The sequence below is a fragment of the Dasypus novemcinctus genome, chromosome 2, assembly GCF_030445035.2.
Source record: "Dasypus novemcinctus isolate mDasNov1 chromosome 2, mDasNov1.1.hap2, whole genome shotgun sequence".
NCBI classification, from domain to species: Eukaryota; Metazoa; Chordata; class Mammalia; order Cingulata; family Dasypodidae; genus Dasypus; species Dasypus novemcinctus.
The window spans coordinates 169,328,739-169,400,827 of record NC_080674.1 but is presented as its reverse complement, the minus strand read 5'-3'; the positions used below and the strand labels follow the sequence as shown (position 1 = coordinate 169,400,827).

Here is a 72,089-nt window from a genome sequence, read left to right as displayed (position 1 = left end):
AAAGTTACTATTTTTCCCTTTGGAATTAATAGATCTTGTGTGGAGAATACTTTGAGATTATGCTAGTATATTGTTCATCATACTTTTACCCACTAATTTTAGCATATATTGATGATAATTGCCTGCAACAATTATTTTGCCTAATGGTGATTTTCTATTTCCATTATTCCTTCTACATTTACTCATTTGAATTCCACTGTAAAGAATACTGTTTTGTCTTCATATACATATATATATATACACACACACACACACACATATTTTATCTAATATATATATATTAGATAAAACATCCCTAATTTTTGAGGTTCTCAGAGCCCCAGGATCCTTGGTATGTGATTACTAGCTCTGTCCAGTTCTGAGGTATTCATTTATGTGCCTGCATAAAGAAGAAAGAAAGAAAAAAACTCCTTTATTTTGCACTTAAACCTCATGATTTCAGTTCCCAATATTAGAATTGTTGAGGGAAGATTGTGCTAAATGCTCTGCAGGGTAAAGAAGGATGTTTAAATTATTCAGGAGAATCATTTTTATAGAATTTGGATGTACTCACTTGCACATAAAAATTAATGCTAATTAGGTATAATTTCCATTTATTCATTAAAACAAACCCAAAAGTATTCCAGAAATCCTTAGTTAGCCTAATGTTATTCTAGGTATTTGAAAACAAAACTGCTTTTCCTTTTTTAAAAAAGAAGCCACTTTTGTGCAGTAATGGTGGGGCCTTCTTGCACCTCTTTTCCAACCACCCTCCTGGTTGCTTTCTTCCAATCAGTCATTCATTCAGCAATCATTAACTAAGAGTCTACTATATGCCCGAATCTGCTCTATGTGCTGGGGACAAAACAGTAAACATCACCGACCCAGATCCCTGCCTTGGTCGACCTTCTGGTTTAGCGGGGGCAGATAGACAACAAATAAAATAAGAAACCCTGTAAGTGAGGGGTTTCTCAGGCAGGGGAAGGGGGCAGGGAAGAACAGGGGAGGGGAAGGCCCCTGTTTAGATGGAGTGAAGAGGGAAGACCTCAGATGAGGTAGATTAAGGGAGATTTGAACAGAGAACTGAAAGAAGTGAGGGAGAAGTCATGTGGTTTTCTGGGGGAAACCATTCCAGGAAAAGGAGCAGAGAGTGTCAAGTTCTGTTTTAGGGGGTTATGATGGGGCCACATTCACTAGTGGGAGGGGTTATTGTGTGTCTGTCCCAAAGCAGGTCTGTTCTTGTTGTATATATACAACTTTCTTTTGCTAAGTTTTAAGCTTTAATGCCTTCCAATCTATCTCTACACCTCCAGTAAAAAAAAAATTTTAACATACAGCTTTAAATATTTTTCCTCCTTTGGAAGGATACATATAGAGTCTGGCTTTTTTTTTACGTGTGTTGAAATTTTTAAGACTCACCCATCCCTCTTACTCTTCAGCCCCACCTCTGGTCAAGCTAACAAAGATGGTTGCTCTGTCCTTTGGTGCAATATCTGAACCAAATTTGGGTGGAGGTACACTGTGTGTGTATACACATCAGCATTGTTCAATAAGGTAGATAATAGCCATGTGTGGTGGGGTCCTTGAAATGCAGCTAATCCAAATTGAGATGTGCTGCACATGTAATATATCACTGGGTTTCCAAGACAGTATGAAAGAATGTAAACTATTTGAGTAATACATTTTATTACTGATTATATGTTGAAATGATATTTTAGAAATATTGTGTTAAATTAAAATATTATTAAAATTAATTTTAACTGTTTCTTTTTTAAGTCAATTTTATTGATACATATTACTAAAGCATACAGTCCATCGTAAGTGTACAATCAATGGTATTTGTATAATCACATAGTTGTGCATTCATCACTTCAATTATTATTGAGCATTTTCACTATTCCAATAATAATAAAACAGACAAAAAAATACTCATCAACTCTCAATCTCTCTATGCTTCTTCTGTCATACATAGCTCCTATTCTATTTTCATCTCTCTGATTTATTTATATTTATATTTTGTAAAAAATGGTCTTATGTATGCAGTATTACCCATATTCATATTTCACACGAGGTTTTACTATGCTATACAGTCCCATATTATATTTTTTAGCTTTCCTTCTAGTAATATGCATGTCTTTAGACTTTTCCTTTCAACCACTGTCATACCCATGTAATAGCACTGCTGGTTAAAAACACTGTGGGCGGCAGACTTGGCCCAGTGGTTAGGGCCGTCTACCATATGGGAGGTCCGTGGTTCAAACCCCGGGCCTCCTTGACCCGTGTGGAGCTGGCCCATGCGCAGTGCTGATGCGCGCAAGGAGTGCCCTGCCACGCAGGTGTGTCCCCGCGTAGGGGAGCCTCACGCACAAGGAGTGCGCCCCGTAAGGAGAGCCACCCAGTGCGAAAGAAAGTGCAGCCTGCCCAGGAATGGCGCCGCACACACGGAGAGCTGACACAACAAGATGATGCAACAAAAAGAATCACAGATTCCTGTGCCACTGACAACATCAGAAGCAGACGAAGAAGATGCAGCAAATAGACACAGAGAACAGACAACCAGGGTCGGGGGGAAGGGGAGAGAAATAAATAAATAAATCTTTTAAAAAATAAAATAAATAAAATAAAAACACTATGATGTGCTTTCACCTTTTTTATTCATTCCCAAAGATTGACAACCTTTCTTTTATCTGCATAGATTAACACTAAGTTTTCCATTCTCTAACATCATTCTATTTTCTGGTGACTGATATTTTAGTTATTAATGCCATGAGTTTATACAATATTTTTAGTTCATAATAGTGCAATCATATAGCATTTGTTCTTTTGTGTCTGCTTTGCTTCACTCAACAAAATCTCCTCCAGGTTCATCCATGTTGTCATGTGCTTCACGACTTCATTTCTTCTTACCACCACATAATACCAACAGCTGTGTGCAGATATCTGATCATGTCACTGCTCACTGTTCTCCTGGGTATATACCTAGTGGTGGTATTGCTGGGTCATATGGCAAATCTATATTCAACTTCCTTAGGAACTGCCAAACAGTCCTCCACAGTGGCTGAATGGGTCTCTATTCCTACCAGCAGTGAATAAGCATTCTTATCTACCCACATCCTCTCCAATACTTGTACTTTTCTGTTTTGTTAATAGTGGCCATTCTAACAGGTGTGAAATGATATCTCATTGTAGCTTTGATTTCCATTTCCCTAATCACTAATGATGTTGAACATGTTTTCATGTGTTTTTTTTGTCATTTGTATTTCTTCTTTGGATGAATGTCTATTCAAGTCTTTTGCGCCCCCTCCCTTTTTTTCGAGGTACTGGGGACTGAAACCAGGACCTCGAAAGTGGGAAGCCAGCACTCAATGGCTAAGCCACATTGGCTCCCCTGAGTTGATTTTGTTTGTTTGTTTGTTTTGCTTGCTGTTTTGTTTTTAGGAGGCGCTGGGAACCAAACCCAGGAAGCAGGCACTCAACCACTTGAGCCACATCAATTCCCCTTTTGCCCATTTTTTTTTTCTTTTTTTTTTTAATTTTTATTTTTTTTCAGTTTTTTTTTATTGACTTTGTAATAATATTACATTAAAAATATATATGTGAGGTCCCATTCAACCCCACCCCCCCACCCCCCCTCTCCCCCCCCAACAACACTCGTTCCCATCATCATGACACATCCATTGGATTTGGTAAGTACATCTTTGGGCACCTCTGCACCTCATAGACAATGGTCCACATCATGGCCCATACTCTCCTCCATTCCATCCAGTGGGCCCTGTGAGGATCCACGATGTCCGGTGATCACCCCCGAGGTACCATCCAGGGCAGCTCCACGTCCCAAATACGCCCCCACCTCTCATCTCTTCCTGCCCTTCCCCATACCCATCGTCCACCATGTCCACTTTTCCCAATCCAATGCCACCTCTTCTATGTGGACATTGGATTGGTTGTGTCCATTGCACCTCTATGTCAAGAGGAGGCTCAGATTCCACATGGATGCTGGCTGCCATCCTCCCATTTTCAGTTGTAATCACTCTAGGCTCCATGGTGTGGTGATTGTCCTTCTTCAACTCCATCTTAGCTGAGTGTGGTAAGTCCAATAAATCAGATTGTAGGTGCTGGAGTCTGTTGAGGCTCAGGACCTGGCTTTCACATTATCAGTCCAGAGATTCAAATCCCCTAACTATATCTTAAACCCCAACGTTAACTGCACCTCCAGCAGATTAGTATGAAAGTCTTATGAAGGGAGATCCCATCTGAGTCCAGATTCATCACACATAAACACCATTTCCAGAGAGGGGCCATCTGCCCTGGTAGTAAACCCCATCGGCCATGACCATAACTCTCATGGGTCTCTTTAGCCTTCATAGGAACCAATATCTGGGGGTTGTATCTGCTTTATCTGTCTCTCTGACTCTGCTCAGTTGTGCATGAGGGCAATCCTTCTGCCAGCCTCCAGACTCTTTTTTAGAAACTCGTAGCCATATAAACTCATTTCTCCTTTCCATTTCCCCCTTACTTTAGGTCAAACAGCATTTTAAAGTCATGTTATTTTATGTAGACATGGATATTCTGCTGATCCGCATTGAACCTTCCATATAAGGTCCTTTTCCAGTTGCATCATCAGTTGGTATTTGATAGTGGTCCCTCGTTGCCAGGGAGGCTCATCCCCAGGTGTCATGTCCCACGCTGGAGGGAAGGCATTGCATTTACATGCTGAGTTTGGCTTCGAGCCTGGCCACATTTGAGTAACATGAAGGCTGACAGGAGGAAATTCCCAGGCACAATGTTGCTCTAGGCCTTGTTCTTATTTTAGGTTTATCAGCTCAGAAGCATAGTCATTAGCATCAGGGGCTCACTGTTGAACCCTCACTCCCTCCCGGTCCCCGCCGCTGTACCTGGGAGACTATCGCTGCTCCCCTAGGGACCACGACAGAGCACCACTGGCCAGGAACCCAGTACCCCCCCTGCTGGGTTTTTAATTGTTGCCACTATGAGTATATCCAATCATTACCATGCACCCTGGACATATGTTCTGTCAGCTATATATCACCTGTCATTGGTATCCCATACCAGTATCCCTCCATTGCCATTGTTGAAACACTCTGTGATCCAGAACTCCCCGAAATTTGAAGCCCAATATAATGTCATGGTCCCTTACTAGGGAATGGCATATAGCGATGGGTTTAAGGGATAGATAAAGAACTTGGATAAATTTAGATAAAGAACTTAGATAAAGAATGTTGACTTGAAAAAATTCCACATCCTATCCTTTCCCCCCCCCCCCCAATTATTCAGCGTTTCTTCGTAGGAGTCCTAGACCACAGCAATGCATATATATAATATACAGCACTCCCATACATCCACCACAACACCTTTTTCCTTCCACAGCGATACTCTTACACCCTGTTCACATCATATTTACTTAAGGTGATGTACAGAGTCTGAGATATTAGCTTTCTAACATGGTAATATCTGTGCTTACATTATGGTGCATACTTTAGGATACACAGTTCTTTACATTTTTAGTTCTCCTATGTTTTACATTATGGTTTACATTATCAGTCTGTCGTCTCCTATATGTTATGGTGTAATATTACATGTTTTATATCCATTCTTGTGTACTCTCAAGAAACTCCTCCCTTGCCCCCCATTTACTTTGGTTCCACACATTTAACGTCCATTTTCCCTTCCACCTTGGTGCCCACAGTGACAGTCAACCTCTGTTTCCTGAGGAGCCACTTCCAGAGATAGATGGAATAGTGTTTAGGGCCTAACTTGCTCATCTGCCCCAATGCCCTGGGAGCCACCCTTTCTCTCGAGGGATAGAGTTCCCTCTATTTGGTGGCATTAGTCCTCCCCAGGATGTGGGTCCACCCCCACTCTCACTACTTGGGATTCTACCCCATGGTGTCACCCACTCTGGCAGAATGAGCATTTAGACATTCCCCAGGAGCCCGTCCTGCATCAGACCCTCCCCTCCGAGCATTCTAAACAGGTAACCCTCTTTATTATATTTTGATATTATTTTCTCGGCATTTTACTCTCCACCACCTCCTAACCCTCTCCTGTGTTCGTATGCTACCCCTCCCTCCCCCCACTTTTGGGCAACATTACCCAACCGTCCCTCCCCAGCCACCCTCAAACCCGTAAAGCCCCAACCAAAGGCAACCCCTTGCCCCCATTTTATCTCTTCTTTGTGTTCATACTTACCACCATCTCAAGTTCCACCCCTGCAGACATCGGCTCATATCCTTCCTCCACCCTCCGATTTCCTGTAAGCCTATCGTTCAGTCTCTTGCTATCTAGGATTTGCCCATTTTTTAATCAAGTCATTTGTCTTTTTATTGTTGAGTTGTAATGTCTCTTTATATATCGTGGATATTAAATCCTTAATGGATATGTGATTTCCAAATATTTTCTCCCATTGAGTCAAATGCCTGTTTACCCTTTTGACAAAGACTTTTGAGGTGCAAAATTGTTTAATTTTGAGGAGGCTCCATTTATCTATTTTTTTTCTTTTATTGTTTGTGCTTTGAGTATAAGGTTTAAGAAACCACTGCCTACCACAAGATTTTGGAGATGTTTCCCCACATTTTCTTCTAGTAGTTTTATGGTCCTGGCTTTTATATTTAGATCTTTGATCCATTTTGAGTTGATTCTCCTATAGGGAATGAGTTCTTTTGATTATGGATAGCCAGTTCTCCCAGCAGCATTTGTTGAAGAGGCTGTTTTGTCTCTGTAACATGGACTTGGTAGGTTTGTCAAAAACCAGTTGGTCACAGAAGTCACTGTTTATTTCTAGACTCTCACTTCTATTCCACTGATCAATGTGTCTGTCTTTATGCCAACACCATGCTGCTTTGACCACTGTATCTTTGGAATATATTTAAAGGTCAGGGAGTGATTGTCCTTCAACATCACTCTTCTTTTTGGAATGCTTTTGGCTATTCAGTGCAGTTTTCTTTCCAAATGAATATGGTAATTGCCTTTTCTATTTCTGTAAAGTAGGTTGTTGGAATTTTTATTGGTATTGTATTGAATTTATAAATCAGTTTGGGAAGGATTGACATCTTCACAATATTCAGTCTTCCAGTCCATGAACACAGAACGTCTTTCCATTTGTTTAGGTCTTCTTTGATTTCTTTTAGCATTGTTTTGTATTTTTCTGAATATATATCCTGTATATCTTTGGATACATTGATTCCTAGGTATCTGAGTCTTTTTGTTGCTAGTTGTAAATGGAATTTTTTCCTAATTTCTTCCTCAGAATCTTCAGTACTAGTGTACAAAAACATTGCTGATTTTGCACCTTGACCTTGTATCCACCACTTTGCTGAAGTTATTTATTAGTTTAAGTAGCTTTGTCTTAAACATTTCAGAATATTCTAAATAGAGGGTCATGTCATCAGTGAATAGTGAGAGTTTTACTTCCTCTTTTCCATTGAATGACTTTTATTTTTTTCTTGTCTAATGCTCTAGCTAGACCTTTAGAAAAATAATGAATAAAAGTGGTGATAGAGGGCATCCTTGTCTTGTTCCTGATCTTACAGGGAAAGCACTTAACCTTTCCCCATTGAGTAATAGTTGGCTGTGGGATTTTCATATATGGCCTTTATCATATTGAGGAACTTTTCCTTCTATTCCTATCTTTCAAAGAGTTTTTATCAAAAAGGATCCTGGATTTTGTCGAACACCTTTTTTGCATCAATCAAGATCATCACTTTTTTTTCCTTCAATTTGTTAATGTGGTATATTATGTTAATTGATTTTTTTATGTTGAACCAACCTTACGTATATGGAATGAATATGACTTGGTCATGGTGTATAATTCTTTTGATATTCTGTTGGATTCTATTTGCAAGTATTTTTGTTGAGAATTATTGCACCTATGTCATTAGAGAAATTGGTCTGTAATTTTCTTTTATTATAGTATCTTTATCTGGATTTGGTATTATGGTGATGTTTGCTTCAAAAAATTTGTTGGGTAATTTTCCCTCCTCTTTGATTTCTTAGAAGAGTTTAAACAGGATTGGTGTTAATTATCCTCAAAATGCATTGTAGAATTCACTTGTAAATTCATTTGATCCCGGACTGTTCTTTGTTGGGAGATTTTCAATGACTCTTTCAATCTCTTTAAATGTGATTGGATTGTTTTGTTCTTTTATAATTTTTTTTTTTTTATGGTACCCAGGGTCAGGGAATGAGCCCAGGACCTCATATGTGGCAAGCTGGTGCTCCACCATGGAGGCACATCAGCTCCCCTGAGTTGGTTTTTCATTCGTTTGCTTGCTATTTATTTGTTTTCAGGAGGCACCAGGACCTGAACCCAGGACCTCCCATATGGGAAGCAGGCACTCAACTGCTTGAGTCACATCCATTCCCCTAGTTCTTGTATTTCTTATGGAATCAATGTAGGTTGTTTGTGCATTTCTAGGAATTTGTCCATTTTATCTAGGTTGTCTAGTTTGTTGGCATACGGTTCCTTTTATGATCCTTTTTATTTCTGTGGGGTCAGTAGTAAATTCCCCCCTTTCATTTCTGATTTTGTTTATTAACATCTTCTTTTTCTCCTTGTCTAGCTTTTTTATTATTATCATCTAAAACGACCAGTGTTGGGAAACGGACTTTGGCCCAGTGGTTAGGGCGTCCATCTACCATATGGGAGGTCCGCGGTTCAAACCCCGGGCCTCCTTGACCCGTGTGGAGCTGACCGTGCGCAGTGCTGATGCGTGCAAGGAGTGCCGTGCCACGCAAGGGTGTTCCCCGCGTGGGGGAGCCCCACGTGCAAGGAGTGCGCCCGTGAGGAAAGCCGCCCAGCGTGAAAAGAAAGAGCAGCCTGCCCAGGAATGGCGCCGCCCACACTTGCCGTGCCGCTGACGACAACAGAAGCGGACAAAGAAACAAGACGCAGCAAATAGACACCAAGAACAGACAACCAGGGGAGGGGGGGAAATTAAATAAATAAATAAATCTTTAAAAAAATAAAAATAAAAAAATAAAACGACCAGTGTTAAGTTTTGTTGATTTTCTCTATTGTTTTGTTGTTGTTCTCAAATTTCATTCATTGCTGCTCTAATCTTTATTATTTCTTTCCTTCTGTTTGTTTTGGGATTCGTTTGCTGTTGTTCTTCTAGTTTCTCCAGTTGTTCAGTAAGATTTTTGATGTTTAGCTCTTTCTTTTGAAATATGGGTATCTAGGGCTATAAATTTCCCTCTCAGCACTGCCTTCAACTGTATCCTGTAAGTTTTGTTCTCATTTTCATTTGCCTGGAGATATCTACTAATTTCTCTTGCAGTTTCTTCTGTGACCCCATGATTGTTTAAGTGTGTTTAGTCTCCATATATTTCAAATTTCCCACTTTACCACCTATTATTAATTTCCAGTTTCATTAGATTATGATCAGAGAATGTGCTTTGTATAATTTCAATCTTTTTATATTGATTGAGACCTGCCTCATAATCCAACAAGTGGTCTATCCTGGAAAAAGACTCATGAGTACTTGAGAAGAATGCATAACCTGCTGATTTGGGATGCAGTGTTCTATGCATGTCTGTCAGGTCCAGCACATTTATCATGTTGCTCAAGTTTTCTGTTTCTTTGTTGATATTCTGACTAGTTGTTCTATCTAATGTTGTGAGTTGTGTGCTGAAATCTCCAACTATTATGGTTGAGATGTCTATTTCTCCTTTCAGTTTTCCCAGAGTTTCCCTCATGTGTTTTGGGGCAACCTGGTTAGGTGCATAGATATTTATGACTGTTATTTCTTCCTGGTGGATGTCCGTTTCATTAATTTATAATGGTCTTCTGTATCTCTTGTAACTATTTTGCATTAAAGTCTGTTTTTTGAAATTGTATCATTGATATGGAGATGGTGGCCATGGAAGTTGCTGAGGGCTGGGTGAGGGAAGAAGAGGTGTGATATGGTGCATTTTTGGGACTTGGGGCTGTCCTGAATGATATTGCAGGGACAGATGCAGAACATTGTTTATCCTGCCATAACCCACTGGATGGACTGGGGGAGAGTGTGAACTACAGTGTAAACTATGGTCAATGGGGTGTGGCAGTGCTCCAGTGTATATTCACCAAATGCAATTAATGTGCCTCACTGATGAAAGGGGATGTCGATGTGGGAGGAGTGGGGGTGGGGGTGGGGAGAGAAGTATATGGGAACCTCTTACGTTTTTTAACAACATTTTGTGTGATCTATTTATCTTTTTTAAAAAGACAATAAAAAATAAAAATAAATAAAAATAGTCTGTTTTGTCTAATATGCAGGGGTTCTTAACCTTTTTTGTTCCATGGACCCCTTTGCCAGTCAGGTGAAAACCATGGACCTTCTTCTCAGAACGTAGCAGGAGATGGTTTTATGACACTCGACTAACATTGGGTCTAAAACTACTTCAATTTTGAAGTATGGATGCACGTAAGCGATTTTTTGAGAAATGCAACAACAGTAATGTGATATGAAATGAATACTACTGTAATTTATTGCATACCTTCATACATGAAGGAATGTTAGATTTCAGTTGGTGGTCAGAGAAAATAAAGATAATAAGTTTCTTTTCTTTCAACTTATTATCACGGACCCCCTGAAATCTCTGCTGGCCAAATTCACTGAAGAGAAACCACTCTCCTCCCTCTGATGCACACTCTCTCTTCCCAGTGAGGAAGAGGTTTGTTCCCCTCCCAGTCAACTACAGGTAGTCAGGGATTTTATCCAGGGTGCACTTCTTGAGGGTGGGGTATGGGTTCCCCTCCTGGCCACTGTGGGGAGTTGGTAACTCACGTTTGTTGTTTTGGATTCTTTGTCTCTCTGTCCCTTGCCCTCCTGGAGGTTGTCAGCACTGTCCTTGTCTGCTGTCCCCCAAAGTAGGTCCCTCAGATAGCTTTTGCCCTTTCTCCATTGTTTTGTGAGAGTTTGAGCCCTACCTGCCTACTCCAATGCTATCATCCTGCAACCAACTCAATTGTTTCTTTTGACCACTTTTTTTAGAATTATTTTATTTCTCCCCACCCCCTCATTGTTTTTGCACTCGCTATGTCTGTTCATTGAGTGCTCATCTTCCTTTTTTAGGAGGCACTGGAGATCGAACCCAGAACCTCCCATATGGGAGGGAGGCGCCTAATCGCTTGAACCATCTCCACTCCCTGCTTTGTTGTGTCTCTCATTATATTGTTCTCCTTGTCTCTCTTGTTGCATCAGCTCACCATCCCAGCCCATTGCATCAGCTCGCTGTCTTGCTTGTCTTCTTTATAAGGTACCAGGAACTGAACCAGGGACCTCCCTGGGAGGTCAGTCACTTGAGCCACATCTGCTTCCCATTTTTTGACCACTTTTAATGTGGCCACTAGAATATTTTAAATTATACATGTGACTCATATCTGTGGCACTCCTACTATTTATCTTGGGCAGTATTGAGATATACCAAGGTATTAACAATGTCTCTTAGGTTTTTGTGTTTTTTTAAAGGATTTTATTTATTTATTTCCCCTGCCCCTTGCGGCTTGCTTGCTGTCTGCTTTGTGTGTCCATTCACTGCCCTTCCTTCTGTATCTGCTTATCTCCCTTTATTGCGTCATCTTGCTGCGTCAGCTCTCTGCAGGCGCAGGCTGTCAGCTATCGCAGGCACGGGCCAGCTTGCTTTCACAAGGTAGACAGAAGCCCAATCAATTGAGCCACATCTGCTTCTCATCCATCTTAGGTTTTTAAAAATATATCCTTCTTTGGGCTTCTCTGTATTCTTCAAGCATATATACTAAAAATAAAAAACACTTCACCATGGAGTTATTGGTGAAGGTAGGGAACTTGGAGGAGGAGAGATCTCCCTGCTCAAAGTTAAGAAAGTGAAAAGATTTTCCAGTCAACTGTAACTCTAATACTGATGTATACACCATATCCACACATACCCTGTGAGGGACAGGCAGCCTCTGTAAGCTTAGAGGAAATGACTTGCTGGTGCTGACTCTGGAGGTTATGAATGCATGAATGTGCCCTGGTTTCATGTATCTAGAAACTGCCAGAATTTATGCATTGCTGTCATAAGGAGCAAGAAGCATGGTTGGCTCCCACTCTCTTGTGTGTATCTCTGGGGCACCTCTTTGTGTCAGATGCAATAGATGGTTTACTGAAGATATGAGCCCTACAGTATTTCAAATCCTTGTTCACAAACCATGTGGAGCAAACTCAGAGTGGCTCTCAGGAATGCATCAGCCTGCTTTGCAGAGTAATGTTTTGGAACAAATTGTACACTCAATCAAGCCAGGTTTTTATTTTATTGAAGAGGTCAGAATCCAGACTATGTTCCGCTGATTCAGCAACTGAGTTTTATTAGTACTGATTCCAATGAGCAGAAGACAACCCAGCCACTTGCCCTTATGCTGTCAGCCTTTCTACCTCTTTCTACCGAAGATGAGAGGAATAAGAAGGGGAGGCGAAGGGAAAGAGAATCAGATGGATTTAACTGGATCATCACATAAAAACTGCAAAGATCTTACCACTGGCTACAGAAAAATTTCAGAAAAATTTACCCACTGGTTTCAAATGATTTTACTATATATCTTCTCTTTATTCAAATAAATTAAAAATCAAATTGTAGTAATTTCAAGTTTGTAAAATATGAAACATTAATGCCTAACTACTGACCTTATAATAGCAAGTATATAAAAATATGAAATTAGTGATTTTCCTCCAACCCCAGGGTCACAAAAAGGGATGTTTCACTTTTAAAAATGAAAAAATTATTCAAAACATACAAATAAACCTTCATTTTTTTACTTCCAAAATTTGTCTAATTTTAGACAATTAAACCACCACTACCTAGAAATATTTCAGTAGTTAAGTGTAATTTTTAAACAGCTTTTAGGGAAGTGGATTTGGCCCAATGCCTACCACATGGGAGGTTCAAGGTTCAAACCCAGGGCCTCCTGACCCATGTGATGAGCTGGCCCATGCGCAGTGCTCATGCACACAAGGAGTGTCCCCTGTGTAGGGGAGCCCCACGTGCAAGGAGTGCACCCCCTAAGGAGAGCTGCCCAGCATGAAAAAAGTGCAGCCTGCCCAGGAATGGCACCGCACACATGGAGAGCTGACACAGCAAGATGATGCAACAAAAAGAGACACAGATTCTGGGTGCCACTGACAAGAATACAAGCGGACACAGAGGAATGCACAGCGAACGGACACAGAGCAGACAATGGGGGGTGGGGCAGGGAAGGGGAGAGAAATAAAAATAAATAAATCTTTAAAAAAAATAAACAGCTTTTAATATTATATAATTCACCCATTTAAAGTGTACATTTGAATGACATCTAGTTGGGCATCAATTGCTACAATCAATTTTAGAACATTTTCCATTACTCAAAAAAAAAAACAAACCCTGCACCCCTTAGTCATCACTACCATTTCACCTCTTCCTCAGTCCTGGGGGCCACTAATATACTTTCTACATAGATTTGCCTATTCTGGACATTTTATATTAAGAGGATCATAAATATGTGGTCCTTTATGATTGGCTTCTTTCATTTAGAATACTATTTTCAAGGTTCATTCATGTTCATCATTCTTTTTTATTGATGAATATTCCATTGTATTTTATTTATCCATTTATCAACTGATGAGCATGAAGGACTCACAGAACTCAGAAAAGGTGTTACACTGATAAAATCAACAAAGGGAAAAGGCTCATAGAACAAAGTCTAGAAGAAACCAGGCATAAGTTTCCAGGTGACTTCTCCCAGTGGAGTTGCACAGGGCCACATTTAATTCTTCCAGAAGTTACGTGTAACAAAATGTACGAAGCATTGCCAACCGCGGAAGCTCATCTGAGGCTTGGTGTCCAGAGGTTTTATTGGCAGTCAGTCACATAAGCATGCAGTGGCCATGTGACTGACCTTTGCCACTCAGTCTCTTGCCCCACAGAGGGTAGCAGAGGGCCTCAGACATACAAAACATACAAAAACAGGCAATGTAACAAGTCACATTGTTAGCATAAACTATCTGGTCACTGATTTGAGTGTGATCCAAAGCCTCAGGCACACAAAAACACTCATGTCAGGAAGGATATTCCAGGGCTCAGATACAATCTCCCAGGTGCCAGTCAAAGGCCAGTCATCCTAGACAGGCCAGTCTTTAGAATGGGCTGGCTTATCACCCCTGGTTTGTTGAGCAGTATTGTTTCCACTTGGGGGATATTATGAATAATGCTGCTATGAACATTAGTGTACTTAAATGTAATTATTTTTTAGAGATGGTCTAATTATTCTCATTGGACTCCCAGAACTTTGTTTACCTTCCTGTCCCTGGGTCTGACCTCACCTCCCCATCTGCCCTCCTGATGGATCCTCCCATAACACACACCCCATACTTGGAACTATTTATTTAATACCTGCAAGCTTTAATGGATTGAAAGCTCTTATCAGGGAAGAGACCGTATCTGTATTATTTACCAAGCACTTAATGTATATTTAATAAGCCCCCAATAAATGGCTGAATAACTTTTTTTTTTAATTACCTAACCCCCTTGTGGCTTTTTCTTTTTTTGCATGCTGTCTGCTCTGGGTCCATTCGCTGTGCATTCTTCTGCGTCTATATTAATTTATTTCCCCTCCCCCCTTGCAGCTTGCTTGCTGTCTGCTGTGTTCATTTGTTGCGCACTCTTCTGTGTTTTTGCTTGTCTCCCCTTTTTTCTGTTGCATCACCTTGCTGAGTCAGCTCTCCATGGCACCTGCGTGCCGGGTGGCACTCCACAGCATGCAGGCGAGCCTACCTTCACAAGGAGGCCGCATGATGTGAATCCAGAGCCTCCCATATGGTAGACAGGAGCCCAACCGATTGAGCCACAGCCACTTCCCTGAATAACTTTTTCCTACAGAAATACACAAGATATTTGTAGAAGGATTTAAAACTGCAGCATTATTGTTGATAGTAAAAAACTTAGGTTCAAACTAAATGTCCATCAATGGGTAAAGAGTTAAGTAAATTAGAATATCTCTGTAATATGGAATAATAAGCCTAAGCAAAACAATCAGGGGGAAAAAACTTTACAATTTACTTCAAAATCAAATTAGGTACTATTGCTGGATTATGTCCTGCCTTGGATAACCAACGCCATTGTCCTTCCCTCCATGTAACACAGACAACTGAGTTGACAGCTATCGTTAGAGAGGCTCAAGTTCAAAACATGAAGTTCATCATATTCTAATGAGTTCCTTCAAAGGAACTGATGTGGACTGAATTTGGACATGATCTTGGTCTTGACTCTCATTCTGGTGGGTATGGACCCATTGTAAATAAGACACTTCAAGATGTTACTTTAGGTACAGCCCAACTGAATCAGATTGGGCTTTCATCTGGATTACTGGAATTCTTTATAAGCAGAGTGAAAGTCAGGTGGAGAGAGAAGTCATGGGACGTAGCGAGAAGCTGGAAGTCCAAGCAACCTGAGAAAGAAAGAAGATACCACCACGTGCATTGTCATGTGATGGAAAAGTCAAGGAACTCCAAAAATTAGTGGCCAGCTAGAAAATACTGACCCCAGGACAAAGGAAGCCTTTTAGCCTCTGAAGGCGTGAGCCAATAAATTCCTACCAATCCACTTTATGGTATTTGTTTTAGCAGCCAGGAAACTACAACAGGACACGATTTAAGGCGATAGTAGGAATTTACCAGCATATCCACTGGCCATCATGGCTGATGGTCATCATCATCATAATTACTAATATTTACTGAATGCTTACCATGTATTACTCATCATGCAAATGCATGACACGTTATCTCACTTTGAATCCACACAACCACCCTGTGAGGCAGCTGATAAGAGGTCACTCCCATGGTTATGCTATATAATTTCATTTTAGCAGACTGATGCTAGAGACTTTCCATGAGAGTTTGATGAAAGTCAGTAGCTATGTCAGAGCTCACGTGACAAGAAATTGCAGGAACCCTCTAACCTGAGGGCAGTCTACAGCCAACAAAAAGCATGACAGAAAAATGCAACTGCAAGGAAGTGAATTCTGCCAACAACTTAAATGAGCCTGAAAGCAGATTGATTCTTCCCAGTCAATATTCCAGGTGAAAACTGCTGAGCTGACAACCAGATCACAGCCTCGAGAGGCTTTAAGCAGAGGACCCAGCTAAGCAGTGCCCAGTCACCTGACCCACAGAAACTCAATATGGTTTAAGCTACTAAGTTTATAGTAATTTGTTATGCAGCAATAGAAACTAATACAGGGAGGTTAAGTTTCTCATCCTAAATCCCACAGAAGTTAAGTTATGGCCCTGGATTTCCAGCCCAGGTGTGTTGACTCCAAAATCCATGTTCATTAGGGCCATGCCCTGTCTTGCTGTTCCCATATAGTACTTGAAAGATTGTTTGAGGTCCAAGCCTGCACTCCAAAACATGATGCAGCTGAATTTCCCCAACTGGTCAAAGCAAAGGTTCTTCCCCGGGTCACAAACCAAAAATCTCACTATCTTTCCATGTGAAGCTGTCTGATAAAGCAGTTATAAGGGTCCATCTTGCATCCTACTTAAGAAGTTTCCATCACCAGTGGCCCTGGAAGGACCTATTTACATAGATGTATGGCTCCCTCACACATTCATGGTGCCCCTTAGTGGCTTTGATGTGTAAATGCTTAGTTTCTCAGCGAACTGGATGGCAATAGGCAAGCTGTAGCTATGCTTTAGATGATTGGCAGGTTGGTGGCATCCAGTATAACATCTACTGGAACTCTGTGAATCAGGCTAGATAGCTACAGTCCTGGGCTCCCAGAAACTCCCTGAGAATATCAATTAATGAGAAATAATTATGGCATTTAGATATAGCATTGTGCACTTTTATTACTCTCTTGTGAAGGCATCTGTAAACTACATGGACCAATTTACACTGAAGGCAGAATTTATTTAGGAGACAGATGAATAGCTCTCTTGTACATCATGGAGGCATAAACTACGGTAGTTCACTATCCAACATTACATCAGTAACCAGGATTTACAAATTTCTTTTTACAATAAGCATTCACGAAAATATTTTCCTTATTTCATTATGTCATCATATAAACATAGATTGAAAATTCAATTAGCAGTGATACAAAAAGAAATAGGAAATAATAAATGTGTTAAGTTCTGCCATTGATCTCATTATACTGGAAGTATTTAAAGGAACAATTGCTAAAAAAAAATAACAAATAGGTACCTATGTCATGGCTTATTTATAAATACTTTATTAATTCAACCCACATTTGTCATGTATCTACAAAGTCCAGAAGTTTACTAGGTACCTGGAATATAAAAGAAATAGAAAAGGAAATGGTTTTTGCTTCCACATGCTTTCAAAACTACGGATCTAACAATAACCATGTGGGTTGAAGTACAAAGAGCTACTGAGATGTTTCTATGTTTTCTTGCATATATATATTTCATCAACACACATGGGCACAGAAAAACCCTGTAAGGATGTACATTACAATGTTAACTGTGGTTACCTCTGTGTGATGTGGTTAATGTAATTTTAAAAAATTATTTGGGTTAAAACAGGAATAGCCCTTAACAATGAAGACAATAATGTACAGCAATTAGAGATCTTTAAAGCCAATGGGTCTAATGTTAACTCAGCAAACCAAGGGAACAATGAAGCCATCAGAACAATGATACATGTTCTTTAAGTAAAGAACCAATTACGGGAAAATAAAGAATATTTACAGTCCACCTTCTTTCAAAGGAATTACGTCTTCTTAAAATTGAGCACTATCTACAATAGTGCTTAACAATTACTTCATTTTTCTCTCAGTGGAAGTTTGTTTGGTTTCTGTTTTTGTTTTTGCTTTGACCAGTTTGTTGTTCTGAAAGATGATTGTAAGGCAGCATCTCTGAATCAGTGTACATGGAATGAGCCCCAGGACTGCTGGAATTCAGCTACAGACTTAGCACATACATTGCAGCTCCAATAGATACTGTTGGAAGTGGCAATGTAACAAGTGAGAGAGCATGAATGCAAAATACTTTGTAAATGACTGTTTTTCAGCTGTCTGTGGTTAAAATAGCTTGAAGGGGATGTTCTCACTGCAACAGTCACCAGGGGAGAAATGGAAGGAGACTTTGATCTTTCTTCGAGTGTGCAGATGTCTAGTCTCCCCCAGGCTGTTACAGACCATATGCGCGCAGTCTGGATGGTTCAGTCTTGATTCAGCCTTTGGCCAGGAAAGTTGGCTGAAATTAGCTCATCCATACATTTTTCATTGTGGGCTTAATTGGGCAAGAGAGGTTATTTATATGTTGACTTTGATATTCTCTGAATTAAATCTCTTACCAAGTGGTGAAGCCAGGAGGGTTCAATTTGTCACATAGTCACAAAACTTGCATGTTCCACAGAGCAGGGACCTTGTCTGTCTTATTCTACTGAAGACTTTGAGTGCCTCATGTTGTGCCTGGCATATCACAGGGGCTCAACAGGCAGTTGGGAAGTGATGCAAGAGAGAAGGAATGCAAACTTTGTCACTTTGAAAACTTCTCATCTGGATAAAATCAATAGTCTCCTAACTTGTCTTGACCTTTATACTTTTGCTCCTCTACAATCCAATTTCTACACAAGTCAAACTGATCCTTCCAAAAGCAAATCGAGTTCTAGATCATGGTGATGGTTGCATACTCCAAAATAGACTAAAAATCATTCAATTGCACACTTCAAATGGGTGAACTTTATGGCATGCAAAATTATGTCTCAATAAAGCCATTAAAAAAACGCATTGTCACTCCCCTGTCCACTGATCAAGCACATTTCACTTAGAATTCATCAGACTTACTGTGACCTGAAAAATCCCACCTATTCCATTCAGGTTTCAGTTCAGGTATCACCTTTTCATTTCAGCCCATGTTATCATGAATCACCATTCTATTAGTTTTATAGCAGTCCTCATTGTTCTAAACTTCATTGGTTTATCTCTTTGCCTTCCTCACTCGAATATAAGCTGTGAGGATAGAGAATCTTACTGTTTATCTCTGAACCCTTACATATGGAGCACTACCTGACATATGGTAGGTACTAACAAATATGTTAAATGTTGACTGCCTGGTTCCTGCAATTTATTCTGCCAAGCTTGTCAGGAAAAAAAAAAACAAAACATTTATCTTAGCAAATCTTTACCCCCAAGAAGTTTGAAAAAAACTCTTTGCTTTTAGTTATTTATTTTAAAGATTTATTTTATTCCCGCCACCACTCCCCCCCTCACCCCCGACTTGTTGTTCGCACTCACTGTCCACTGTGTCTGTTCATTTTGTGCGCATCTTCTTTTTAGGAGGCACTGGGAACCAAACTCAGAACCTTCCATGTGGGAGGCAGGTGCTCAATGGCTTGAGCCACCTCTGCTCCTGCTTGTTGTGTCTCTCATTGTTTCATCTTCGTTGCATCAGCTCACCGTATGGCTCATCTTCTTAAAGGAGGCACCAGGAACTGAACTGGGACCTCCCATGTAGCAGACAGGTGCCCAACTGCTTGAGCCACATCCGTTTCCACAGTTGGGAGATTAAAATAATGCTAATATTCCACTGTAACAGATGTATTGTAAAGCTGCTAAAGTTTCAATCATGCCCAACTTTGGTGGGGAGGCTTGGGGACTGGGATTCTAGTCCAGACCATTTCAAAATGGCACTTGCAGACTTAAAAGCATCTGAGCCAGAAGAAATGTGTCCTCATTCCACTTTCCTTGGTTGCTTAGAACACTTAGAAAACCAAGGTAGTAATTCTAAAATATATACTTAATCAAGTATTCCTTCTAATGCCACACTCTAGGTAATCATAATTTCAAGAATGATATAGGTCAATTGTAGCCACCTACTCTGAACCATTTTTCGTAACATCTATCATTAACGCAGGCCTTTGCTACTTCAAAGTACTTCCATAAGAACTGTCTCATTTGACCTGCACAATGGTGTATGGGAAAGGCAGAGCAGATGTTATTAGTAGTACTATTTTAGGGAGAAGGAAGCAGAAGTTCAGAGTTGAAGCAATTTCTGTTCTAGTTCTTATAATACATATTCATTTCTTGTAAGTCTTCAATAAATCCATGAAACTAATCTCCAAGGATTTTTCTTTTAGCATTATTCAGCACTCCCACACCCATGACCCCCATAGCTCCCCAAAGCAATTCCAAAAACTGTATATCCCTACAAGGATTAATCATTAGACATACTTTTTGGGCTGCTATTGCAGCTAATAGTAATATTAATGGATTTTATGTATTGATACTTCAGTAGGAAGTGTAACAATTTATCCCTTGAGAGTTCTGTTGAATATGTGGAATGAGAAAAACTCTCAAGTGGTTTATTTACTATTCACATGTTTATTCCTATTCTTGGTAACTGTTGTTTAGGAGCTAAACAACCACCTAAGTAATCTGCATTTTCCCACTCTACATACAGCCTTCTTTCCTAGCACAGTTCCATGCTCCGCACCCCCTCCAAAAAAAAACCCAGTTATTTTATCTTCCATGAATGAAGAATATGTCTTGGTTGTATCAATTTTGGATTGGGCACCACCTAATGGCAGAATTTTTTTTTTAAATCCTACTTTGCTTGGTGCTTGCTAATTTCTGTATTTTAGCTTATACTGATTTGGAAAATATCTGCTCTTTCTTGATCTATTTTAATAGTTTAGTTTTTTATTTGTTCAGCTTCCTTTAAAAGAAAAACCTTTTCCATGCCTACTTTGGAATAATGTATTTTACAGTGGGAAAATGTACCAGTGAAATGAATTCTCTTAAAAAAAAACTATTCTATCCTTACTTAAATTTAGCCTTATAATTAAAAAACACATTTTAATCAAAACATTTTAATTACTTAAAAGGTTCTCAAATTCTTCTGCACTCTATATGTCCTTGTAATAACTTCTCACAAAGAAAATGGTGTATCTTTCTGTGAACATGGTGCTTATTAAATTGAGTAATTTAACAAACCTAACATCAATTCTGAATGCATAAATAGTGACATACACACTTTTAAAACCACACTAATTTAATTTTTTCAAGGGGTCCTTTTCTGAACCTCATGTTTGTTTTGTGATGCAATGAACAGGCAAATATTTGAGATCATATAGAGCAGATAACCAATGTTTTAAGAAAAGGTATTTATTATTTACACCACTGAAATAGTTCCGTAAGAACAATATACACCATGTTTATTTGAAAGGATCAACTTCCTTTCAAAGACAAGAGCTGTATAAAGCAATACTGTAAACACAAACAGTGGTCACATCACATATCTACAGTGCAGGCTTAAGAATTGTAAATATATTTTTTTACTCTTATGGCTAGGTATTTTCACTGAAACAGTGTTTGCACTTAGACAAGGTATAGCTGGAACGGAACAAGAACTTTTGTTCAGGCTTTTAGGAATGAATCAGTGACATGTCCCATTAAAAAATTTAGAGCCTTTATCTGCTTTTATGACAATGGTCATAAAAGGAGCTTTTGCTCCTTAGTTTTATTCTTCAGTCTTATGGTTTCTATTTCCCATACTATAACCTATCTGTACCACAGCTGACATTTTCCAGTTTTACTCAAAGAACACTGATACACAAACTGACCAAATTGAAACAGCTCAGAATTTTGAGTTCTAAATAGTGGAGTATAGAAGAGAAATTGTGTGCCTGACAAAGGAATTTAAAAATTCTTGGTAATTTTAAGTATACCAAACCAGGTTCCTTACCCAAAAACTTTTTTTTCTTTTGGTTTTAAAGGGAAAAACACTAGTTTCAAGATAGGTTTGGTCTTAGACTTAGTGAGACAAAAACACAATGAGGCAAAATACAAGATATAACTTGTTTCCATAGTCACAAAATGACAATGAGTATGCATTTTTCTCCATTTCTTTTTTCGTGGAAAAAACTCAATAATCAATACTGGAGAAAATATTTTTTTTAAGAGTAACAATATATACATAGAGGGGAAAATGGATTTTTTTTTAGCATATTGCTATGACCTTCAAAAAATATAAAATTAAATTTACAAAAAACTGGAAGACTAAGTAAGCAGTGTGGCATTTGCTTCAGTGTCCAGCACTATCATAATGATTTCTAGCATAAAAGCAAGTTCATGGACCTCAAGTATCTTCAATAACTGCCAGCATAATTTAAAACTACTGCCCTTGCTTCTTTGAGAGATACCTGCAAGAAGTAAAATAAAGATGTCAAAACTGTATCATGCTAAAATCATGATAACACTCTAACTCTCCTCCCAAACCAATTTCTCTTAAGGATATAACCAAAGTTTTCAAGGTGAATAATAACTGTTAATGAATGGTCACTAAAACCTGCTGACTGCTTATGTGCCAAACATTGATCTAATCACCCGTATGAATACATTTAGTCCTCAAAATAGCTCTATAAGGAATTTTCTACTATAAATTATTCTTATCTTACAAGTACAAAGAGGCTAGGCAATTTTCTCAAGTATACACAGCCAGAAAGTGGCAAAGCTGAGATTTAAAACAAGGTGTTTGGCTCTAGAGACTATACATTTTAACTATCGCTCCCAGTTGTCTTAGTTGCAAATGTGGAAATATATCAAGTAATACTGTAATTCCTAAATATAACTCAAATTTTCTTTAAAGATCTTGTTTTTCGTGAATGGCTTCTTTACTGTAGATAGACAGACTGTGGGTCTACAGTGCTAAAGAACTTTGAACAAGAGTGTAAAAAATGCAAAGATGCAAATTTACTATGCAAAACTTTCTTATTATTTAATAAGAATCTACCACAAACTTAAAAACTTTAATATCTCTATTGCTCATATTTACAAATTACTATAATCAGCAATGTGGAGGTAGAAAAAGAGTTTCAAGTCAGGAGACAAAGTTTTGATGATGCAACCTGCTCATTTGTGCCACTGCATTAAGTACTTATTATTTCTATGCTTACGTTATCTGCAAAATGGAGATGGGGATAAAAATGTCTGCCTTAGGTTCCTAACAGGATTCTTATGAAACACTAACAAGAAGCTTTATGTCAAAATGACATGAAAAGCTAAAACTGAAATTTGAAAAGCCAAAGTGTTGTTATTACATGAACAGTTTCTTGTTGCTGTATTACTGGAGCCAGATTAAAATGAAACATTTTCAACTTGAAAGAGCTAATTCCAAAAAATACCTGCAGTATATAACAGTCCCTTCCACTTCTCCAAAGGTTCTCCCTCCTCAAAATCTTGATGTTTATATGCAGTCATAAACAGATTTGTGCATTGAGTTTGTGCACGGATTTGTGTTTAGAAAAAAGCACAGAAGACTATATGCAAAGACGGAAATAGCGTTTATTTTTGAATAGGAGTATTTGTTTTCCTAGAATAAAATTTTCTATTTTTTCTGTGACCATGATTACATAGGTAATTTTTAACACTTTCCTAGAATTTTTTTTATATATCTTATTTTACTGACATTATTTTACAGTTTATGAAAAGAGGGATTACCTTCACATCTGATACATAAAAGACTAACTTTCTAATATCATAAAATAATATATAGTTTCTCAAATGTGTACCAGTCTTTAAAGTCCTTTCTACTAAGAGTATTAAAGGGCACAGGAGATGAGGATTTATGTACAAGTTACAAGTTAAGATGAAAGAGAAAAATAATTTTGAAGCGGATGTCACTGCACTAGAAAATATTTTTAGAATCCACCCATTTCAAATAAAAATTAACAGCTATGTATATATTGGGGACACCAGACAATCTTTTTATTCACCAGTAAAGAGGAAATCAATAAACAACTTACCACTTACCTTTCCCAGTATTTATGGTTTAGCTCCAAGAAGTCATCTAATTTTGCTATTTCCTTGAGGTACTGAGTTAATTTTAAAAGTTCTTTGTCTTTATCTCGATTTAGATGAGCTTTCATAAAAGGTCTTATCTATTTAGAGACAAACATTATTAAACATTTCACAGTACAATAAGGAAAACTTGCTCAAAAAACTATACTATCACTCAAATTAGAGTTAATGAGGTTAAAATATCAGCAAGGTGGTCAATACTAAAAATTACTTTTACACTAGCCTTCATTTAATAAATTGACAATCATGGTTTAGTGTTTATAGTACAAATTAAAAACTCTTCCACCATTATTTTTTAATCTTACATTAATCCTTTCAGCCTTTACAACACCAACTTTTTAATATCAGTTAACCCATTCATGGCTACTCTGCTTTACAAATCTGCATATACTTTCCCCTTCTATCATTCCAGATGCTTTTTTTAAAATTAAATAATTTCACTCACACTACTCCATTTGTAAAAAGTTTACCCAGGGCAACAAACAGCAAGATGGTGGCAGAGTAAGGAGCTCCTAGAGTCCGTTATTGCTACAGAGCAGTTAATAATTACCCAGCGCTTTTTAAAAGCACCTGTTTGGGGGCTCCAGGAGACCAGAAAAACATCCTGCAACATCCTTGAAAGAATGGAAGGAGAAGACTGCCCATCTGCGGAAAAGATTCCTAAGTAGAGCACTCCACACCACAGAGGCCTTGCCCATCCTCCACTGGTGGTACGAGTCGCCTCAGGAGCTATTCTGTGGCTGAAATTGGAAGCTGCACTCCCAAAAACAGGGGAGGAAGAGACTGTTGGGCACCAACTTCAGCTACTGATTAGTAAATTCGGCGTGCTAAAGTATAATCCTAAAACCAGCTGAAGTTTGAATGTGTCCAAGTCAAAAAGAGGCCAGAAACCACCATTTTAACTCCGCCCCTGGCATGAGAGGAAGCGGGGTGGACTAAAAATCACAGTGCTGGTAGGGACCAATTTCCTTCCATCTAGATCAGACTGCAGCTCTAGCCTAGGCTCCAGCCTCACTTCCGGCAGGGAGGAAGCTGGAGGGACCTGCACCAGCCTCTCCGGAAAAATACAGGCCATGTTGCAGAGGCCGGTGATGATCCTACTCTGGCGATTCAAGCCGCCTCAGGAGCTATTCTGTGGATGGAGTTGGAAGCTCCATTTTCCAAAAACAGGGGAAGAAATGGTTGGCCACCAACATTAGCTACTGATTAGAAAATTCATCTGGCTAAAGTATAACTCAAAGAGCAGCTAAAATTTGAACCTGTCCAAGTTGGAAAGAGGCTGCACCAGCATGAGAGGAAGCCGGGCTGATTGAAAATCTAGTGACAGTGGAAATTGGCTTCTTTCCACCCAGATCAGCTTCTTTCCATCCAGTTCAGCCTACAGCTCTAGCATAGGATTTAGCCCCACCACTGGCAGGGAGGAAGCTGGTAGGACTTGCACCAGGCTCTCTGGATAACTGCAGGTACATGTGGATGGCACAGACTGAAACGTCAGAAGTCTACCACAGCAACTGTGGTCATTTTGGACCCACACGGCATAGACTGCTGCACACATCTACAGCTCTATCCCCACCCAGGCAGGGGAGAAAGGCATGAAGTTTCATCAGTCTCTCTGGGCAACTACAGTCTACGCCTACACAACTTGGATTATTACACATGGCCATGACTCTTGGCAAAAGAGAAAGATGGGTTAAGAATCATTGGTCCTGGGGCAATACAGGCAGCTTGAGCCTCCACAGCTTACCGTACCAACTACATCCTTCGCTCCTACTACACAACCAGCAAGGGAGAAAGGGCAAAAGAGCCCTAAACTAAAGAGAGAAACTGCACCCAGAATAAATACATCCAGTAAGCCAGATGCCAAGAAACCAACAAAAAATTACAATGCATACCAGAAACAGGAAGATATGGTCCAGTTAAAGGAACAAGATAAGCCTCCAGACAACACAAAGGAGTTGAGCTAACTAATTATTGATGTCCAAACAAATTTCCTTAATAAATTCAATAAGTGGGCTAAAGAGATTAAGGATATTAAGAGAAGACACTAGATGGGCACAAAAAAGAATTTGAAAACATACATAGAGAACAGCAGATCTTATGGGAATGAAAGGTGCAATAAGTGAAATTAAAAATACACTGCAATCATAGCAGATTTGAGGAGGCAGAAGGAAGGATTGGTGAGCTTGAAGAAATGGCCTCTGAAAATAAACTATACAAAAGAACAAGTGAAGAAAAGAATGGAAAAAAATTGAACAAAGTCTCAGAGAACTAAATGACAGCAAGAGATGTGCATACATATGTGTCATGGGTGTCCCAGAAGAAGAAGAGAAGGGAAAAGGGGCAGAAGGAGTATCTGAAGAAATGGTAGAAAATTTCTCAACCCTATTGAAGGACACAGATAGCTATGTCCAAGAAGCACAACGTACTCCCATCCAAATAAATCCAAATAGACTAACTCTGAGACACATACTAATCAGAATGTCAAATGCCAAAGACAAAGGGAATTTTGAGAGCTGCAAGAGAAAAGCAATGTGTAATATATAAGGAATATCCAGTAAGATTAATTGCTGATTTCTCATCAGAAACCATGGAGGCAAGAAGATGATATATTTAAGGTACTACAAGAAAAAAACTTCTAGTCAAGAATCTTATATCAAGCAATATTATCTTTTAAAAATGAGGGTGAGTTTAGAATATTCACAGATAAATAGAAACAGAGAGTTTGTAACCAAGAGACCTTAAGAAATACCAAAGGTTGAGCTACAGCCTGAAAAGAAAAGACAAGAGAGGGGTTTTGAAGAGAGTCTAGAAATGAAGATTATATCAGCAAAAGTAACAAAGTGTAAAAGAGTAGTGAAAATAAAACATGAGAGATAAAACCCAAAGGTCAAAATGGATGAAATAAGAACTCCCTTTACAGCAATAACATTGAACGTTAATGGACTAAACATTCCAATCAAAAGACACAGACTGGAGTACTGGATAAGAAAATATGAGCCACCTACATGCTGTCTGCAGATAAAACTCACCTTAGACCCAAGGATACCAAATAGGCTGAAAGTGAAAGGCTGGAAAAAGATATTACAGACATGAAGTAACAAACAAAAAAGTCAGAGTAGCTATACTTATACGAGATGAAATAGACTTTAAGAGACACTAGTAATGTACAATCTGAGGAGGAAGTAAGGGGAAAAAAAATTCCATTTACAACAGCAACTAAAAGAATAAAATATTTAGGAATAAACTTAACCAACAATGTAAAGCACTTGTATTCAGAAAACTACAACGTACTGTAAAATAAACCAATAAAGACTTAAATAATTGGAGGAACATTCCTGCTTGTAGATTGGAAAACTAATATCATTAAGATGTCAATTCTACTCAAATTGATATATAGATTTGATGCTATTCCATTAAAAATTCCACTGGCATTTTAAAAATAAATGGAGTAGGGAAGCGGATATGGCTTAACTGATTGGGGTCCCACCTACCACATGGGAGAGGTCCTGGGTTCACTTCCCAGGGCCTCCTTGTGAAGGCAATATGGCCCACGCCCGTGGAGAGCTGACAGCCTGTGCCCACAGAAAGCTGACACAGCAAGATGATGCAACAAAGGAAGACAAGCAGACACAGAAGAACGCACAGTGAATGGACACAAAGAGCAGACAGCAAGCAAGCGGCAAGGGGGGGATAAATAAATTAAATCTTTGAAAAACAAATAACTAAATCGAATACAGGATCATCACATTTATTTGGAAGGGTAAGGGGTCCCAAATAGTCAGAAACATCTTAAAAAGGAAAAGCAAAGTTGGAGGAAACTCACTTCATGACTTTAAATCATATAACCTAGCTACAGTGGTAAAAACTGCAAGGTACTGGCATAAAGACAGACACATACACCAATGGAACCAAACTGATGATTCAGAAACAGACCCCCACATCTATGGTCAAGTAATTTTTGACAAGTCTGTCAAACCCACCCAGCTTGGGCAGAACAGTCCATTTAACAAATGGTGCTGAGATAACTGGATATCCATAGCCAAAAGAAAGAGAGGACCCCATCTCACACCTTATACAAAAGTAACTCAAAATGGACCAAAAACCTAAATATAAAAGCAAGAACCATAAAGCTTCTAGATGAAAATGTAGGAAAACATCATCAAGACCTGGTGGTAAGTGGTGGATTCTTAAAGGAGATATGAGGAGGCTGAGATGGACTACTTATGTTTAATGTATGTAGGTAAAAGTTTTAATTAACTTTACTATAAAAGTGTGGGAATGTATAGAGTTGATGGTAACACATTATAGTAACAACTGATTTATAAATGGGATTGTGGTTGGAAAGGGTAGTCTAGGGATGTAAATATCAATTGAAAGAGAGTAATCTAGGAACTGAATAACACGGTAAATCCAGAGGTGGATGAGGACTGTGGTTGATGGTATAGATGCAAGAGTGTCAGAGTGTCCTTTGTGAGCTAGAACAGATGTACATCACTATTGCAGGGTGGTGGGAATGTGGGGAAGCATGGGAGAAATGCAACTGGATTGACCTATGAACTGTGGTTAACAGCAATACTATAATATTCATGCATCTATGCCAAAGACATACTGTGCTAATAGGGGAGTATCAAAAAAGTGTGCCAAATGTATGCTACGGACTATGGTTGGTAGTCACATTATGATGATATTATCTCACAATCTGTAACAAATGTCCCATCATGGTGTGGTGTGTTGATGCACGGGTGCTGTATGGGAATTCTGCACATGTGCACAATTGTTTTGTAAGTTCACAACTTCTGTAATAAAAATATATTTTAAAAAAATAGGGTGAGTTGGGAAAAATACATGAAATGTACAATATGGAATATAGTTAGTAGCAAAATTTTGATGATATTCTTTCGTAACTTGTAACAAATGTCTCACAACAATGCAAGGTGTCACTAGTGGGTTGATATATAGAAGCCCTCCATGATGTTATGCATGTTTGTTTGGTTAAGTTCACAACATTTACTGCAACTAATTGTTTATGTATGTTCATGTATGAATGTTATAATAATAATAATAATGATGATAAGAGGGTGGGTTGGGGGAAAGATATACCAAATATAAAATACTTTCATTAGTAGTAATATTCTGAAGATGTTCTTTAATCATTAGTGAAAAGTGTTTCACAACAGTGCAAGGTATTGGTGGTAGGGTGAGGTATGAAAGCTCCATATGATGTTATGTATGTTTGTTTTGTAAGTTCACAACTACCACTACACACTTACTGTTTATGTATGTTCATGTACAAATGATATACTTCAATAAATTTTAAAAAGAAAAAGGAAAAAAAAAAGTTAACCCAAATACAAGCTGGATCTTTCAAGGGAGTGAAATAAACTTTAACGGTGATGAATTTCATTTCGGTATTTTTCTATGAAACTTTTATATAGCTGAGATAGGATTATATATTTATATAACCTGTATTTCCCTACATTTTATCATAAATATTTTTCTTTACTACTAGTTTCATAAAAATCATTACTTAATTATTGCAAATTTCCCTTAAAAAGAACTCATATTTTCCAAATTGTTAAGGTTGATATATTGTATAATGAGAAGCATTAATTTAAAAAGCATAAACTCAAAGTATAAATGTCAGAATAGCAGACAGAACTCAGGGATTGTAACTGGAAAGAGGTATTTTCTTGACTTGGAATATGGGATGTAGTTACATGTGTTATCTTTACAATTTGCTAAACTACAATATAAGTTTTATACAGACTGTATTAAGAGATCACCCCAGCTGTTAGTCAGATGCGTTCTCATGCTATTTTAAGAGCACCACTAAGAGCTGTCAGAGTGAGTCTGCAAAAGATTGCACAGGAGCAAGCACATTGTCCAAATGTCTGAGGTTCCACTTTCAAACAGGTACACGCACACAGTGCTGTTTCATAGCAGCATAGTGAGAGAGGGGATATGGTCTACATGCCTTGCTTGTGCCCGGGGAGTGGGAGTAAACAGATATCACCATTTAGTGAAATGAGTTTCTGCACCTTCCTGGGCAATATTGTAACATTTTGAAGTATTCCTTCCTCTAACTCCTAACAATTTTAAAGTAACATAATTTTTAAGTTATTACTATAAGTATTATTGTATGTGATTCCAAGTTTAACAGCAGGAAGGGATTTAGAACTGGAAGGGAAAGTACAGTTTAAGTGACTGGTAAAAGATTTTTCAATCCAAGGTCTTGCTAAATACCTTTACTTCCAACCATTTTGATTGTAAACACTATTAAATAAAAGTAAAATACTCCAAAGATTGTGGATCTAAAAGTTAAACTAAATTCATCAAGGAAAAAAAAACCTGATATTCATCTAATTAATTCCACTTGTTCCAGTACAATCACTGCTTACTATATAATATGCAACATATATAAATAAGCATTACCTTGTTGTCCCATATCAAAGAAATTAATTTTAGAAACTTAAAATTTTCTGGATTAGCTGACTTCTTATATCATCATTTCCTTATATAGATGATAAAAATGAAGCTTTCAAAGTATCAGTTGATTTATCCATGACACGCAAGTCTTTTTTTTTTTTAAAGATTTATTTTTTATTTATTTCTCCCCGCCTCCCAGCTGTCTGCTCTCTGTGTCCATTCACTGTGTGTTCTTCTGTGACCGCTTCTATCCTTATCAGTGGCACCGGGAATCTGTTTCTTTTTGTTGCGTCATCTTGTTGTGTCAGCTCTCCGTGTGTGCACTGCCATTCCTGGACAGGATGCACTTTCTTTCACGCTGGGCAGCTCTCCTTATGGGGCACGCTCCTTGCGTGTGGGGCTCCCCTACATCAGGGACACCCCTGCATGGCGGGGCACTCCTTGCGCGCTTCAGCACTGCGCATGGGCCAGCTCCACACAGGTCAAGGGGGCCCAGGGTTTGAACCGTGGACCTCCCATGTGGTAAGTGGATGCCCTATCCATTGGGCCAAGTCCACTTCCCTCAAGTCCTTTTTGTTCAATATTATATTCATAATCCAGTGTCTTCCATATTATATCTCTAACCTTAAGATTGGTAAACTTAAGTTATTAGAAGTTAACTATTTTGAAAATAAGGAGTCTTATTTTTAACATCTCTGTGAAATCTTTTTTGAGATTTCTACTAAGTGCATTATGAAACCATAATAACAAAACACATTGTTTAGGAATATTTCTCAGTTTCAGAACCGTTCTATGTCAATGTGGGTGTGGGCAGATCATTAATAAGTACCTTCTTAAAAAGAGGTTTTCAAAAGGAGACATGCAAATAAATCACCTGTAGAATGCAGAATTAGAATTTCTGGGGGTAAAAGTATATGTATTTTTAGGATTCCTCCAATGACTCTACTGAGTCTCCCTGGTTAAACAAAATCCCTGCTCTAAACTAACTTGAAGAGCTAGAAATTTGTCTCACCTTCCTCACCATTGAAAATTGAGTAGGTGATATTGGTGCATTTTCAAGTCTTGGAGTTGTCCTCAATAACACTGCAGGGACAGATGTAGGACATTATATATCCTGCCATAACTCATTGAATGGACTGGGAGAGAGTGTAAACTACAACATAAACTATAATCCATGCTGTTTAGCAGTGCTCCAAAATGCAATGAATGTACCACACTAATAAAGAAGTTGCTGATGTGGGAGGAGTGGGGCATGTGGGGGGTGGGTACATGGGAACCTCTTATATTTTTTCATGTAACATTTTGTGTTATCCATGTATCTTTAAAAAGAAAAAGCTAATTAAAAAAAAGAAAAAAAATTGAGTAGGGTTCACATGTTGGCTGAGAAAAATTAAGTGTCTTTTAAAAACATGCAGGGGAAGCAGATGTGCCTCAAGCAATTGGGCTCCCATCTACCATATGGGAGATCTGGGGTTTGATTCCCAGGGTCTCCTGATAAAGGCAAGCTAGCCCACGCAGAGAGCTGGCCTGAGTGGAGAAGTGAACCATGTGGAGTGCTGGCCCACATGGAGTGCTGGCCTGCACAGAGAACTAGCGCAGCAAGATGATGCAACAAAGGAAGGAGAGACAATGAGGGACTCGGCAGAATGGGGAGCTGAGGTAGCACAAGAGATTGAATGCCTCTCTCCTACTCTGGAAGGTCTCAGGATTGGTTCCCAGTACCACCTAAAGAGAAGACAAGCAGACAGAAGAACACACAGCGAATGGACACAGACAGTAGACAACTGGGGCAGGGTGGGGGAAGGGGAGAAAAATAAAATAAAATTTAAAAAACATATATTAAAAATGTTCACTATCACTAGCAATTAGGGAAATGCAAATCAAAACTATAACGAGGAGGAAGCAGCTGTGGCTCCCATCTACCATATGGGAGGTCCTGGGTTCACATCCCAGGGCCTTCTAATGAAGGCCAGCTGGCCTGCGCCTGCAGAGAGCTGACAGCCCCGCCCACGGAGAGCTGACAGCCCGTGCCCATGGAGAGCTGATGGCATGCGCCCGTGGAGAGTTGGCACAGCAAGATTATGCAACAAAGGAAGACAAGCAGACACAGAAGAATGCACAGCGAATGGGAACAGAGAGCAGACAGCAAGCAAGCTGCAAAGGGGCAGGATAAATAAAAAAATTTTTATACTGAGGGGAGTGGTGTGGCTCAAACAGTTGTGTGCCCACCTCCCACACTGGAGGTCCCAGTTCAGTTCCTGGTGCCTTCTAAAAAAGACAAACATCAGAAGACGAGCAAAATAATGAGCAGGGAACAGATGTGGTTCGAACAGTTGGGTGCCCAGCCTGCCACATGGGAGGTCCCAGGTTCAGTTCCAGTGCCTCCTAAAGAAAAAACAAGCTGGCAATGAGAGAAAACAATGAGCAAAAAACAAGGAACAAGCAGATGAGGGAGCCTTCGAGCAGAGGGGGGGCTCAAAAAAGAAAAAACTACAATGAGATATCACTTCACACCTATTAGACTGGCCAATATTAAAAAGACAGAGAACTGCAAGTATTGGAGAGGATGTGGAAAGAGGAACACTTATTCACTGTTGATAGGAAATGTAGAATGGTACAGCCACTGTGAAGGACTGTTTGGCAGCTCCTTAAGAAATTGAAAACAGATTTGCCATGTGACCTGGCAATACCACTACTGGGTAAATATCCAGAAAAACTGAGATCAGAGACACGAACAGACATTTGCACACCATGTTCAAAGAAGCGTTATTCACAACTGCCAAAAGATAGAAATAACCCATCTTCAGATTAGATTAGTGGTTATGTAGGATTGGGGAAGGATTAGGGATTAACAGGTCATGCTAAGGGGTACTGAGTTTTTCTTTTTGGAGTAGTGAAAAATTGTTCTACATTTTTTTGTGGTGATGAATGCACAACATTGTGATTATACTAAAAGCCACTGATTATGCAACATGGATAGATCCTATGATATGTGAATATATCTCGATAAAACTGCTTTAAATAAATGGGAATAGCCAGAAATAGCAGCTATGTACAGCAGAAGCAAAGAACGATTCAGAGGTGATGAATCTTTTATTCATCTTCTTTTAAATAATTATTGAAATAGTGAAAATGCTCTTATATGATGGAAGTGATGAATGCACAACTATGTGATTATACCAAATACCACAGACTGTAAACTTTGGGTGGGTTGTATGCTTTATTACTATATAATAATAAAATTAATTTGTTTAAAAATAAATAAATAAGGAGAGTAGTGTAACCACAGACCAAAACAGATTTACTGTTATTGTATTTACTATCTTGTATAATTTGTAACATTGATATAAAAAAATAAAAATAATAAAAATTTATAAAATGAAACTGACTATAATTAAAAAAAAAAAAAAGGTAAACCTCTCCTCAACAATCATTCCAGTCATTCCTTAAATATCATGACTTCATCTCTTTGTGAGAACAAATAACCATTACTTCACGGAAAACAGTATTACATCAATCAAATCTTTTCTCTGAGCTGAAGAACATTCTATACCTTATATAAACCTGGGTGAACTACCCAAAGAAAAGCACTTCTCCCAAAGCCACAAACAGAAACCATTTTCTGAAGAGGAACATGATCATCAATCTATCCCAAGTACTCTTCTTTCAAGTCACACAGGTTTTATATTTGTTGCAATTTGGTATCTAACTTAGCATTCTGTCCCAAACTATCATCATTCCATACTAAAGACCACATCAGCAGTCTGTAAGAAAAGCTTCAAAAATGTAATTTCTTCAGGTTTTTTTTCTTACCTTTTAAAAAATCACCAAGAACCCTGCTTGCTCGGAAAGCTCAGGAGACTAAAACTATATTAGTGTAAAGGATTTCCAGTTAAAATGGAGATTCCTTTCCATTAGTACCATAAAAAAGGCTATCTTTTCTATTTCAACACATATTGTACCAACACATAAGCAACCACAGGGACCAGAAATTTTAAATTACAAATTTCTTCCTTACCTATTTTACACTGTGACTAGGATTAAATGTCACTATCATATCTACGCATGTGACTGCATACTAAGATCATCACTGGCCTAGGAACCAAGACACTTAGGTTCTAACCCAAATTCTGTTACTAACCAACTACACACATGATCTCACAAGCAAGTCATGAACTTTCTGATCGTCAGACTGTTTATGAGATAAGAATGTGCACAAGATGAATGAGTTTCTTTCTAGGTCTGGCATTTTATAATTCCAAAATCTCTGCTTGCCCTGCAAGAATTTTCAAAAATGTCTTCCCAGTTTCAGTTAAAAAAAGAAAAGAAAAAAAAATACCTATAACTTACTGCCAGCTCTCTAGATAGCCAATGCAGCAGCAGTTCCAAGATTTGTACTCTCAATAAAATGCCTGATGATTTCACTTTTGATGTTAAAGTGCAGTAAGCCTACATTGCTCCAAAGAATTATATAAAAGTAAGATACTTGGGTAAGTTGACTAAACAAAGAGAAATCAATACAAGGAGAGTGTTCAATTTCATATGAATTTTTCTAACACTTAAGCTTTTCTTGTCAGTGGCCATAAGAATACAGTACTTTAAAATACTTATGAAACTCAATCAAACCTTAAAGTTCTACCACATCTTCCAGATTACTTTAGCATATAAACAGTAAAGCTGTCTCTTACCTTTAGTCCATTCTGCGGGTTCATGAGAAAATTTCTTCCTATGTCATCAAACATAATGGTGTTTTTTTTGCTGTAAAACTCCGAAAACTTTCCCCATATGACACCAAGAGGTTTTACCTTAGAATAAAAATATTTTTAATTCAAAATTTAGCAACAGTTCATCCTTTCTTTAAAAGACAGAACTATCACAAACTATACCAAAATGTTCCTTTTCTCCTGTAAGATGGGTATGGCAGGTACTTTATGATCATAAATGCACTACAATTTTTTTTTTTTGGAGTCAGGTACCAGGAATTGAACTCAGGAACTCATATGTGGGAAGCTGGTGCTCAATTACTGAGCCACTTCAGCTTCTTCTGAGTTGGTTTTTTCATTTGTTTTGCTTGTTGTTTGTTTTTGTTTCTTCAGGAGGCAATGGGAACCAAACCCGGGAACTCCCATGCAGGAAGGGGGCAATCAACCACTTGAGCCACATCCACTCCTTGCAATTCACTTTAAAGTACTACATGGAATTCTGGGAAAATGGCACTGAAGTAGGAAGGCAGAGTCTGACCTCAAAAAAAAAAAAGTGGAGAAAAGACAGAGACCTGTCTAAAGGAGCTGCTTTAGATATAGGTAAAACCAGAAGGTGCTTTGATCTGAGTCATCTAGAAGGGTACCAGAAAGATAAAGAAGCCAACAGAAAAATCTGAATTGCTTGCTCCTTTGGCTGGAAATGGCACACATATCCCAACCTCAGAGCAAGTATCCTTGGTGGAGCACCTGGCTCACTGCTGCCAATTGACTGGGAGGGGACTTTCCCCAGGAGGAAGAGGAGTCTGGCAGAGAGTGGAAGCGGTTTCCTTGTATTGAGTTTGGCTAGCTAAGCCCCCTTGAAATCTAGGAAGGAATCCCAAGCCGACAGGGAGAGGTGAGGGGAGATCTATTCAAGTAGGCTATCACCCCTAGCCACCAGGGGAGAGAGAGGAACCAAATTAGACAGATTAGAGAGGGGACTGGGACAGGCATCTAATTAGCAGGACTCTAGGAAACTGTAGAATTCTAAAACGCCTGGGGGAAAGGAGACAAACAGCTTTCTGAAGACTAATAAACCTAAGGAGACAATTTAGTTCAGTGGAGGAATTCTTGCCTTGCATACATGAGACCCCTAGTTTGATTCCTGGGTCTCCTTAAAGAAGCGATCAAGAGAACGATCCAGGTTATCAGGCATCCAGCTGATACCTTATGACAGGGAACATACAGACATTATTTTTGTTTTAGGCTTTCTTGAATCTGTTTGTTTTTTTAAAGGTCCTTTTTTGTTTTTGTTTTTGTTTTTTTTCTCTTTTCCTTATTTTACTCACAAAAAACCTGGTATATCACCTGAGAGCGACAGGGTGATTGATTGATGATTACCAGCAGCCAGAGAAGCTCCTTAGGGGCATAAGAGGGAAAGCTGTTTTTCCTTGGTTGTTGGTTTTGTTTTGTTTTTTCATTTTAGTTGCTGCTGTTTTGTTTCTAGTTATTTTGTTTCCCCTTTCTTTGTCTCCGCCCCTTCTTTACAGATTTTTTTCTGCCTCCATTATTGTTTTTCTTCCCTACATTTTTCTACCTTCTCTTTTCTGTTGTTTTTCTTTCATTTCACCTCTTTTTCTTTAATCTTCCATTTTTTTGTTGTTTTTATTTCCCTCTTTTTTTCTTTTTTCTTTTCCTCTTCTCATCATTCTAGGCTTTAATTCATTCTATATATTTTTCTCTATTTTGTTTCTCATTTCATTTATTCTATTCTTTTTTATTCTTATTCCTCTATACTTACAATGATATTTTACTCAAGTTATTTATTTTCCTAGGTCTTGTACCCTTCGTCTTCTATTTTTACTATTATTATTATTATGATATTTCTTTTGCTCTTCATATCTCTTTCCATCTCTCTGGTCCTATTTTTTTTTCCCAAGGAAACACAGATAACAGCAAAGAAAAAGAACAAGAGGAACGAAGTGTCAAGGTGAAACCTTACCACACACACGAAAACAACAAAATAAAACCCTAGAGTAGAAAGAGAAGCTAACCTACTGCATAAACATATCAAGAAAAACAGATGCTTAGACACCAATAAAAAATTACAAGCATACTAAGAAACAGGAAGGCATGATCCACTCTAATGAACAAACTAAAAAGCAGGAGATGCGGAACATGGTACAGCTAACCAGAGATGTCCAAACAAATACTATGAATCAACTTAAGGAAGAGATTAAGGATATTGAGACACTAGGGAAGCAGACTTGGCCCAAAGGATAGGGCGTCCGCCTACCACATGGGAGGTGTGTGGTTCAAACCCCAGGCCTCCTTGACCTGTGTGGAGCTGGCCCATGTCCAGTGCTGATACACACAATGAGTGCCATGCCAAGCAGGGGTGTCCCTGCATAGGGGAGCCCCACATGCAAGGAGTGCATCCTGTAAGGAGAGATGCCCAGCGTGAAAGAAAGTGCAGCCTGCCCAAGAATGGCACTGCACACATGGAGAGCTGACACAGATTCCGGATGCCACTGATAAGGATAGAAGCAGTCACAGAAGAACACACAGTGAATGGACACAGAGAGCAGACAACTGGGCGGGGGAAAGGGGAGAGAAATTTGGAAAAAAAAAAGACACTAGAACATACTGAAGAAACTGTAAACATACATGAAAAGATAATGGATATGAGAGTAATGAATGGCAGAATCCAAGAAACCAAAAATTCACTGTAAGCACATAACAGCAGATTTGAACAGGCAAAGCAAAGAATCAGGAACATGGAAGACAGTACCTTTGAAATCAGATGGACAGTAGAAGAGATAGTTGAAAAGATAGAAAAAATTCAGCAGGGACTTAGGGACTTGAATGACAACATGAAACGCATGAACATACACATAATAGGCATCCCAGAGGAAGAAGTGGAGGGAAAGGGGGAAGAAGGAAAGTTGGAAGAAACAATGGTTGAAAATTTCCCAACTTTATTGAGGGACATAGTAGTACATGTGCCAAGAAGCAGAGTGCACTCCAAACAATATAAATCCTAACGGGCGTACCCCAAGACACATACTTGTCAAATTGTCCAATGCTCAAGACAAAGAGATAACATTGAAAGCAGGAAGAGAAAAGCGATCCAACACATACAAGGGAAGCCTGGTAAGATTAAGTGCTGATTTCTCATTTGAAACCATGAGGCAAGAAGATAGTGGTATAACATAGTTAAGATGCAAAAAGAAAAAAACTTCCAGCAAGAATTCTCTATCCAGCAAAGTTGACATTCAAAAATGAAGTAGAGTTCAAAATATTCACAGATAAACAGAAATTAAGAGAGTCAATAAGAAACCTGCCTGGAGAGAGAGAATTGGAGGAGAGTGTAAGAATAACAAAAAAGATAAAAAGAGAAATAAAAACAACATATGGCATATATAAACCTAAAGAAAATAAGGCTAATGTAAGTAATTCATTGACAGTAATAACATTGAATGCTAATAGCTTAAACTCTCCAATCAAGATACACAGATTGGCAGAAATAATAAGGAAATATGACCCATCTACATGCTATCTACAAGAACCTCACCTTAGACCCAGGGATGCAAGAAGGTTGGAAGTAAATGGTTGGAAAACAATTTTACATGCAAAAAATAACCAAAAAAGGGCAGGAGTAGTTATACTAATATCAGACAAAATAGACTATAAATGCAAATTATTTTAACAGACAAAGAAGACCACTATATATTAATAAAAGGGGTAATCTATCAAGAAGAAAGAACAATTGTAAACATTTATGCACCTAACCAGGGAAACTCAAAATACATGAGGCAAACATTGAAAAAACTGAATGGAGAAATAGATGCCTCTCCAGTTATATGGGGAACTTTAATACACCATTATTATCATTGGACAGAACATCTTGAAAGAGAATCAATAAAGAAACTAAGACGTTGAACAATACCCTAGAAGTTTATAGGCATATACAGAACATTACACCCAAATACACTGGGATATACATTCTTCTCGAGTGCACATTGATCATTCTGCAGGATAGACCACATGCTAAGCCACAGAACAACTTTCAATGAATTCAAAATACTGAAATTATACAAAGTAGTTTCTCTGACCACAATAGAATGAAGCTGGAAATCAGGCATAAAGATAAGAAAGTTAAACACCACACTCTTAAGACAATCAGTGGATCAAGGAGGAAACTGCAAGAGAAATCAGTAACTTCCTTAAAATGAATAAAAATGACAATACAGCATATCAAAACCTGTGGGATGAAGCAAAAGCTATACTGAGTGGAAAATTCATAGCCATAAATCCTATATTAAAAAAGAAAAAAGGTGGCAGACTTGGCCCAGTGGTTAGGGGGTCCGTCTACCACATGGGAGGTCCGCGGTTCAAACCCCAGGCCTCCTTGACCCATGTGGAGCTGGCCCATGCGCAGTGCTGATGCGCACAAGGAGTGCCGTGCCACACAGGGGTGTCCCCGCGTAGGGGAGCCCCATGCGCAAGGAGTGTGCCCCGTAAGGAGAGCCGCCCAGCGCGAAAGAAAGTGTAGCCTGCTCAGGAATGGTGCGGAGAGCTGATATAGCAAGATGACACAACAAAAAGAAACACAGATTCCCATGCCGCTGACAACAACAGAAGCGGACAAAGAAGAACACTCAGCAAAATGGACACAGCAGACAACTGGGGTGGGGGGGAAGGGGAGATAGATAAATAAATAAATAAATAAATCTTCAAAAAAAGAAAAAAGAAAAAAGAGCTAAAATCACAGACCTAACTGGACACCTGGAGGAATTAGAAAAAGAAAAACTAACCTCAAAGGAAGTAGAAAGAAAATAACAAAGATTAGAGCAGAGCTAAATGAAATAGAAAATAAGAAAGCACTAGAAAAAAGAAACAAAACCAAAAGCTGGTTCCTTGAGAAGATTAATAAAATTGAAAACCCTTAGCTAGACTAACAAAGAAAAAAGAGAGAAGATGCAAATACATAAAGTAAGAAATGAGGACAGGGATATGAGCACTGATCCCACAGAAATAAAGAGAATCATAAGAAGACACTTTGAAAACTTGTATGCCAACAAGATGGATAATTTAGAGGAAACAGACAAATTCCTAGAAATGCACAAGCAGCCCACACTGATGAAAGAAGAAACCGATGAACTGAACAGACCAATCACAAGTAATGAAATTGAATTCGTCATCAAAAACTTCCCAAAGCCCATGACCGAATGGCTTCACAGGTGAATTCTACCAAATATTCCAAAAATAACATCAATTCTGCTTAAATTCTTCCAAAAAACAGAATTGGAGGAAACATTGCCTAACTCATTCTATGATGCCAACATCACCCTAAGACTAAAATCAAAGATGCCAAGAGAAAGGAAAACTATAGATCAATCTCTCTAATGAACATAGATGCTAAAATCCTCAACAAAATACCTGTTAATTGTATTCAACAGTACAACAAATGAATTATACACCACGACCAAGTCAGTTTCATCCCTAGTATGAAAGGATGGTTCAACATAAGAAACTTAATGAATGTAATACACCATATAAACTCATAAAAGAAAATTTCACATGGTAATCTCCATGGTGAATGCAGAAAAAGCATTCAACAAAATACAGCATCCTTTCCTGATAAAAACACTTCAAAAGATAGGAAAAGAAGGAAACTTCCTCAACATGATAAAGGGTATATATGAAAAACCGGCAGCTAACATCATATTCAATGGTGAAATTCCAAAAGATTACCCTCTAAGATCTGAAACAAGACAAGGATGCACACTGTCACTGCTCTTATTTAACATTGTGTTAGAAGTACTTGCTCGAGCACTTAGGCAAGATAAAGATTTAAAAGGCATCCAAATTGGAAAGAAGTAAAAATTTCACTATTTGCAGATGACATGATCCAACACCTCAAAGGCCCTGAGAAACCTATAACAAAGCTTCTAGAGCTTATGAGTTCAGTAAAGTAGCAGGTTATATGATTAATGTGCAAAAATCAGTAGCATTTCTGTACACCAATAATGAGCAATCTGAGGAGAAAATCAAGAAAAAAAATCCCATTTACAATAGCAACTAAAAGAACCAAACACCTAGGAATAAATTTAACTAAAGATGTAAAGGACTTGTACCAAGAAAACTACATAAAAGTGTTAAAGGAAATCAAAGAAGACCTAACTAAATGGAAGAATACTCCCTGTTCATGGATAGGAAGACTAAACATCATTAAGATGTCTATCCTACCCAAACTGATTTACAGATTTAACACAATCCCAATAAAAATTACCACAGCATTTTTTACTGAATTGGAAAACCTAACTATGAAATTTATTTGGAAGGGCAAGAGGCCCCAAATACCAGACACACTGAAAAAGAAAAATTAAATTGGAAGACTCACACTACCTGACAACATACTACAAAGCTACAGTAGTCAAAACTGCATGATATTGGCACAAGGATAGAAATACTGATCAATGGAACTGAGTTAAGAGTTCCAATATAGATCCTTGCATATATAGTCAACTGATATTCGACAAGAACACTAAGGTCACTCAACTGGGAAAGAATGGCCTCTTCAACAAATGGTCCTTGGAGAACTAGATATCCATATCCAAAAGACTGAGAGACGAACACCATCTCACACCTTATACAAAAATTAACTGAAAATGGATTAAAGATCTAAATAAAAGAGCCAAGACCATGAAGATCTTAGAAGAAAATGTAGGGAAGCATCTACAAGACCTTGTATTAGGAAATGGTTAGTAGAACTTTACACCCAAATCATGGGCAATGAAAGAAAAAATAGATAAATGGGATCATCTTGAAATCAAAAACTTCTGCACCTCAAAGGAGTTTGTCAAGGAAATGAAAAGGTAGCCTACTAATGGGAGAAAATATCTGGTAACCATGTATCTGATAGGGGCCTAATACCCAGCATAGATAAAAAAATCCTCCACCTCGAAAATAAAAAGACAACCCATTTAAAAAATGGGCAAGTGATCTGAATAAACACTTCTCCAAAAATAAAATAGAAATTGCTAAAAAGCATATAAGATGCTCAACATCACTAGGAAAATGCAAATCGAAACTATACAATGAGGTATCATCTTACACCCATCAGACAGGTGGCTATTAAAAAAAAACAGGACTACAAGTGTTGGAAAGGATGTGAAGGAATGGGAACTGCTGATGGGAAGGCAGAATGGTGCAACCATTATGGAGGACAGTCTGACAGTTCCTCAAGAAGCTAACTATAGAACAGTCATATGATCTAGCATTCCCACTACTGGGTATATACACAGAAGAACTGAAAGCAGGGACACAAACACATATGCACACCAATGTTCACAGCAGCATTATTCTTTAATGCTAAAAGTTGGAAATCCAAATGTCCAACAAACAGATGAATGGAAAAGCAAGCTCTGTTATATACATAAAAAGGAAAATTATTAAGCTAGAAGAAGGAATGTAGTATTAACACATGAGATAATATGAATGAAGCTAGAAGACCTTATGTTGAGTGATGCCAGGCACTGAAAGACAAATATTACATGACCTCACGGATATGAATTAATTAAGCAGACACAGAGCTAGAATCAGGAAGACAGGTTTACAGGAGAAAGAAAGGGAATATAGGGTTATCAGCCAATGCCCACATGGGCAGAATTTATAAGGTAGTACGGTGTGGTTGTACAATACATGGGCATGACAGTGGGGCAGTGATGCTACTGGGATGGGCCCTGCTGGCCTGTGTGGGGTAGGGTGTGGGGGGGGTTGCACTGTCCATGGAACTAGGGGGAAGGTCAGTGGAAGGAACAGATGAACTCTAGAGATTTCCAGGTATGTGGTTGAAACTACAACTCTGAGAATGTTTTTATGGCAAATATGGCAGGGGAGGATTACTACTTTAGGGTATTGGATGTGGGGGTCACGCAAGACAGGGTACACCTAGGGCAGGCTTCCAGAGAGTATGTAAGTATTCATCCTGTCATAGTGCATTTTATCAGTGGGAGGAGACCCACACAATGAACAGGAAGGTGTGGGACTCCCATCCTGAGGAGTCCTGCTACGTTCTCAAATAGAGGGGCAGGAGACTCTTTAGAGCATAGGCAGAACCTAATAGGAAGGACAGGCCCGCATGTCAAGCCCTGAATGTTGTCACAAGTAACTATGAATCTTGTTCTTCAAGGAGTGAAGCTTGGTGGTTGCCATGGGCTGAGGGGAAGGGGTGGAGGAATAGAAGAGATGGAACATGGGACATTTTTGGGGTGTTGGAATTGTTATTGTTCTTGTTCAACGATCTTGCAATGATGGATACAGGCCATGCTAAATTTCATCAAATTTATAAAAGTGTATGGTCTAAAATGTAAACCATAATGTCAATCACTGACTATGGTTAGTAGCAATGCTTCAATATTTGTACATCAATTATAACAAATGTACCATTCACGTGTAAAATGTTATTAATAGGGGAAAGGGAAAAAGGGGGAGGATGTTGGGTATATGGGAATCCCCTGTATTCTGTATGTGACTTTTCTGTAACCAAAAGCTTCTCTGAAGATAAAATGAAAAAAAGATGACACTGGGGGAATAAATCGAAGAAAATGTCACTGTACATACAAGACAAAAGATCTTTCACTGATAAAAGACACAATGCCAAAATTTATTTTTTATATCTTATTACTATTTTATTACCTCAAATTCTTTTTAATGTTTTGTATTTGTCATTTTTAAAACTATCATTATTATTGAATTTTCTTATTAATTTATTCAGTCATTTTGTTGGCTTCATTTGTGAAGAAGTTTTGGATCACAGAAGGGTTATAACTGAGGTAGGGGAGGATCACTGGTGAGGGGTGTGATGGGGGGATGCATGGGAGGAGGTTCACCTGGGGCATACCTATAAGACATATGAAAGAGTTTAAGTGTTCATAGAGCATTGTTATGGTGGGTGGAGATTCACACAATAACTGAAAGAATATCTAATTTCCATCCTGGGGAGTTCTGCCACATTCTCTAATGGGATAGCAAGAATCCTCATGGAGTACAGGGGCAGTGACTAATGACAGATGATGGACCACTGACAGGCCTTTGATGTTGATGACTGAACTTATGAACCTTTTTTTTTGAAATTGAAACTTAGCGTAGTATTATAGGTCGCCTAAGAGTTACCTCTTGAGAGCCACCTTGTTGCTCAAATGTGGGCTCTCTGTAAGTTAAAATGAGCATATAAATGTATCACTTTTCCCCCCAGAGTGTGGGACATGACTCCCAGGGATGAGCCTCCCCGGCACCAAGGGATTACTACCACGCACAAACTAGCAATGCAACTGGAAAAAGATCCTGACCAAAGAAGGAAAGGGTAAAGATAAATGAATTTATATGGCTAAAAGACTTCAAAGTGAGTCAGGAGATCATTCCAGAGATTATGCTTATGCATGTCTCAGCAGGATCTCATTGACTGCCACAGTAAATATTGCCTCAAATAACAGGGCTCCAAAGGGCTCCAGAGATATCCAGACACTACAGGCAGGGTTGACAGTTCAGGAGTTTGGCACCCTGCTGTGGGCCCTACTTTGGAATTTATGCTCCCCACTGTGACACAGTGGGACTCAGTTGTGGTTTACCTACACATGGCTCTTCTGCCCCTTATTTTTGAACCTATAGTTAGTACTAGAGTTGACAGGTTTATAACCAAGAGACTTAAATCCTTGGGCTTTCAATATGCCAGTCGAGTCCTGAATGAATCTTAACAGCGTTGTGACACCTACTCTCCAGTTCACTGGACTCACTCGAGACAACAAGGAAATGATGATGGACAATGACCATCCCAAGGAACAGAGAGTCTACAACTGCAAGACAGTCCCATCCATCTGTCCCATGGGATCCAAGCCCCCTCTCAACTAAAAGGCAGAGTGGGCATCACCATCCCAGAATCCTCAGGATTGGGGAATGATGGACTAGAGTAGACTTACTGTTATTCTACTGTAGACTTATAATTATTCTAGCAATGGAAGAACTTTTATTATTGATGTGAAGGCAGTGGGCACCAGAAGTTCTGAGGGGAAGAAGAGGGGAAAAATAGGTATAATATGGGGGCATTTTGGAACATTGGGAATTGTCCCGAATGACACTGCAATGACAGATACAGGCCATTTTATATCTTGTCATTATTTACAAAACTGTGCAGAAGACAGCTTACACTATAATGTAAACTATAATCCACCCCTAGTGGCAATGCTCCAATGTGTTCATCATTTGTAGCAAACGTACCACATTAATGATGGATGTTGTTAATGTGGGAAAGTGTGAGAGGGGTAAGGAGTGCGGCATACAAGGAATCCCCTACATTTTTTATGTATCATTTATGTAATCTAAGTATCTTTAAAAAATTAAAAAATATTAAAAATTTAAAAAATTTTATAGCTCACAAGGCTAACTTGAGAAAGGTTTGCTCATGTCTAAATGAATAAGACTTTTCATAATTTTAACATGAAGATTTTAGGTCAAATGAAGGGTAACTAACTTTAAAAATAAAGATTGAAAGTAATTTTTTAGATGGCAAATGTGTGATGCATGACTTGCTGGGCTAAAACATGCACCCACAGAGATTGAGGTTCACATGGGATCTGTTTTCAAAACTAGAAAGACTTAAGTAAGGGACAATCCACCTGGCTCATTGAATTCACAATTAAAATATTTTGCTTAGGAAAGATGATTTTGTCTTTAATTTGGTTGCACAGGTGAATAATTTCTAGGACAACAGATTGCTTAACTTTGGAAGCATCATAAATTGTAAAATCTTGCTTTTATTTCTCAATCCTTAAACTGAGGCTTCAAACAGATTATCCCTTAATAAAAAAAATTTAAAAATAAAAATATATATACTAAAAAAAATTCTTTTTAAAAATTATCCCTTATATAGTCTTATTTTTTGGTTCTTGCCTTAAGTTTTTGTAAGACCACGAAAGAAATAACAGTGATTGCCCATGGGAAGGAGAATGCGGCAGGCACAAGTAAAAGGCTTTTCATTTTGTACTTTTATGTTGAATCATGTGAATATACTACACATTCAGAACATTTTTTTAAATAAAGTAATTTTTAGAAGCTTACTTTTTATTGGAGGCAGGAATCTTATTTATTAAATGATAAATAAATGGTGACAAAGGCTTTATGAAATATTCTATTAGCATCCTTAAAAATGTTGTTTTCTTTTTATCATAACATGTTAAGAAGAAGAAAATCTCTTCTTTTTCCAATATTGTCCTATTTACTGCAAATATCATCACTGGAAAATTTTAATTTTACTAAAATATTATCTGCCTGAAATTATTCACTATTTATTTACTACTGAATCAAACTTCCCAAATACGTGAAGATAAATCCTAACTGCTCTTAAATAGTGCTGCCATTTTGTAATGAGGATAAGTGCATTTTGTGTTCCCCCAAAGATGAACTACTTTGTTAACTATTAAAAGTAATATTGCTGACTGTAGAAAAATGTGAATATACAGAAAAACACCAAGAAAAATATTATATCACCTGTAACTCAGAATAACAAGGATAACAACTAGGTATTCTGACGTACTCACTTCGTCTTTTATAAACAGCAGCAGCCTCAGAGTTCATAGATGTTTTGCTCTGAACCACACAAAGGTTAAGAACTATTTTCCAACAATTGTAAATACTACTTTCTAAAATACTTTCATTTGAATATTTCATTATTTTAGTGAAAAATTTTAATACCATTACATATTCTACTACATCAAATAATTAGATATATGCCATTATATGCAATTCCCTATTGTTGAATATTGAAGATTATTTTTATTCCTATAATTTTTATATTTTAAGACTGCATTGTTAACATTTTCCAAACCTGTTTTTATCATTTAGATTTTGTTAATCTTTAGTAGGTAATAAACTACATTTTCCCCAAGCTTTATGAAGTATTTCCTATATTGAACAAGTACCAATATACTTAATCACTTTATGTTTTTTACAATTTTAACTCTGTCTCCCCTAAGTTTTTCTACTATTCTAGGTTCTCTTATTAGTTTGTGAGACTCCAGAAGGCCTGGAGCACATCCCACTCATTTATTCTAAACTGTACCCAGGACAGGGCCTTGCAGATATTAGGTGCTCACTAATGACCAGTTGCTTGAGGAGTAAACAAAGTCAAGAATGCTCATCTTTTTTAGGCCAACCCTTGTATCTGATGGCTCTTGTTGCTCTTATCTGGGGCTACAAAGGCATCACCAAAAGGACACGAGTTGAATACTTAACCAAGGATGCAAAGCACTTGTATTCAGAAAACTATAACGCATTGCTAAAAGAAATCGAAAAAGACCTAAATAATTGGAAGAACATTCAATTCCATGCTCATGGATTGGAAGACTAAATATCACTAAGATGTCAATTCTATCCAAATTGATTTATACAGATTCAATGCAATCCCAATAAAAATTCCACCAGCGTTTTTTAAGCAAATGGAAAACACAATTACCAAATTTATCTGGAAGGGTAAAAGGCCCCGAATAGCCAGAAACATCTTAAAAAGGAAAAGCGAAGTTGAAGGACTCTCACTTCCAGACTTTAAATCACATTACCTAGCTACAGTGGTAAAAACAGCATGGTATTGGTATAAAGACAGACACATACACCAATGGAACCAAATTGATGGTTCAGAAAAAGACCCTCACATCTATGGCCAAGAGATTTTTGACAAGCCTGTCAAGCCCTCCCAGTTGGGGCAGAACAGTTTATTCAACAAATGGTGTTGGGAGAACTGGATATCCATAGCCAAAAGAAAGAAAGAAGACCTCTACCTCACACCTTATACAAAAATTAACTCAAAATGGATCAAAGACCTAAATATAAAAGGAAGTATAATAAAGCTCCTAGAAGAAAATGTAGGGAAACATCTTCAAGACCTGGTAGTAGGTGGTGGATTCTTAAACCTTACACCAAAAGCACAAACAAAAAAAGAAAACAAGGATAAATGGGACCTCCTCAAACTTAAACATTTCTGTGATTCAAAGGACTTCATCAAAAAGGTGAAAAGGCAGCCCAGTCAATGGGAGAAACTATTTGGAAACCACTTATCTGATAAGGGTTTGATTTCCATTCTATATAAAGAATTCATACAACTCAACAATAAAAGAGCAAGCAATCCGATTAAAAAATGGGCAAAAGACTTAAAGAGACATTTCTCCAAAGAGGAAATACAAATGACCAAGAAGCACATGAAAAAATGTTCCATATCACTAACTATTAGGGAAATGCAAATTAAAACAATGAGATATCATCTAACACCACATAAAATGACCATTATTAAAAAAACAGACAACAATAAGTGCTGGAGAGGATCTGGATAAATAAGAACACTCCTTCACTGTTGCTGGGAGTGTAAAATGGTGCAGCCTCTGTGGAAGACAGTTTGGCAGTTTCTCAGGAAGCTAAATATAGAACTGCCATATGGTCCAGTAGTTCTCTACTAGGACTATATCCAGAAGAACTAAAAACCATGACATGAACAGAATCTGCACACCAATATTCATAGCGGCATTGTTCACAATTGCCAAAAGATGGAAACAATCCAAGTGGCCATCCACCAATGAATGGATAAACAAAATGTGGCATATACGCACCATGGAATACTACACTGCAATAAGAAGAAATGAAATTGGGACATATGTGATAACATGGATGAGTCTTGAAGACATAAGCAAAGTAAGCCAGACACAAAAGGACAGATATTACAAGGTCTCATTAATATGAGCTAAATATAAATAATAAACACATGGAATTAAAACCCAGAGTATAGGTTATAAGGACATAAGAGGAGGGTTGAGAAGAACTATGGATGCTTAATATATGCAGACATTTTAATTAAGTTGACTGTAAAAGTGTGGAGAGGGATAGAGTTGATAGTAACACATTACAGTGAATAGCGAATGATTTATAAATGCGATTGTGACTGAAAAAGGTAGGCTGGGGAAGTAAACGTCAAAAGAAAGAAAACTAAAGAATAATCTAGGGACTGAATAACAGTGAATCCGGAGGCAGTTGAGAATTGTGGTTAAAGGTACAAATGCAAGAGAGTCTGTGAGCTAGAGCAGATGTACATCACTACTGCGGATAATGGGAATATGGAGAAATATGGGAAAACTACAACTGGTGTGATCTACAGACTGTGATTAACAGCAATACTACAATATTCTTGCATCAATGTCAAGCTGTACTGTGTTGATAATGGAGGTGTATGGAAAAAGTGTGCGAAATGTATGCTATGGACCATGATTGGTGGTAATAGTCTGATGATATTGTCTCATAATCTGTAACAAATGTTCCACCAGAGTGTGGAGTTTTAAGGGAAATCTACACATCTTTATGATTGTTTTGCATGTTCACGATATCTGTAGCAAAAATACATTTAAAAAAAAATAGTATGGGTTGGGGGAAAAATACACCAAATGTAAGGTAAGGACTATAGTTGGTAGTAATATTTTGATGATGCTCTTGCATAGTATGTAACAAATGTTTCACACCAATGCAAAGAGTTGGTGGAGGGGTGATGTATGAGACCCCTGTGTGATGTTACGCATGTTTATTTTGTAAGTTGGCAATCTTTACTATACACTTATTGTTTATGTGTGTTCATGTATGATTAAAAAAAAAAAAAGGGGCATGCATCAAGGTGTTGTTTGTACCAGTTCCATAAGGCAGGGTTGGTATGTTTTGTTTTTTTTTAGTATCTTCCTTGAAGTTATTTATTTTTCTCATCAACTACGTATTTAGCAACACAGTCCTACCATCATTACAAATCGGTTATCTATTACCAGAAGTTCTTTTTGATCACCCTGACTCAATGTCCTTAATTTTATCATTAAAATTTGGATCTTTTAACCTTAACCTGACATTTTCCTATGTCAGAGCTCAGCTGCCACATTATTATCCGTTCAGATGAATTTATGAACTCTTCCTGTAGTTTCTTCCATTGGTATTTATGTAGAATTTATATAAAAAGTACACAAGAACATAAGCCTTTAAACAGAAGTAAAATGACTTCTTACGTCTATTAATCCTCTTCTTGGCGTATGCACTGTTATCATAGCAGCACTGTCCAACATGAAAGTAATCTTATAGTTTGCATTTGTGCTCACTCCCAGCTCCTACAAACACAAATATTCATGTGATTAAAATCAATAATGTGGAAAATCCCAGAATTTCTGAAGAATCCAGCTGCCATTTCCCAGCAATGCCAACTTTCTACCCTACTGGCCATCACACGTTTCTAAGTATTTAGCAAGTATTTTAGTTTCATTTAGCTAAGCCAATAAATATTAGTCCAAGGAAAATAAACTAGAAACAGGTTACTTCCTAGTTTACATCATCCCTTTAAGTATTACACATCCTATCAAAAGAAGGAAAAGAAACCATTACAGTAAAATGGGAAAAAACAGGGAAAGGAGAAGCTTTCCAGTATATTTGATTGAAAAGACTTAGGTAGTCAATACAATTCACCATTAAGTAATCTTTAAACACACCTACTCCTGATGTTGGTATTTGTTTATCTAATGGCTCTCCAATGAGAAAGAAATTAATTCAAGTCCTAGAACTTCTAACAAAGACAAATGCGGTTTCATAATATTTTTAAATGGATTGTTTTCTAACACTTACTTTCATTTTAGCTTCAATCCACTTCATATTTGTTGCAGCTAAAACATGAGGAATGATAATACAATACATATGAAAACCTTGAATTTCATTTAAAAAATCTTTCTTTTGAATAAATAAATTCGTTTTCTAAACAAGACTAAAACTTTCAATGCATCACAAATAACAGTCCCTAGCATAATGGTGGTAGTTTTCCTTTAAATATTTATAAAAATAAATTTATTTTAGCATGTCTTTAAGAAATAATAAAATTTAAACAACTTTTATCCATAAGATTTAGCAACCAATGCTCAAGAGAACTTTGAACCTGGGAAATTTATCAATCAAGACTAAAATTCCCTTTATGAAACTAGCCCTGCCACACTATTCTTACCAACTCCAAATTTAAACTTAAAACTTAAACTTAGGTTTAAGCCTGGCTCTCAATTTTCTTCCATGTTTCTGCCCCCAGGCAATGCTCAGATCTAAATAGTATGACAATATAAGCATTTTAATGTTAAATATCAAAAGTTAATGCTGAAACAGAAAATAGATTAGACATTACCAGGGGTTGGGGAGGAGAAATAGGGAGTTATTGAATGGGTCAAGACTTTCTGTTTTGAGTGATGAAACTGTTTTAATAATGGAAGATAGTGATGATTTTAAAATTAATGCCACTACACTGCATACTCAAAACTGGTTAAAAAGGCAAATTTTCGGTTATATATATGTTTACAATTTTTTTTTTAAAAAGCAAGCATTAAAAAAAAGTTGAGGACTAGCTAGGTTCAATGAAAATTAAAACTTCGTTGGGCTTGCTGAGTCAAGCATCCTTTAATAAGGAGTCTGAAAAAACTAAATTCATAAACTGTATCTATGTTAAGTTTCTGCTAATTGTGAGACATTAACCAGTTTTTACCAGTAAACGGTTTTAAAATGAAGTTCAATTATTTAAATATGTATATTTAAGGCAAAAATATTCTTAAAAATCTTCAGCACACACACACAAAACAAACATACCTTATATGCAAAACTGGTCATGGTAAAACTTTAAGAAACTGATATATATACAATGATAGAGAATAACTTTTTTTATTACATTATCATTTTGTGTCTATAATTACCAGATGAAAACTAAAAAGACTTCTAGCTAATAAGTTTCCAATTGTTAAAGTAACTAAACTATTATATGTCAGACGTGGAGCTAGTTGCTACACTGGTATTTTTATTCTTATGACTCCTCTGAAATATAGCTTCAGTTATCTTCATTTCTCAGATGAAGAAACTAAGGTTTAGAAAGTTTAGGTGATCTGTGCAGTGCAAGATATGTGCAGTGCACATAGCAAGGCAGAGAAAGAATTAAAACGCTAGTCTATTTAGCTCCAAAGTAAAGTGCCCTTTTCAGCATACTACCATGAAAAAATTACATAATATTTAATGTTTTAATTATATTTTTTAAAGTTCTCTGGATTTCTAAATCTACTTTAGTAACATTTAGAGGATAAAGCTTTTCTCAAATGTCATCTCAGATGTCAAAGTTGTTGAACAATAATTTGCTTTCCAGGAAGGTTTTATCCCCTTACTAAACCAGAAAATTGTCATATTTTAACTATGAATTTAATATTAAATTCCACTGAACAATGGAAATACTCTGATTATAGGGAAAAGTACAAAGGAAATTAACAGATTGCAATAACAACTATGTGGCTTTCTCTTTTAAAACCTAGTACAATTAAATATAACATCTTTTAATTGACGGGATGATATTTAATTTACATTCAGGCTAGCTTTTCTCTGCTTATGACGTTGCCAAGAGGCAACTTAAAATGTTTGAGGGGAGTACGTAAACCAATGCATTGCTTCCTTTTTCAAAAAAACTGCTACTAAAAAAAATATCAGTTCAACTAAATAGTGTGCTTAATAATGCAGTTAGATTTATTTTTTGAAGCAGAATCACTATTTTACCACAAATCTAAATTATGGAATGGTCCAGGCACTACAATTTGAATAATACTACTTTAACCTATATATTAATTTTTTCTTAAGTAGATTTATATTGCTTTTATTTCTGAAGAACTACATCACTGTGATTTTTCCAAACATCTTTCTCCAGGTGTTTTGAAACCAAAGTGGAGGAAGGAAAGAGAAAAAAACAGTATCTTGAAGTGTCAAGAATTCTATAAGATCCAAGAGATGTTCTTAATGAGGGTGAGGCCACTGTAAAAATAAGGCCATTTTTATTCAGATACCATAATCTACTCTCTTCCTATACTTAAATATCTCAATGATATTTGGCAAATTATGATTCAAGAAAATAAAACACGTTTCAACAGAAATTTGCTTAAAAAATGAAGAATATATCATCTTTAAACACAGGTCATTTTAATCTATATTTCAAAAAAAGCAAATAATATAAGAAACATCCTTACTTCCAAGGAAATCTAAACAAAAAATAGAGCTTACACCAAATAACAATGTCATAATCCTCATATGCAGATGTTAGGAATTCATGAAGATATGGCCGCATTAATTCTACCCCAGTCTCTGCACAAGACCTATGGTCTAAAAGAAAATCAATCAATAAATGATCATTAGTTTATTATCTTGGACAAGTACCTAATTATCCATAAAACTTAAGAAATGTAATATAAACACTCAATTATTTTGGTGGACAAAAGAGATGTCCTCCAAAGTATACACTGCACTATCCTTGAGATCTAATTTTAATTGATCAGGTTTGCTCAATTTTCAAAGAGCAATCCCAATTTCAGGCTTATATAGTAAATTATAAAATTTTTCTCATCAAATCATAAAATACAGATGCTATTTTATGATAATGAAAAAAAACTAGGGCCAGCCATATGCACTTTTGCCATTCCCCTTCTAGATGTAAAAACATCTCACCAAAATGACAGGTTCAAAAAAAAAGGAAAAAGGAAAACAAGGAGAAAAAAAATACAAAACGAAAAATTTAAAAAGAAAAAATGAAAATGAAAACTGAAAAAAAAAACAAGCTCAATTAACTTAATAATTAGTTAAATCTTAAAATAAGGGTACTTTAACCTATGACATATGTTTAAAGTTTACAATTATTAGTAAATAAGTTCACTCTAAAAACCACTTATTTTTTGGCAATCTTTACAGCAAGAAACGAACACCTTTCTTTTTTGGTTGATACGAGAAATTTTAAATTTAAGAATCTGCCCTGAACATAATTCAACAGAAAACCATGGATAAAATATCTAAAATGATTTTTAAATATTTCCCTTGAAAATTTAAGTGTTAATCAATGGGAAGTGACTTGGTTAAACATGATGCATCCATATATCAAAATACTGTGCTTCCAATGAAATATATATATATATACGTATATATACCCATTGCTGAAAAATATTTAATGACTGAGAAATGGTTTAAAGTATCATTAAGGAAAAGGAAAAAAGCAGATGCATTCAAACACATTCTAGAAGATATACATCAAAATATTAAGAGTGGTCATTTTTGAGTCTTGGTGTTAGATTACTTCTTTTTTTGCTTATCTGTATTTTCTACAATGCATGATTTAATCTTATAATAATAAAAAAGATGTCAAATATTTCATGTGAATTCTGAGTCACTGGGAAAAAATAAATAAAAGAAAAAAAGTTGTTGTGGGGAAAAGATGATAAAAAGCATTATTAGCAGACTTACCAAATAATGTATAATCAACATCTAATACCAAAAGTTTTTTCCCTTCCCTAGGAGGATTCAAAATTTCCACTTTGTACTCTTTAACTCTGCGAGAAATTTTCAAGAGGTTTTCTTCCCTAATGGAAAAAAATAAAATCAGACGAAACATTCACCACCTTTTCTCACATTAAATCCATTTTTCTTCAAGAGTGGAAAGCCCTCACCTATTTTCTACTTCAACTACTTCATCTTCAATATCAAAGTCGTTGATGACATCATCATTGTCAGGCGGTGGACCTAAGACATCTTCCTATTAAGATGAAAAGCAGCTTTGTTTTATTATATTATCTTAAACATCACAAAAATATGCAGAGCATAAAAATCAAGTCAGAGGTACAGTCTGAGTTGAAAAAATTTTCAAGCACACACTGTGGAAAAATTTCCATATTTAGTGATTTTATATGCCCACTGGGCAGATTTATCATGTTAAATTTGAACATTCTATCTTTATGACTGACTACATACTACAAAGTTCCCCAGTATTCATTTTCTGCAATTAATACCACATTCTCTGTGCAGCTTTTATTTTAAATTGAATGCTAATCTGACAATTTTACCACAATAAAAACTATGATACGACAGTATATATAAATCATAATATCTTCAAAGGGACAAATGGTAACAAAAGTAAACATTTACCAAGCTCTCCTCACGAGTTCCCATCATCATGATTTTAGTATTTGGTTTCAGTTTGAGAGCTCCAAGCTTAACATCATTTTCTGCAGGTTTGCCTACAATACAAGCAAATGACTGTTTTCTCACTAACATTCAGATGCTGGTTTCACTATTCCCACATACAAAACCCTAACATTAAAATGGTTGGTACAGATTCCATAGCAGTTCTGTCTTCTTTTTCCCTCCTTAAATTATCAAGTCATTACTGCTGAATTAATATCTAAGACAGTGAAAAACAGCAAATAATACAAGAGCTGTTTTCCCCCACTCTATGCTAGAGGAACGTTTTATTATTCACGATGAAGATAGTCCTTTTCGAGAAAGCTCTGAAAATTGATTGCCTAAGAAAAAACTGCAGATTTATTGCTACTCAAAACTCACCTTTCAAAGATATGCCAAACATAAGCATCACGAAAGTCTCTTTTACACTGGATATGAACACTACCTATAGTTTGTAAATACCATTACTTTCAAAACAGAAAACATAATTTGTGGAGAGTATAGGCCCAAGCTGTAATGAAAAGGCTATCCTAGAAGGTAAACATCAGAAAATAAATTACACTAGTTTCATCTGGGTCTTCTGTGTCAAAGGTTTAATAAGTGATAACCAACTGTCGGAGGAATCAAACATAATCTTAACAGTAGTGGTATTTTCAAGGAACATTAATATTCTGATTTTAACTTAATATTAATATTAAATATTATTAAGTTTAATATTCTTATTTAATATTATTTTTACTGCTAAAACAATTTTAGGAATATCTCTCTCAAATCTCCAAGAGAAAAGACTTACAAAAGAAAACAAGACATTACAGCAAACATAAAAATTCATGACTATATCAATGAAAAAATTGGGAGTGGGGAGTGAAAAGTACCTTTAACTTTGAGTCCAAGTAACTTTTGGCGTTCTGGCAGCACTCCTGTAAGGGTCTTGAGAAATTGTTTAAGGTCTAGCACAGTATCGTCTTCTGAAAGTGTAGTCACTGAATATTCCTGTCCACCCCATTTTATGATGAGAGGAAGAGCCATCCTTTAACATATAATGAGACACAGTTTTCAATCAGGAGAAAAACCTAGAAAGGAAGGCATACACAAATAAACAAGTTAAATACAACAAAGATGTATGTATCCAAATGCATTACTTTAAATTTTGTCAGCATGTGCCATTTGAGTTTTATTTTGCAATTTTATGGTAGAGAAACAGGATTTTCTCCTTACAGGCATGCTACCAGAATACCAAAAGGTATCAGGACTCAAAGTTAAAGGTAATTCCCCCTACTCTCCCAATTTTTGGCTTAGAGTTACTATTTCCTAATACTCTATCAGATTCTTGCTGTTCTACTGGAAAGGTGCAATAATGAGGCACCAATCCTTCCAGCTCTTTTTGATTAGCTACATGCTACAGGAACGTTAAATACCATCAATATTCATTTAACACTTGAGAGAGGGTGTAGAATAGTCTTTAAGTGCACAGATTCTGGAGGTAGACTACCTGGGCTCAGACCCTGTTCTATTAATTAGCTATTTGACTTTAGGAAGTTACCTGATGTCCTAACGTATAGGTTTCCTTGTCTGTGATTAGGGATGATAATACTACATACTTCATAGGGTTCTTAGGAGGATTAAATTAGATAATATTTATAAATCACATAGTGCCTGGCACATAGTAAACACTATATAATTGTTGGTTAAATTTAAATTAAATTAAATTTTAAATAAAAAATACCTGAAAACTAATTCTGTTCTGTTCTAAATAGTAGTCATATTTGTTCCACATTTGATGAATTACATAAATTTTAACAATCTCATTTAATCTTCATTTAAACAAGGCTGTAAGACAAAAGTTTCCCCTCGTTTACAATAAAAGAAACGGAGTTCAAAGAGGCTATATATTCTGCACATAGGCACACAGCTAGTAAAAGAACCAAGTCTTCTGACTAAATTTCATGTTTCTTCTATTCCCCAAGTGCCTCTCTTGAATTGGACCTACAGGAATTAAGGCATCAAAGATCAGTAAATACAAAACTCACAACCACAGACGTAAGCACACAAAGAGTATATAGCAGCTGCTAGCTATTCTTATCAACAATAGCATGTCTCTTTCCCATGAAGTTTTCTAAAAATTTCTATAAGCTTATTCTTTCACAGTTCAGAGAAGTGGATTTTCTAATCTCGAAGTACTGGTATTTCCAAATACTTTCACTTATTTAGTGACATATTTAATTACTCTTCATTTATTAAGACAGCACATTTTGAATCTACAATACGCAAAAATATTTGGAAATGCGTCTTCAACATGCCCATTAGTATAAGAGGGCACATAAATTCATTTATATTCACTCTCTGTTTATAACCTGCTACCAAAAATGTAAACCCAATGTGGTAATTTAGTACAAAGTATTCAATTTTACAGAGAATTTATTCCAACAAATATTATGATCCTCAATAAGCAAGCCAAATGGAATTTCTGAGTCAGACCAGAATATGGTTTACTTTTTTTTTTTCTGTAAGAGGTGGGAATAATTTACAGGAGCTAGCAATGCAACCAGCACTAAAAACAGTATGATGTGATGGGCAGAACAAAGTTTAGAGGTCACCTAAGTCATTTTACCTCTAGGCCAGGGGTTTTCAAAGTGTGATCCTTGGACTAGAACTGGTGTGACCTGGAAACTCCTAGATAAGTAACTGGGAATGGAGGAAGAAGACCTAGCAATTTGTATTTTAACAAGCCCCATAGGTGATTCCGATGCATGCTAAAATTTGAGAGCGACCTTCTAAGTGCTTCCGTTTTCTCAGCCTTATAAAAGAAAATGTGCCAGATGGCATGGGATTTACGTGCTTAGTAAAACAGTATACAAATGTTATAAACTACTTATGCCACAAGTGGGCACTTCAAGTTGCAAGTGATAGAAAGGAGCAAGCATTATGAAATAAACATTTTAAATACATAAGACTTTTTCAAAAAAGTCATTTCTTCAACAGTCATATCATTTACATCAATGGAACAGCACAATACAAACATAAGAGTTATTTTATGTTGTTTTCACATTTAATCATCTTCTTCACTAATCCAGTATTTTGCATCATGTTGGACCCTATTAGACTTACAAATTTTAAAAATTATTTGGAGGGGGGTGGGCAATCAAAACTAAACAAATGAACAATGAGTAAACTACCCAGGCTTACATCTCACATCTTGCCAACACACATCTTTATGGTAAAACTAGAGTCAAGACAGCTGTTTGGGTTCCAGTTCCTCTTCTGCCTCATAGAATATGTGACTGTGCCTAGTTAATTCCTCAATTCCTACCTCTGGGCTTCAATCCTCTCATCCACAAGATGAGGTTATTAATATTTACTTTACAAGAAAAGTGGAAGAGTTGCGATTAACAGGTGTAACAGCACTTTATAAATTGTAAAGAGCAATACAAATGGTGGTGGTAGAATAATGATAGCATGCTAAACAATTTAATCTTCACAATCCCAAACTAACGACCATTGTTCTCATTTTACAGATTAGAAAGCTGAAAAAAGAAATTTTAAAAATTGCCCAAGACAAGAGAACTAGAATGTTGTACAGGGAGAAACCTAACAGTAACTGCAGCAAAAGTAACGTAAGAAATTATCGAAGGGGGGGCGAGGGCTTTTCAAAAAGCCTAGTAAAATATAACTGTGAAGTGCTGGCCAGAAGGGCACAGAAGCAGCAACTGTGAGGTGGTGCTGTGGCTAGAGCTATACGAAGTGACGCGCGTGGGGCAGCATCAGAAGGCAGGAGCAGAGAAAAGGCTGAGTGAGAGGGAGAGATGGAGAAACCCGAGAAGAGAAAGGAATGAAGTCGGAGGACGCAGAACCCACTGTGGCGCGGGAAGTTCTAGACACAGGCAAGAAGGCCGGATGAGAGGGCGGCGGCCCCGCGATTAGCTGGCCGGGCCAGGCGCCTGGGTGGCGGACTAAGACGCGACCCCGGGCGTCCAGAAATGGCCCCCAGTCCGCGGCGGCCGGTTACAGTGGAGGATAGACAGCGAAAAAAGCAAATACCCCAACCCCAACAGAGACTCGGAGGGCAGCGAGCCGGGGCACTTCTCGTCCCCTCACCTGGAGCGCGGCAGAAGCGGCCGCAGCGGACGCAGGAACCCGCCGCAGCGGAACCTAAAGCGACCGGAAGTGAAGGACGGGGACCGGAACCGGCAGGCGAACCGGAAGTTAGTGGTTTGAGAAGGAAATGCGCTGGGCACAGGGCCAGACGGCTGCTTCCCTTGTTTCTCTTTGAGTGCTAATCCAAGATAGCTTCCATCAGAGATCTCCACACGACGACTAGGAAGCCAGACCTTTCTAGAACTGTGATTGCCGTGCAGATGCCCGCGATCCAGGAGTGACCGCTGGATCTCGCCGGCTGGGCGCATGCGCCTGTTAGTGGTGTCAGCCTGAGAAAGGCTCGTGCTTAGGGGTGTGACGTCTCAAGTATTGTTTCGCCGAAGTCGGAGCTGTGTTGGGATAGTATGTTGCCTTCCCCGTGTGGAACCTGGGGCCAGGATTCCTGTGGCTGAATCGTGTTCCGAAAGAAGTCTGAAAGGTGACCTTTACGAACTGAAGACCTAAGACCCCTCCCTGGCTCCAGGGCACCAATACTAGTAATTTCGGGGATTAAAATTTTACCCATTTTACGCCACCCAAAGGGAGACAGAGGAGCATCGGAAAGGGAAGGGGCAAGCCTAAATGATTCAGAGTCAAGGAAGCAAATCTTCATGAGAGCCGCTGTCGAGATTAATAAAGTTTTGTACAGTATTGTATCGTATTTGCACCCTCCCTTCCCCACCTTCACTCCAGCTTCTTTCTTAATGCAAGGAAAACCAATTACAGATACTGGCAAAAGAATTGCGGCGTTTAGTAGAAAATCACAGCCGTCTCCAGCAGGTCCATACGACAAACTCCCAACGCACACCACTTGATCTTATAAAAATTGTCTGTTAGATTGGTGTATATGGTGCCAAATAAAACAGGTTTTATAAAGGAGAAAATCCAGAATTAAAGTGGTTGGCACAAAATCACATCAGCAATTTAGCCAAAGAGACTGCCAAAACACACGGAACTGGGCTCCAGAATGAATCATAATTTTCTTTCAGCCCAATCTCTTTTCCTTATTTTGTTCACCTGTTAAGTAACTGATTTGGCTACTTTATATTTTCACACTGTGATGAGAGAATCTTATTTTTGTTAGTTACCGAGGTCAAATAAAACATGATTAAGCTTCACTAATTTTACCTTAAGCAACAGTATTCATGAAGAGGATCTTTAAATTAGAGAATAGCCATGTTACAAGGGGTCTGATAATTAGCTGTTATTAGAGTATTTAATAATTTAATATTTGCCAATTTAATAATTGGCAATTTAATAATTGCCAAGTGCTTTTCAGTTGTATTTCTCAGACTGAGGGTGGCAGAGTATTTTGGACAAATGGTCCATCTAACAGGTGATTTTAAGTTATGCCCAAGTCTCAATTCCTCTAAATCCATTTCTATTTAACTAAACATTTGTGAAACAAGCATTAAGCAAGAAAACACTTGCGGTGGATTGAAAGGTATTATTGAATAAAGGAACTGGACTCTTAGTAAAACTAGTACTAAACATAGAGTTCATCTAGGAAAAAACTCAACAGGAACTCAGAACTGCCAATAGGAAGACAAAAATTAAGTTTTGCCTCCTTCCTTTTATTGCACCTTTGAGCCTCTCTTCTAATTCATGGAGGAAAATACACTGTCTCACTCATACCCTTCTGCATAGCTCAAGGTGCCTAGGAATTCATCCCTAGGGTTTAAATAGTGTTTTAGGTTCTAGAGACTAAAAGAAATATAGAACCAGTTTCACAAAATCAGATAATAATCTGTTTATATCACTATGACCAAATTTGGATAGGAAGACAGAAGGACATACTTGAATCTGGGCCAGAAATCTACCTCTGCTCCCTCCCCACTCCCCCCCCCCCCCCCCACCTCCCTTTATCTTGATTTTCCCTCAGAGATTCTTACCCTTTTTACTCCAGGCCCTTTTCTTCCTCTGGCCACTGCCTTCCCTTCCCCAGCTCAGATCTTTCATAAACCTTTCCCTCCGCTCCCAATTGTAAGACAAACCCCTATTCCCCCTTCACTATAGCACTTTGTTTCTCTCTTATTAACTTACTACCTTGCTTTTTCTTTGCCTGCAGTAAGGCAACTGAAAATGATTGGAGAAAATCTGCTCCACAAAACATACCTCTTCAAGCTCTTAACTCAACCTGGCAATTTTACTACCTTTCTCTATTCAGGTTCTTTTCTCTAAATTGCTTCTTAGAACCTCCACTATCTTCATACCTCAGACCTTAAAGTTTACATTGTTGCTCTTGGCAGATGGCATTGCCCCATATTTTGCTAATAAAATAGAAGACTTCAAAGAGTAATTGCCTCCACTTAAAACTTCTAAATCTACAAACCAACCTATATCTGCATTCATCCTCAATTCTTTTACGTCTGCTACAATTGAGGCAGTTTGCTTCTACTTGAAGCCAACCCTTATATTTAAGCTCTGGCGTCCTCCTCCAGAAGCTTACTGTAAACCCAGTATCCCCTCTCTTGCTCTTGCAATTTTATCTCTTTCTCTCTCCTGACTCATTCCCGTCAATTATAAACATGCCATGGTATCTCTCCATCCTAAGGACCACCCTTTCCTTTCACTGTTGGATATTTCAAAGCATTGTTTACAATTGTCTGAACTTAACACAATCTGTAATTGTGTTTTTCATTAAAACATTTCTTTAGTGACCCTATCCTCCACTAAACTGTAAGCTCTGTGAGGAAACTTTGCCATGTCTGGTTTATTCACCATTTTTATCTTAGGCTAAAGTAGGTACTCAATAAAGATGTAGTGACTGAGTGGATGAAAAGAATGTTAAATAGTGAAAGTAGAGTATACAGTACTACAATATGGTCTATTAACTATTACTTTACAATGTGGATATGACATGCCTTAGCAGTTTGATATGGTTCGTGAATTCCAAAACTAGATGTTGAGTTATGTTTGTAAATTGGTCTCTACCTGGGCATGATTAAATTATGATTAGGGCTTTGATTGGGCCACATCAGTAGGGTGTTGAGTCCCTGCCCCCTGGTGGGTGGGGACTAATAGGTAAAAGACATGGCAAAGGACAGATTTGGAGATTTGTTGTTGGAGTTTTGGTGTTGGAGTTTTGATGCTGGAGTCTTGAGCTAGAGCCCTGGAAAGTAAGCACACAGAGGAGCTTAGTTGTGAGGAAAGAGAAGTAAGCCTTCGGAAGGAGGACCCCTGAGCCTGGAGAGAAGCAAGCCATCCCTGGGAACAGAGGAATCCTGAGTCCAAAGAGAAATAGAAGAACCCAGGAAGCCCAAACCCTGGCAGACATCGACAACCATCTTGCTCCAACACATGGCAAAAGACTTTGGGAAGGGAAGTAACTTATGCTTTATGGCCTGGTAACTGCAAGCTTATAGCCCAAATAAATACCCTTTATAAAATACAACTGACTTCTGATATAGAAAAGATCTGAAATCACATATACCAAAGGGTCAATAGCTTATGTCATCATAGGATAACTTCAGTAAATATTTGTTGAATGAATGAAATTCATCTTAATAGCATCATTAAACAGGTGATTTTTATCTTTTAGATTTTTCTATATTTGAATTTTTACCATTCTGTATTTTTTCTTTTTAAGTTATATAAGAAATTCTCAATCTTTTAAGAAATTAAAATAATACATATATATCCTTACCGCTGATAACTTTTATCCTTTCACATTCTTTCTGTGCTTTATATGCATATATGCATGTATAGTTTATATGGGATTTTCTTAAAACATAATTTAAAAACAATTGTAAATTCACAGGAGGTTGCAAAAAGAGTATACAGGTCCTGTATACCCTTTAACCAGTTTTTCCCAATGATTACATCATATGGAGACACACACACTACCAAATGAAAAAACTGATGTTGGTATGTTGTATTTATTAATATGTATGTGTAGATCTATGCCATTTTAACACATGTAGGTTTGTGTCATTACCACCATAATCAAGATACAGAGGGATCCTTTGTGCTACCCAGTATAGTCATAGTCACCCTCATTCCTCCCACCACAAATTCACCTCTAACCCCTGACCACCACTAATCTTTTTTATAAGTATAATTTTGTAGTTCCCAGAATATTATATAAATGTAATAACACACTATGTGACTTTTCATATTGGTGTTTTTTATTCAGTTCAAAGCCTTTGAGGTTCATTCAGGCTGTTGTGTATATCAATAGTTCATTCCCTTTTATTGCTGAATAAGATTTCATGATATGGATGTACGACTATTTGTTTAACCATTCACCTATTGTGGGACATTTTGGTTGTTTCCAATTTGGTGCTTTTACAAATAAAGTAGACTGCTTACATAATACTGTAATAACTGATCTTCTAAGGATTAATTCTATCATTTTGTTTTTGGTTTTATGTGGTTTTTTTATTTGTTTATTTATTTCTCTCCCCTTCCCCCCCCACCCCAGTTGTCTGTTCTCTGTGTCTATTTGCTTCATCTTCTTTGTCTGCTTCTGTTGTTGTCAGCAGCACAGGAATCTGTGTTTCTTTTTGTTACATCATCTTGTTGTGTCAGCTCTCCGTGTATGCAGAACCATTCCTGGGCAGGCTGCACTTTGTTTCGCTCTGGGCAGCTCTCCTAATGGGGTGCATTCCTTGCGCGTGGGGCTCCCCTACATGGGGGACACCCCTGCGTGGCACGGCACTCCTTGCGTGCATCAGCACTGAGCATGGGCCAGCTCCACACAGGCCAAGGAGGCCGGGGTTTGAACCGCGGACCTCCCATGTGGTAGACGGATGCCCTAACCACTGGGCCAAGTCCGCCACCTGGTTTTATGTTCATTCCATTACTGGCTTCTCTATTTTCTTTTGCCTGACATCCTGTTGTTATTTGAATGTGGTTTTAGAATTCCATTTTGATCCGTCTATAATGTTTTTGAGTATACCTCTTTGAATAGAATTTTTAGTGATTCCTTTAGTTATTACACTACATATGCATAACTTAGAATCTATTGCTGACATTTTACCTGTTCGAGTGAAGTATGGGAACTTTACCTCCTTTTAAGTCCTTTTACCCTCTCCAGTTTATAATATAATTGTCTTAAATATTACCTCTACATACATTGAGGGCCACATCAAGCAGTGTTAAAATTTTTACTTCAGTCATCAAACACAATTTAGAAAACTCCAAAAGAAAAGAAAGTCTATTGCATTTACCCATATTTTTACTGTTTCCTTTGTTCTTTAATCCTCCTTGATTTTCTAAGATTATTTCTTTAATCATTTCTTTTCTGTTTAGAGAACTACTTTTGCCCATTCTTTTATGGTATGTCTGCTGGCAATAAATTCTCTTAATTTTCCTCCATTTGAGAATGTCCTGATTTTCTCTTCATTCCTGAAGAATATTTTCACTGAAAATGGAATTATGGGTTGGCAGTTCTTTTATTATGGCACTTGAAATATGTGCTACTTCCTTCTGGCCTCCATGGCTTCCTAAAAGGAATCTGTTATCATTTGAATTGTTTTTCTCCTATAAGTAAGCTCTTGTTTCTTTCTTGCAACTTTCAAGATTTTTTCTTTGACTTTAGTTTTCAAAGGTTTGACGGTAATGTGTCTTGATAGGGATTTATTTGAATTTACCCTGTTTGTGGCTCTCTCATCTTCATAAACCTTGATGTTGTATGTGTTTTATCAAAATGACAAAATTTTAGCCATTATTTCTTTAAATGATTTTTCAGTTCCACCCTCTTTCTCCTCTTCTGGGACTCTAATGTTAGATCTTTTTTTATAGACAATGGGTCACTGAGCTCTGTTCTTTCCCACCCCCCAGTCTGTTTTCTCTTTGTTGTTCTGACAGGGTGTGTTTATTGTTCTATCTTCAAGTTCACTGATTCTTTCCTCTCCTCTGTTCTTTTGCTGGGTCCATCCATTGTTTTTTGTTTTGTTTGTTTGGATGTTGCATTTTCCAATGCTAAAGTCCCTATTTCTTTCTACTTTATATCTTTTATTTATTTGCTGAGTTTGGTATTTTTTTTAAAATTTGTTTCAGAAATGTTTATAATTGCTTGTTTAAAGCATTTTTATGATGATTGCTTTAAAATTGTCATCAGGGAATTCCAACATCTGTCTTATAATGGTTGAGATTTTCCTGGTTGTTGGTATGATGAGCACTTTTCTATGTATAGAGATTTTTGGTATTGTTATATGACTCTGGATCTTTTTTAACTCTTCTGTTTTAGCAGGCATCCTCTGCCACTGTATTGGCAGGTGAAGAGAGATGTCCCTCATAACTGGCTGAATGGGGGGGAATCCCAACCTCCTTTAGCCTTCTTTGACACATCAAGTTTTGGGAAGGAGCACCTTGTTACCTCTTGGCAGGGATAGTAATTCAGGCTCCCCATTACACCTCTGCTTACACCACATTGGCTAGGAGAAAGAAGGGTGTCTTATTACTATAGGGAGCAGTAGGGGGCAGATTAATTACCATTTAGAAGATGAAAAAAGTTCTACTTCCATCTCAGTCTTCTCTAATGCCATCCTAGCAAAGGGATTGGAGTGCCTCCTTTTAGCCTGGCAAGGGTGGAAATCTAGGCTTTCCATTCAGCCATAGAGAAATAGACATCTCTATAATAAAAGTGGAGATTTCAAGAAGCTGATGTGGCTCAAGTGATAAGGCCTCCACCCACCATATGGGAGGACCCAGGTTTGATCCCTGGGGCCTCCTGGTGAAAAAGAAGAAGAGAAAGCATGCCTGCATGGTGAGCCAGTGCCTGTGCAACAAGCTGAGTGCCATGTGGTAAGCAGAGTGCCCACATGGTGAGCTGAGGACCCACGCAGTGAGCTGAGTGCCCATGTGGGTGCAAGTGTGGTGAGCTGAGTGCCCACGCAGGTGCCCACATGGTGACCCAAGTGCCTGCACAGTGAGCTGAGTGCCTGCATGGTGATCCTAGTGTCCACGGAGTGCCCCTGTGGCAAGCTGAGTGCCCATGTGAGTGCCCATGTGGTGAGCCAGTGCCCACACAGTGAGCCAGTGCCCATGTAGTAAGCGAGTGCCCATTGGTGAGCCAAGTGCCCATGTGAGTGCCCGTGTGGCAAGCCAGTGCCTGTGTGGTGAGCCAGTGCCCACACAAGTGAGTCACACAGCAAGATGATGACACAACAACAGAGAGATGAAGGGGAGAGACAAGGTGAAGCACAGCAGAGACCAGGAACTGTGGTGGCCCAATTGGCAGGGAACCTCTCTCCGCATCAGAGGTCCCCATGATCAAATCCTAGTGAATCCTAGAGGAGAAAGATGAGAAGACAAAAAATGAAATAGATACAGAAGATCACTCAGTGAATGGGCACAGCAAAAACAGAAGGGCAGGGGAGGGCAGAGGGGAGGGAAAAAATAATAAATCTTTTTTTAAAAAGGTGGAGATTTCAACAAACCACTCAGATCAATAGAACAATTAGACAGATGATCAAAAGGAAACAGAAGTTGAACAATTTAATAAATGATCTGAACCTACAGACATGTACAGAACATAGCACCCCAAATCAGCAGGTTATATATTCTTCTCAAGTGCTCATGAATCTTTCTCCAGGATAGACCACATGTTGGGCCACCACATGGCTCTCCTTAAATTCAAGAAGATTGAAATTATATGAAGCACCTTCTCTGATTATAATGTAATGAAGCTGGAAATCAGTTATAGGTGGGAAAGGGGAAATGTTGCAAATATATGGAGGCTAAACAACACAATCAATCAGTGGGTCAAAGAGAAAATTTCAAGAGATACTAGTAGATATCTCAAGACAAATGAAAACTGGAACACAACTTTTCAAAATATATGGGACACAGTGAAGAATGTGTTGAGAGGGGAATTTATAGCACTAAATGCCTATATTAAAAAAGAAGAAAGCTAAAATCAAAGATCTAACTGAACAACTGGAGAAACTAGAAAAAGAACAGCAGACCAATCCCAAAGCAGGTAGAAAAAAATAAAGATTAGAGCAGAAGTAAATGAAAAACAATAGAGAAAATCAACGAAACCAAAAGCTGGTTCTTTGAGAAAATCAATAAAATTGACAAATCCTTAGCAAGTCTAACAACAACAAAAAAGAAGATGCAAATAAATAAAATCAGAAATGAAAGGGAAGACATTACAATTGACTCCATAGAAATAAAAACTAAAAAAAACTGTATGCCAACAAATTATACAATGTAGAGGAAATGGATAAATTCCTAGAAATGCACAACCTACATTGACTCTACAAGAAATACAGGAGCTCAACAAATCAACCACAAGTAAAGAGATTAAATTAGTCATAAAAAATCTTCCAACAAGGAAAAATCCAGGATCAGATGGTTTCACAAGTGAATTCTACTAAACATTTCAAGAATTAATACCAATCCTGTTTAAACTCTTCCAAAAAATTAAAAAGAAGGGAAAATTATCCAACACATTTTATGAACCAACATCACCCGAATACCAAAACCAGATAGAGATATTACAAGAAAAGAAAATTACACACTAATCTCTCTTATGAGCACATATGCAAAAATTCTAACAAAATACTGGCAAGTAGAATCTAACAGCATTTTTAAAGAATTATACATCATGATTAAGTAGGTTTTATTCCTGGTGTACAAGGATGGTTCAACACAAGAAAATCAATTAACATAATACACCACAATAACAAATTGAAGGGGGAAAAAAAACCACATGATCATCTTGATTGATCCAGAAAAGGCATTTGACAAAATCCAACTTCCTTTCTTGATGAAAAACACTTCAAAAGGTAGGTATAGAAGGAAATTTCCTCAACATTATAAAGGTCATATATGAAAACCCCACAGAAAACATCATACGCAATGGAGAGATATTGAAAGCTTTCCCTTTAAAATCAGGAACAAGACAAGGATGCCAGTTGTCACCACTGTTATTCAACATTGTGCTAGAAGCTCTAACTAGAACAATTAGACAAGAAAAAGAAATGAAAGGCATCCAAATTGAAAAACAAGAAGTAAAATTCTCACTTCACAGATGACATGCTCTTGTATTTTTAAAAATCCCAAAATGTCTATAATAAGGCTATTAGATCCAATAAATGAGTTAAGCAAAGTGGCAGGATACAAGATCAACATGCAAAAATCAGTAGCATTCCCACAAACTAGTAATGAGCAGCTGAAGAGAAAATCAAGACAAAAATTTTATTTATAATAGCAACGAAAGTCTCAAATACCAGGAGTTAATCTAACAAGGAATGTAAAAGATCTGTATTTTAAAAACTACAAAATATTGCTAAAAGAAACCAAAGAAGACTTGAACAAATGGAAGGATATTCCATGTTAATGAATTGGGGGACTAAACATAGTGAAGGTGTCAATTCTACCCAAATTGATACATAGATTCAATGCAATACCAATCACAATTCTAACAGCCTACTTTACAGAAATAGAAAAGTCAATTACCAAATTTATTGGGAAGGGAAAGGGGTCCCAAATAGCCAAAAACATCCTAAAAAAGAAGAGTGAGGTTGGAAGACTCATGCTCCCTGACCTTGAAGTGTATTATAAAGCTTCAGGAGTCAAAACAGCATGATATTGGCATAAAGATAGACTATAAGTCACCAGAGAAAAGAATATGGTTAGAGAATGGAAAGCTGAGGTTTAATCTGTGCAGAATTGGTAAAAAGCTTTTTGGAAATGAATAGAAATGGTGAAAGCACATTATAGGGTTTGTAATTAGTAGCATTAACATATGGGTATGATAGTGGTTTTATTTTTTGTTGGTTTTTTTTTTTTTGAGTAATGAAAATGTTCTATACTGAATGAAGTGATGAATTTACAACTTTGTGATTATACCAAATGCCATTGATTTTACACTTTAGATAAAGTGTATGTTTTATGAACAAAAAAATAATAGGGTGTAGTGGGAGAAAAATACACCAAGTGTAAAATAAGGACCATAGTTATCAGTAATACTTTGATGATGTTCTTTCGTAATTTTTTTATGTAACAATGTTTCACAACAATGTAAGATATTTGTGTGATGTTTGGGATGATGTTATTCGAGTTTATGTTTTGTATGTTCATAACTTTTACTATACACTTATTGTTTATGTATGTTCATATATATGAATGATGTGCTTCAATAATTGTTTTCAAAATGAAAAAGAAGATTTAAAAATTTCAAAGTTAATAAAAATCACAAGGGAAAAGGATGTGGCTCAATCAATTGGGCTCCCATCTACCATACAGGAGGTCAGGGTTCGATGCCCAGGGCCTCCTGATGAGGGCAAGCTGGCCAACGTGGTGAGGTGGCCCATGCAGAGTGCCAGCCCATGTGTGAATGTGGTCCTGGACAGGAGAGTCACCCTGTGTGGGAATACTGCCCCATGGGGGAAAGCTGCCCCGCATAGGAGTGCTGGCCAATGCAGAGAGCTAGCGCAGCAAGATGACAAAACAAGAGACACAGAGAAGAGAAAATAAGAAGACATAGCAGAACAGGGAGCCGAGGGGGTGCAAGAGAGTAATCGCCTCTCTCCCACTCTGGAAGGTCCCAGGATCGGTTCCCGGAGCTGCCTAATGAGAGAATACAAGTAGACACAGAAGAACACACAGCAAATGGACACAGAGAGCAGACAATGGGGGGAATGGGAGGGAGAAATAAATAAAGTAAATCTTAAAAAAAAAAAAGATTGCAGAATAGAAGAGATCCAGATTCATTTAATTTCTCCATCCTTTTTTGGGAAAACATCATTAAAAGAGGAGAAATTCTCCTGCAATTGAAGTTTAGAGCTAGAACAGGCCGCCATAGATGTCAGCAGTGTTCTATGACACAGTTTTAATAGAAACTGTAACTTTATGCTTCAGTCCACAGTCATGAGCATAAAAGATATTATCTTTTCAGTCTTTGGACTAATTATAAATGTTCCTATCTATAAATTCTAGACCAATGAAACTATTTCTGAGAGGAAATTTTTAGCATAATATATTGCTTCCTAATCATTCAATTTGAAATTTTAAACAAGAACATCAAATTATGTTGCCATATTTCGCAATACGAGGGCAGTTTCATTTGTTTTGTTTTTATATCCTGGTGACTCATAAGTGGATAAATTAATATCTCCTATGCTTCAAGAAATATTGGTGAAATGTCTAGAATGTTGTAGTCTAAACATTTACAACATGACAGAGCAAGCTTTTTATCACAAATAACAATAAGTTATCTATAATTAATAGGCTGCCATTTTTTATTTCACGTACTTCCTATCTTTAGGAAGCATTTCTTTAGCAATGTGATTATGTCCAAAGAGCATTAGGCAGGGTTATGGAAGAAACCTTCCCTCAAATTATCCTCCCAACCTTGAGGAAAGAATTAATTTCCTCTGACTTTAATTTCACTGTTTGTGAAAATGTACTGTTGAATAAAAGCAATCAATTCTATATTTCTCAAACAACAGCCTACAGACCTGTGCTGGATTTGTGCATAGTTTCCATCCTTCTACTTGCAAAATGGGAATTATAAGGACCATGTAGTACATTGTTCATAAAGCCAAATGGAGAAATGATGTTTTTGCTCTTTATAAATGGTCATTTTTGTCATGTCTGTATGAATTTCCAGAGCTTCCTTATTCATTCTGAAATAAACTTCATAGAGAATTTATACTTAGTGCTTAAAATTTTATTGATAACATCAATGTGGTAATTTTTTTATTACCTCAAGTTGTTGGTTTATAAAATTATTTCTGGTTTTAAATACAGAAACTTAATCAGGCTAGCTTGAGCCAAAGAAGTGCATGTGGAGGGTAGCTGTCTTTGAAGGTCATTGTAAAATGGGTCACAATATTATTCTCTTTTGGGCACAGTGAAGCTAACCAGAACTTTTTTCTTCCTCATTACTTCCCCATTATGGGGAATTAATAATAATGATAATAACAGCTATTATTTATTCATGCAAGCACCACAGATATATTTCCATTTAATTATCCCAACAAAGTTTTGGGAGTCAAGCTAAAACATTCTAGTGCCAAAATGAAAAATTGACAAAATGCGTATTCTGCAGTTTGCTTATGGTTTGAGAGAATCACGAGTAGCAGTTTGCTCCAAATCAGAATTTGTTGCTTGGTACTCTGCCTCTGACCTCTGTTTATTCAGTATCTGCTTCCTCAACAAGGCTGGGGAGTGAAAACTTGGTACTCTAGTTAACAACCACAGACTCATCCCTGTCTTTGGTTTTTAGATGTATTGATTTTTTAAAGATTTATTTTATTTATTTATTTATTCCCCAACTCCCCTTGCTGCTTGTGCTCACTGTCTGCTTTCTGTGTCCATTCGCTGCACATTTTTCTGTGTCTGCTTGTCTCCCTTTATGTGTCATCCTTCTGTGCCAGCCCTCCGTGGGTGTGGGCCATCAGCCCTCCATGGGCGCAGGGCCAGTTTGCCTTCATCAGGGAGCCCCAGGAATCGAACCCAGGGCCTCCCATATGGTAGATGGGAGCCCAATTGCTTGGCCCACATCCACTTCTAGATGTATTTCCAATCATTGGTTCGGATATTTGGCATCCAGCACTTTACTCTCTCAGATTTCCTCTGTAATGATGGATATGGATATAATGCTATTATGACCATGAGAAATGAAACTTCAAACCTTACTTTAATTAGTGATTTGCTTGCTTTTCTGTAGTTATTGTTGGCTTGTTTTAACAACAAGCTGCTCCAGGGAACCTTACATTTGTCAACTACATCCCCCTTACAATGCCATTCCCCCTCTGAACTGTTCCACTCTTTGGTCATTCTTCTGATCCCTTTGCTATTAAGTTACTAGTCAGTGGCACTTCCCCAAGATCAATATGTCTAAGAAATGCTTTTAATCCAGGTTAAGTTGCACCCATTGAGCAGATAATGAAACTGAGACATAAGGATATTAAGTGCTTAAGTTCACAGTAATGTGGGTTGGCACTGGGGCAGATGGAATCTAGAGGTAGAAATATAGTGTAAGCCACATATATGTATAATTTTAAACTTTCTAATAGCACATTAAA

General features: G+C 37.6%; 1 protein-coding gene across 2 annotated transcripts; it reads right to left on the bottom strand.

Moving 5' to 3' along the window:
• Positions 1–13,220: 13,220 nt before the first annotated feature.
• On the bottom strand, positions 13,221–59,357 carry UBLCP1 (ubiquitin like domain containing CTD phosphatase 1). 2 transcript variants are annotated; one of them, XM_058281575.2, is made up of 11 exons: positions 59,065–59,357; positions 55,845–56,042; positions 54,934–55,025; positions 54,459–54,544; positions 54,256–54,371; positions 53,029–53,127; positions 50,590–50,627; positions 49,983–50,081; positions 34,906–35,022; positions 23,744–23,871; positions 13,221–14,844 (listed from the first exon to the last, which is right to left on the bottom strand). In XM_058281575.2, exons 2-11 carry the CDS (start codon positions 55,996–55,998, stop codon positions 14,748–14,750), a joined length of 1,026 nt encoding a protein of 341 aa, XP_058137558.1. In that variant the 5' UTR covers positions 55,999–56,042; positions 59,065–59,357; the 3' UTR covers positions 13,221–14,747. The 2 variants fall into 2 exon arrangements, with proteins under 2 accessions (XP_058137558.1, XP_004453566.1); XM_004453509.5 differs by lacking the exon at positions 13,221–14,844 and adding an exon at positions 21,082–22,134 and having other exon boundaries at positions 59,065–59,347.
• Positions 59,358–72,089: the final 12,732 nt, after the last annotated feature.

Coding starts and splice junctions, on each gene's coding strand:
- UBLCP1 (XM_058281575.2), bottom strand. CDS start 55,998: ATGGCTCTTCCTCTCATCATAAAATGGGGTGGACAGGAATATTCAGTG. Junction 54,372..54,458: donor GTAGTTGAAGTAGAAAATAG/GTGAGGGCTTTC, acceptor TTTTTCCATTAG/GGAAGAAAACCTCTTGAAAA. Junction 53,128..54,255: donor TGTTGATTATACATTATTTG/GTAAGTCTGCTA, acceptor ATTTTCTTTTAG/ACCATAGGTCTTGTGCAGAG.